The sequence below is a fragment of the Coregonus lavaretus genome, assembly GCF_964263955.1.
Source record: "Coregonus lavaretus genome assembly, chromosome: 31".
Lineage (NCBI taxonomy): Eukaryota > Metazoa > Chordata > Actinopteri > Salmoniformes > Salmonidae > Coregonus > Coregonus lavaretus.
Genome location: NC_140018.1, coordinates 21,965,254 through 22,036,508, shown reverse-complemented (window position 1 = coordinate 22,036,508; position 71,255 = coordinate 21,965,254). Strand labels below are relative to the sequence as shown.

General features: G+C 40.7%; 3 protein-coding genes across 3 annotated transcripts in view; 1 reads left to right on the top strand and 2 right to left on the bottom strand.

Annotated features, from left to right (window-relative positions):
* The window catches only part of LOC311106678 (headcase protein homolog), a 9,513-nt gene extending 8,682 nt beyond the window's left edge, over positions 1-831 (top strand). Inside the window, exons 3-4 of the mRNA XM_084149072.1 lie at positions 1-68; positions 335-831. The exon at positions 1-68 is cut by the window's left edge and continues 87 nt beyond it. Of these exons, the coding sequence (XP_084005198.1) occupies positions 1-68; positions 335-499 (233 nt within the window). The 3' untranslated portion in view covers positions 500-831. The remainder of the gene's footprint in view (positions 69-334) is intronic.
* Positions 832-22,388: 21,557 nt separating this feature from the next.
* Positions 22,389-41,400, bottom strand: LOC311106456 (beta-taxilin-like; the record flags this gene model as incomplete). Its single annotated transcript, XM_084148792.1, has 10 exons — positions 22,389-22,826; positions 22,911-23,348; positions 23,470-23,565; positions 23,780-23,872; positions 26,063-26,137; positions 26,332-26,451; positions 27,899-28,093; positions 39,241-39,411; positions 40,064-40,155; positions 41,073-41,400. 10 exons carry the CDS (start codon positions 41,398-41,400, stop codon positions 22,389-22,391), a joined length of 2,046 nt encoding a protein of 681 aa, XP_084004918.1.
* Positions 41,401-50,464: 9,064 nt separating this feature from the next.
* LOC311106543 (cbp/p300-interacting transactivator 2-like) lies at positions 50,465-53,150 on the bottom strand. The gene is made up of 2 exons (XM_084148914.1): positions 53,061-53,150; positions 50,465-52,697 (listed from the first exon to the last, which is right to left on the bottom strand). Exon 2 carries the CDS (start codon positions 52,687-52,689, stop codon positions 51,985-51,987), a length of 705 nt encoding a protein of 234 aa, XP_084005040.1. The 5' UTR covers positions 52,690-52,697; positions 53,061-53,150; the 3' UTR covers positions 50,465-51,984.
* Between the last annotated feature and the right edge of the window lie 18,105 nt (positions 53,151-71,255).

Genomic DNA, 71,255 nt, shown 5'->3' with positions numbered 1-71,255 from the left:
ATGGGAGCTGGCACCAGTTGGGGACGATGTACACCTATGATATACTGGCCGCCACACCATGTTGTCAGGTGAGTAGGCTATTAGTATTTATCAATATATCTTTTTTTCTCATGAGGAGTTTGAAAGTCATATTTGAGTTAGCCTCCAGATGGTCCAGGGGTGTCATTTAAATATGGCAGGCTGCCATACAGTAACTTCATGGGGCAAAGTCAGTTAAAAAATCAGGTTTTGTGTTGTGGCTAGATCTCTTCTTATCAAATCGTCTCATTGACATTATGCATGGCAAAGTCAACAACTGCAGATCCTTAGCCATTTCCTCTATTTGTACCCTTAGGCCCGTCTGAACTGCAAGCACTGTGGCAAGCCAGTCATAGATGTCAGGGTGGGGATGCAGTACTTCTCAGAGTACAGCAATGTGCAGCAGTGCCCCCACTGTGGGAACCTCGACTACCACTTTGTCAAGCCATTCTCCTCCTTCAAAGTATTGGAAGCTTATTGACAAATGTGCATGCATGCTAGTGCTGTTTCTCTTGTTTCTGTTTTTTATCTAGGCAACTTTATTTTGGGCCTTAAATACTTTTTTTCTGGGCTTTAGTTATTGTAAAACATTTTATGTATAGAAATAATATGACTCAATTAAAAAGTTCCAAGACAGCATCTATATGATTTCATAAAAAGTTATATTCATAAGACCTACAACGGTTTGGAACTGTCTGGCACTTAAAAAGATGAGCAACACATATACTGTGACAAGTGAATGTATCTGTATGCCAAATTTGCTTTTTTACAAAAGGATGAAAAAGATCTAATAAAGGAGAGAAAGAAATGTTGCATGCTCTTGTTCATCATAATTGCCAAACAGCAAAGAGTAGGCAGAAATTAGTCAATGTAAATTATACTATGAATTTCATTGGTTAATGATTGCCTGATTGGTGCACAGTGATTGGTACATATTGAAAGTACAGTTGAAGTCGGAAGTTTACATACACTTAGGTTGGAGTCATTAAAACGTGTTTTTCAACCACTCCACAAATTTCTGGTTAACAAACTATAGTTTTGGCAAGTCGGTTAGGACATCTACTTTGTGCATGACATTTTTCCAACAATTGTTTACAGACAGATTATTTCACTTATAATTCACTGTATCACAATTCCAGTGGGTCAGAAGTTTACATACACTAAGTTGACTGTGCCTTTAAACAGCTTGGAAAATTCCAGAAAATGATGTCATAGCTTTAGAAATGTCTGATAGGCTAATTGACATCATTTGAGTCAATTGGAGGTGTACCTGTGGATGTATTTCAAGGCCTACCTTCAAACTCAGTGCCTTTTTGCTTGACATCATGGGAAAATCAAAAGAAATCAGCCAAGACCTCAGAAAAAAAATTGTAGACCTCCACAAGTCTGGTTCATCCTTGGGAGCAATTTCCAAACGCCTGAAGGTACCACGTTCATCTGTACAAACAATAGTACGCAAGTATAAACACCATGGGACCACGCAGCCGTCATACCGCTCAGGAAGGAGATGCGTTCTGTCTCCTAGAGATGAACGTACTTTGGTGCGAAAAGTGCAAATCAATCCCAGAACAACAGCAAAGGACCTTGTGAAGATGCTGGAGGAAACAGGTACACAATTATCTATATCTGTCAGAGTGTGCTGATGTGGATGCGGTGGTAGAGTCAAGCGCAGGACACAGAGGATAAGTCAAAACGACTTTACTATCACTTGAAAATAGAATACAAAATAAACGGCCTCAGAACACTGGAGGCGAACAATTACGCGCAGTGCGTAAAACACGAAGAGTCAAAATACGCGGAGTGCGTAAACAACAAAGTAGAGCCAAGGCACCGAACCTATCTAAACACGACAGGTGGAACAATAACACACAAGATACAAACATAACATAGGGGAACTTATAGGTGACATAATCAATACAAAATACGAAACAGGTGCACTAACTAGACATGACAAAACAAACATCGAAAACATCAAACGGTAGTAGCTAGTACTCCGGGGACGACGAACGCCGAAGCCTGCCCGAGCAAGAAGGAGGAGCAGCCTCGGCGGCATCCGTGACAATATCCACAGTAAAACGAGTCCTATAGCGACATAACCTGAAAGGCCGCTCAACAAGGAAGAAGCAACTGCTCCAAAACCGCCATAAAAAAGCCAGACTACGGTTTGCAACTGCACATGGGGACAAAGATCGTACTTTTTGGAGAAATGTCCTCTGGTCTGATGAAACAAAAATAGAACTGTTTGGCCATAATGACAATCGTAATGTTTTTTTGGAAAAAAAAGCGGGGACCTTGCAAGCCGAAGAACACCATCCCAACCGTGAAGCACGGGGGTGGCAGCATCATGCTGTGGGGGTGCTTTGCTGCAGGAGGGACTGGTGCACTTCACAAAATAGATGGCATCATGAGGAAGGAAAGTTATGTGGATATATTGAAGCAACATCTCAAGACATCAGTCAGGAAGTTAAAGCTTGGTCGCAAATGGGTCTTCCAAATGGACAATGACCCCAAGCATACTTCCAAAGTAGTGGCAAAATGGCTTAAGGACAACAAAGTCAAGGTATTGGAGTGGCCATCACAAAGCCCTGACCTCAATCCTATAGAACATTTGTAGGCAGAACTGAAAAAGCATGTGCGAGCAAGGAGGCCTACAAACCTGACTCAGTTACACCAGCTCTGTCAGGAGGAATGGGCCAAAATTCACCCAACTTATTGTGGGAAGCTTGTGGAAGGCTACCCGAAACGTTTGACCCAAGTTAAACAATTTAAAGGCAATGCTACCAAATACTAATTGAGTGTATGTAAACTTCTGACCCACTGGGAATGTGATGAAAGAAATAAAAGCTGAAATAAATCATTACTATTATTTATTTCAGCTATTACTAATCATACTATTATTCTGACATTTCACATTCTTAAAATAAAGTGGTGACCTAACTGACCTAAGACAGGGAATTCTTACTAGGATTAAATGTCAGGAATTGTGAAAAACTGAGTTTAAATGTATTTGGCTAAGGTGTATGTAAACTTCCGACTTCAACTGTATGTAGTGACAAATTATTCAGCCTTATAAGTGATTGGAGGTAGAACTTCTGTAAACTCACAGGTGTTCCGCGTATTCTCAGAGATACCAAAGACACTCACCCTATTTGGATAGGGGCAATTCCACGTTAACAGAGACTCCGAATTTTCCCTTTAAAAGTATGCCAAACAAAAACCATTCATTGCAAAGTCAAACAAACAATATAACTCTATGCACAAGGACTACAAAAACAACATTTACTCAAAGAACAGTGCAGATGTAAAGTTTGGTGACAGAATTACGGTAAAATCTCCCCCAGTTTTTTGTGACCACATTTTCTAAAATTTGTAAATATCTATTCTGAATTAAGATTCAAAGATGTCTGCAGAAAGAATGGGGTGTCAGCTATGATATGACACCTTGAGTTTGAAAAATCTCCTTGGATTATTGAACTACAGTAAGTGAAGTGGATTAACACCCGGTAATAGAATGATGGTAACAGAATGACATCATGGATCCCTGATCTGTACTATAAAGAAATGCATAATTATGAATGCCATTCTCTTCATGTTATCCTGAAGATGTACACAAAGGTAGAAAAATGTAATATCCTCCTTTGCATGTTTGGGTATTATCCTACACACTGGCTATTGTTCTAATGAGCTCTGCCCCCAAACAAGACCAAATTTGGTTGGTCCTGACCGGACAAAATCTGTACCAATCATGAACATCACAGCAGTGTTCATTTTGGAACTCTTTTTTTAGATGTAGTATAGTCATTTTGACTCAAATATAATTGTATTAGTCACATTTTTCTCATTTGAATAATGATTTAGTCTAGTTATTACAAAAAAAGTGGTCCATTTTAGTCACAACACATTTGTATTGCCTCATTAACCTATAGTAAACATAATATACTCAGTGTATATAAGAATAATATTATATTATATAACAATTATCTGGCAATGTAAATTTCTAATTCAGCCTACATGAATACTGCACATTACATAAAAAACAAACAGACATACACAAGCAGAGAGCGAGAGAGAAGCACAATCAGCAGATGGTGCAACAAAGTATTGGCAAAGTAGTATCGGTTGCGTCATTGCCATTGTTATCAACATTCCACAGACGCCGAAGCCTCATTGATGTCCAGAAGTAGAACGGGAGCTAATGACTGTTTCACCCAGTGATGTAGTTAAACCTCAAGTCCGAATTGAGTCCCAAGTCCCCTGTGCTCGAGTCAGAGTCCATGTCCGATTCCCCAATGTTCGAGTTACAAGTCCCTATGGCTAAAGTCTGAGTCCCAGTGCTCAAGTGCTGGTCCAACTCCTCAAGTCTGAGTCACTAGGGTCTACATTAACTCAAAATAAAGTGATTTACCCAGTCAGATATAGTGTAGTGGCAAGAGGAATTTAGTCAATAAATTGTTTGCAATTCCTTTTCCTTTCTTTCTGTGCCACCAAATGTTTTCATGTAGGCTACTGGTAATGTTACCAGGGCCACGTTCATTTGAAAAACTTTCTTGAATGTAGCAGATAGAAATTACATGAATAGAGCCGACGTTATTCCTTATTCAACATGTCAGAGGCATGTTTGTTCTACATAGCATATTTCTATCTGAACGTTCCAAAATGTTGCGTCTTGCTGAACGCGCCCTAGGTTGTTAGCTATAGCTAGTTAATGAGGTAACATGACTGAACAAGGTGTAACCTAAACAAATGGTTAACGGTCCGGTCCGCAAGTAGCCTAGTTTTATAACAGCCCATGATGTGCTTTATGAATGTAGAATGCGTCCCGCCAATGTATGATAGAAAGAAAAAAACGTAGAGCTGGTATTATGGGTAATGTCTTTTGAACTACAATCAAGCAGTTTTCTCTGAGGAAAAGAAGGAGACTTGGCTACAGAACCTGTATATAAAATGCAGTGGGAAAAGTGGAAGGGTTGAGCGAGACTACAAATTCAAAGACAGCCTACTTTTCTATAGCCTACTCAAGGGAGAGAAACATAGCTAGACTGTTTGTTTACTATTAATCTACTATCAATGCTGCTATTGTTTTTAATTTTGTAAAGTAGCTTGTGTTTCTTAACCAGGCAAATGGTAGTTAACTAGAAGGCTGGTGGTGACTGGTTAGCTAAGGTGAAGCAAGAGCGTCACCAGCACAATACGGAGCCTGTCTGCTGGTCTGCCAACACTCATCTCTTGATACCCTGCAGCTCACCAGCTGATGTAGGCTGTGTTTGCCCAACCTGGTCTCAGAGCATATTGTATTATTCTGTACTTAAATCCAAGACACTCCATTTAATATGATATTTTATGTTTCGTATGGTATGTATTAATTTGTGGATTTCTATCACCCAATTCGTATGATATGTTACGAATTACAATTCGTATAATATGTTACAAATTTAGCAAAATGTACAATATGTTGTGAATTTTCAAAACATACAATATCTGAAAAACGTATGATATGTTACGAATTCTATTCGTCCTCCTGAGTGGCACAGTGGTCTAAGGCTGTGCCACTAGAGATCCTGGTTCGAATCCAGGCTCTGTTGTAGCCGGCCGCGACCGGGAGACCCATGGGGCGGCGCACAATTTGCCCAACGTCGTCCAGGGTAGGGGAGGGAATGGCCGGCAGGGATGTAGCTCAGTTGGTAGAGCATGGCATTTGCAATGCCAGGGTTGTGGGTTCGATTCCAGTATAAAAAAATAAAATAAAATTATGCACCCACTAACTGTAAGTCGCTCTGGATAAGAGCGTCTGCTAAATGATGTAAATGTAAAAATGTTCTAGCTAGGTGGCTAACATTAGCTAGCTGGCTAACGTGAACTAGGCTAGGGCTTAGGTTTAGGAGTTAGGTTAAAGGGTTAAGTTTAGGAGTTAGGTTAAAGGGTTAAGGTTAGGGGAAGGGTTAGCTAAAACAGTTAAGGTTAGGGGAAGGGTTAGCTAGCATGCTAAGAAGCTAAAAAGTAGTAAGTCGTTTAAAAGTCGCTAATTAGCTAAAATGTTAAAGCTGTCCGTGATGAGACTGGAATTGGCAACCTTTGGACTGGTAGACTTTCGTGTTATAGCTAGGCTAGGGGTTAGGGGATTAGGGTTAAGTTTAGGAGTTAGGTTAAAGGGTTAAGGTTAGAGTTAGAAAAAGGGTTTGCTAAAAGGGTTAATGTTAGGATAAGGGTTAGCTAACATGCAAAGTAGCTCAAAAGTAGTAAGTAGTTGAAAAGTTGCTAATTAGCTAAAATGTTAAAGTTGTCCGTGATGCGATTTCAACCCGCAACCTTTGGGTTGGTAGACGTTCGCGTTATACGCCCACCCATCTACCCCGAGCAAATGTTTTTGTCTTAAAAACCATCTGTCTTATGTAACAATACCAAACTTAACACATTATACTAATTTGAATGTCCCGGATTTACTTTTACTATGTTATGTCTAGTCTATGAGACCAGGCTGGTTTGTCAGGTGTGACGTCCTTCCCATTGCTGAACAGAACTACACTGCGCATCTGTGCTGCTAATATGAATTGTGCTTATCACTGAAAAGCTCTCAATCTCTCTAAAAACTATTGTCCAGTACACTTAGTCAGATTTTAGTCACAGAGATAATTTTGTCTCGTCTCTTTTCAGGCAACCTAAATGATAGTCTCGTCAATTGCCACTGAAAAATAGGTGTTTGACAAATATTTTAGTCAATATTTTTGTTGACGAAATGAACACTGCATCACATTACAGCACAGCACAGCACATAGTATATTTAGTTCAGTATAGTACAATACAGTAAATAATACTGTACTCTACTCTAGTGTGCTCTACTGGACTGGTGTGTTCCTATGAACTTCAAATGTTAGTACTCATGGGACATCTTCATGGGAAATGTACATAGGCTATTTATTTATTTTTAAATACACAAACCAACCTCTACCTGTATTTGACTTAAAGGATGGGGTGCAGCTGGACTTGGAAGGGGCGTCGGAAACGTGAAAATGTAGCGCGCATCTGCAAGTTGGCGGGTTATAACAACGCGTCGTTCGCACCAACGATATGGTTGCAAAGTCGTCCTGGAATTAAAATGCGTAGGTAGGTGCCATGGACACTGCGGCCAGTTACCTTAAAGAAAATCGTAAAAAAGATTCTTACATGACCCTCCCCTTGGACTGTAAAATAAATTGAACACCCTCCCCCTCATAGAATTAACTCAAAATAATGTTTACAACCACAAATAACAATAACTTTAGCGACCCTGTGTTTATAAACGAGGATATCTGCTTTGCTTTTGTGGCACGGTCGATGCCACGCACAATGCCACGCAAGGCTACGGGCCAGAAGCTCACTCTCCCTGCCTGTTTCATAACTTCACGATCAGAGCCGGTTGCAAAATTTTGTAGCTGTATTGCAACGAATTTTTCACTAAAGGGTTTCTGTGCCAATGCGCCACACAACCAATAAACAAAACATACCGACATGGTTTGCGTTTTCAACACCACAATAAATAGACTATGTCAATCTCAAAAAACAGAAAACAAATCCCTCGCTACCTTGTAGGCTTACCCAGTATCGAAGGCTTGGCTTGACAATCTCTGAATGTCATTAAACCTTGTGGTGTTTTGTAACAGATGTCTCTTTCAGTGGCGATTTTAGCATGTCAATCTTGGTGGGGCAAACTAATTTGTTTTTATTTAGATGCATGCTAGCAAAGCCACTACACTACACAACACTAAACAATACATTAATTGCACTATAACGGTGGCAAACGGTTAGGGCCTACATAAAGCTGTCCCAACAGCAGAGCTTTCTTTTCAGCACAATGGAGTGAATCCTTACCACCGCTACACCTGGCTATCAGCGGAGCCTTGTCTGGCAGCATAACAGTTCATTCAGCCTCATTTACTGCCTTTGAAAAAAACATAGCTGATATGGTTGACTTGCTTAAACAAACATGGTTTCTACAGACAATTGAGATGTACAAACTATGGCATAAGTGAATGATGAGCGGATAAGAGGCAATCCGTAATTTCGATTAAGGCATTCATGTGCGAGCTAGGATGGACGTAGTCAATATAACTATTTGGTATTTGGTATTTTTTGTATTTTATTAGGATCCCCGTTAGCTGTTGCAAAAGCAGCAGCTACTCTTCCTGGGGTCCACATAAAACATGAAACATTACATAATACAAAACATTAATAGACAACAGCTCAAGGACAGAACTACATAAAACATTTATTTTTATTTTTACAAAAGGCACAGGTAGCCTACATATCAATACATACACACAAACAATCTAGGTCAAATAGGGGAGAGGCGTTATGCCGTGAGGTGTTGCTTTATCTGTTTTTTTAAAACCAGGTTTGCTGTTCACTTCAGCAATATGAGATGGAATGGAGTTCCATGCAATAATTGCTCTATATAATACTGTACGCTTTCTTTTTTTGACTGTGAAAGACCTCTGGTGGCATGTCTGGTGGGGTAAGTGTGTGTGTCAGATCTGTGTGTAAGTTGACTATGCAAACAATTTTGGATTTTCAACACAATGTTTCTTATAAAAATAAGAAGTGATGCAGTCAGTCTCTCCTCAACTCTTAACCAAAAGTGACTGGCATGTATAGTATTTATAGCAGCCCTCTGATTACAATGAAGAGCAAGACGTGTCGCTCTGTTCTGGGACAGCTGCAGCTTAACTAGGTCTTTCCTTGCAGCATTCGACCACACGACTGGACAATAATCAAGATAAGACAAAACTAGAGCCTGCAGGACTTGCTTTTTGGAGTGTGGTGTCAAAAAAGCAGAGCAACTCTTTATTACAGACAGACCTCTCCCCATCTTTACAACCATTGAATCTGTATGTTTTAACCATGACAGTTTACAATCTAAGGTAACGCCAAGTAATTTAGTCTCCTCAACTTGTTCAACAGCCAAACCATTCATTACCAGATTCAGCTGAGGTCTAGAACTTAGGGAATGATTTGTACCAAACACAATGCTCTTAGTTTTAGAGATGTTCAGGACCAGTTTATTACTGGCCACCCATTCCAAAACAGACTGCAACTCTTTGTTAAGGGTTTCAGTGACTTCATTAGCTGTGGTTGCTGATGTGTATATGGTTGAATCATCAGCATACATGGACACACATGCTTTGTTTAATGCCAGTGGCAGGTCATTGGTAAAAAATAGAAAAGAGTACAGGGCCTAGAGAACTGCCCTGCGGTACACCACACTTTACATGTTTGACATTAGAGAAGCTTCCATTAAAGAAAACCCTTTGAGTTTTATTAGATAGATAGCTCTGAATCCATGATATGGCAGAGGTTGAAAAGCCATAACACATACACTACCAGTCAAAAGTTTGGACACACCTACTCATTCAAGGGTTTTTCTTTATTTTTAGTATTTTTTACATTGTAGAATAATAGTGAACATCAAAACATCAAAACTATGAAACAACACATATGGAATCATGTACTAACCCAAAAAGTGTTTAAAAAAATCAACATACAGTATATTTTATATTTGAGATTCTTCAAATAGCCACCCTTTGCCTTGATGACAGCTTTGCACACTCTTGGCATTCTCTCAACCAGCTTCATGAGGTAGTCACCTGGAATGCATTTCAATTAACAGGTGTGCCTTCTTAAAAGTTAATTTGTGGAATTTCTTTCCTTCTTAATGCGTTTGAGCCAATAAGTTGTGTTGTGACAAGGTATGGGGGGTATACAGAAGATAGCCCTATTTGGTAAAAGACCAAGTCCATATTATGGCAAGAACAGCTCAAATAAGCATCATTACTTTAAGACATGAAGGTCAGTCAATATGGAACATTTCAAGAACTTTGAAAGTTTCTTCAAGTGCAGTCGCAAAAACAATCAAGCGCTATGATGAAACTGTCTCTCATGAGGACCGCCACAGGAATGGAAGACCCAGAGTTACCTCTGCTGCAGAGGATAAGTTCATTAGAGTTACCAGCCTAAGAAATTGCATCTGAAATAAATGCTTCACAGAGTTCAAGTAACAAACACATCTCAACATCAACTGTTTAGAGGAGACTGTGTGAATCAGCCCTTCATGGTCGAGTTGCTGCAAAGAAACTACTACTAAAGGACACCAATAATAAGAAGATACTTGCTTGGGCCAAGAAACATGAGCAATGGACATTAGACCGGTGGAAATGTGTCCTTTGGTCTGGAGTCCAAATTTGAGATTTCTGGTTCCAACCGCTGTGTCTTTGTGAGACGCTGTGTGGTTGAACGGATGATCTCGGCATGTGTATTTCCCACCGTAAAGCATGGAGGGGAGGTGTTATGGTGTGGGGGTGCTTTGCTGGTGACACTGTCTGTGATTTATTTAGAATTCAAGGCACACTTAACCAGCATGGCTACCTCAGCCATCCCATCTGGTTTGGGCTTAGTGGGACTATCATTTGTTTTTCAAAAGGGAAATGACCCAACACACCTCCAGGCTGTGTAAGGGCTATTTTGCCAAGAAGGAGAGTGATGGAGTGCTGCAACAGATGACCTGGCCTCCACAATCCCCTGACCTCAACCCAATTGAGATGGTTTGGGATGAGTCGGACCGCAGAGTGAAGGAAAAGCTGCCAACAAGTGCTCAGCATATGTGGGAACTCCCTCAAGACTGTTGGAAAAGCATTCCAGGTGAAGCTGGTTGAGAGAATGCCAAGAGTGTGCAAAGCTGTCATCAAGGCAAAGGGTGGCTAAAATATGTTTTGATTTGTTTAACAATGTTTTGCTTCCTACATGATTCCATATGTGTTATTTCATAGTTTTGATGTCTTCACTATTATTCTACAATGCAGAAAATAATAAAAATAAAGAAAAACCCTTGAATGAGTAGGTGTGTCCAAACTTTTGACTGTTACTGTACGTTTCTTCAACAACAGGTTATGGTCAATAATATCAAAGGCTGCACTGAAATCTAACAGTACAGCTCCCACAATCTTCTTATTATCAATTTCTTTCAACCAATCATCAGTCATTTGTGTCAGTGCAGTACATGTTGAGTGCCCTTCTCTATAAGCATGCTGAAAGTAGGTTGTTAATTTGTTTACAGAGAAATAGCATTGTATTTGGCCAAACACCATTTTTTCCAACAGTTTGCTAAGATCTGGCAGCAAGCGTATTGGTCTGCTTTTAGAACCAGTAAAGGCCGCTTTACCACTCTTGGGTATTGGAATTACTTTGGTTTCCCTCCAGGCCTGAGGACAAAGACTTTCCTCTAGGCTCAGATTAAAGATATGACAGATAGGAGTGGCTATAGAGTCAGCTACCATCCTCAGTAGCTTTCCATCTAAGTTGTCAATGCCAGGAGGTTTGACATTATTGATCGATAACAATAATTTTTCCAACTCTCCCACACTAACTTTACAAAATTCTAAATAATTGGCAACATCAAATGGTTTTGTGATGAATAAGCCATCTGATTCGATGAAAGATGGAGTTGAATTTGTCTTTCTGCCCATAATTTCATTTAAGGTACTCCAAAGTTTTTCCCCATCATTCTTTATATCATTGATCTTGGCTTAATAATACAGTTTCTTCTTCTTTTTGTTGAGTTTAGTAATACAATTTCGCAATTTGCAGTATATCAGCCAGTCATATGTGCAGCCAGACTTATAAGCAACTCCTTTTGCCCCATCTCTTTCAACCATGTAGTTTTTCAATTCCTCATCAATCCATGGAGCCTTAACAGTTCTAACAGTCAGTTTCTTAACAGGTGCATGTTTATCAATAATTGGAAGAAGCAATTTCATAAATTCATCAAGTGCAGCGTCTGGATGTTCCTTATGAATTACATCAGCCCCACAAATATGTTTTACATCATCCACATAAGAGTCACAGCGAAATCTTTTGCATGATCTCTTATATACTTTTTTAGGCCCAGCTTTTGGAACTTTGGCTTTCCTGTACATAGCCACTATGTTGTGATCACTGCATCCAATGGGTACGGATACAGCTTTAGAACAAAGTTCTACAGTATTTATAAAAGATTACAGGCACTGGTTACAGTGAGAAGCTTCCTGTTGAGAGGACAGCTTGATGAAAAGCAGTCAATATTCAGGTCCCCAAGAAAATAGACCTCTCTGTTTACATCACATACACTATCAAGCATTTCACACATATTATTTAGATACTGACTGTTAGCACTTGGTGGCCTATAGCAACAGCCCAAAAGAAAAGGCTTTTGAAATGTACAGCGACAGAATTCAGAACATGGGCCGTTCTTACAGTATTCTCCCTGTACACCAAGTCAGAACCGTAGGATAAATAAAGGGGGCATAAAAGCAGACAATGAAAGCTCTTACAATATTCGATGATGACATTTCTCTAAAACAGGCTATAGGCTACATGTGCACCACCAAGTCAGAACAGTAGGCTAAGTTATGAGGGGGAAAGGGACCAATTTATTAGGGTGAGGCACATGGGCTACTAACAGCTTACTACACAACATACACTTAGTATTACTTTCTTAGCTACAGTATACATATCTCCCTGGCATATTACATAATTTATGCTACAGCATACAATACATTTTTGGACTCACCTTGATGTGCTGTGCTCACTTGAACAAGAAGGTGGCGCGGCGATCCTTGTGGGCAAATTTTGTCATCAAACTTTGTCATCAAAGTCTGGCATTCTCTGGATTTATGGTGCTTTCAAGACAACTGGGAACTCTGAAAAAAACAAGGTTGAATCATGACGTCATGATCTTCAGGTTGAAGGTCTAGAAAGAGGTCAGAGTTCCCGACTTGGAATTCCGAGTTCCAAGTTGTCTTGAACTCACTGAAGTCTGAGATTCCGAGTTTCCAGTGGTTTTGAATGTGTCAGAAGTGTTGCTGGATTGACAGCATGGCCAATATATTCAACCTTTTCTGGCCCATGGGGTTGAATGAGAATGTTTATCCTTGTAAGTTTGGAAAAGAGACCCTTAAACCCAGACTTGGACCACACACCCTCTCCACTGAATAGCAGGCTAGTGATTGTTTTGCAACGCTTGCAGTTAGCCACTGATTCCTTCCAAACCACTCATTGTTGAATTTGCAATTTCCAACTTGTTGTGTAATGTTGATGTCCAATGGCCGATGAGCACCGATACGTTTTATCTATAATTTCTCTTCAAATGACAAGGATTGAAAAGTATTTGCCATTAGATTGTCGACTTGATTCATGATGATGGCTAATATTTTGAAAGTATGATGTTGACATGATCAGCCCAATCAACGCTATGGTAAATATAGTGTGATTTGACATCATTTTATCTGTGGCCAATGACCCTGAGCCTTCTTGGATGGGCACTTCTAATGTAAATCTATGGCGGCACCCAAGGGGCTTGAATTTTTTAGCTCTCCCTGTAGATTTTGTGGTGACATAGTGTCCCCATGAGTGACAGAACACTGAGCCAATCACGGCGCAACTAGAGAACATTACCAACCCCTACACTCCGTATTTTCCGCTGGCTGCCCCACCACCACAGAGAGCACTGAACTAGGCTGAAACACCTCCATTTTGGAGCTGCCTTACTCAAGAAAGCAAAAAAATGACAATGTTTGTATGCAGCTTTATTAACTCAATTATATATATATTTTTTACATTGTTTGTAAACTGATATGTGACACATATTAATGCCAAAATAACATGCAAAACAGGCACCCCCATAAAAGATAAATAAATTATATATACTTTTTCCACATTTTGTTACGTTACAGCCTTGTTCTAAAATTGATTAAATATATTTTTTTTCATCAATCGACAATACCCCATAATGACAAAGCGAAAACAGGTTTTTAGAAATGTTTGCAAATGTATAAAAAATAAAAAACAGAAATACCTTATTTACATAAGTATTCAGACCCTTTGCTATGAGACTCGGAATTGAGCTCAGGTGCATCCTGTTTCCATTGATCATCCTTGAGATGTTTCTACAACTTGATTGGAGTCCACCTGTGGTAAATTGTTGTGACAAGATAGGGGTGGTATACAGAATATAGCCCTATTTGGTTAAAGACCAAGTCCATATTATGGCACCAACAGCTCAAATATATATGCAAACTGGCTCTCATGAGGACCGCCACAGGAAAGGAAGACCCAGAGTTACCTCTACTGCAGAGGATAAATTCATTCGAGTTAACTGCACCTCAGATTGCAGCCCAAATAAATGCTTCACAGAGTTCAAGTAACAGACACATCTCAACATCAACTGTTCAGAGGAGACTGCATGAATCAGATCTTCATGGTCGAATTGCTGCAAAAAAAAACACTAATAAAGGACACCAATAATAAGAAGAGACTTGCTTGGGCCAAGAAACACGAATAATGGACAATAGACCGGTGGAAATCTGTCCTTTGGTCTGATGAGTCCAATTTTGAGATTTTTGGTTCCAACCGCCGTGTCCCACCGTGAAGCATGGAGGAGGTGTGATGGTGTGGGGGTGCTTTGCTGGTGACACTGTCAGTGATTTATTTAGAATTCAAGGCACACTTAACCAGCATGGCTACCACAGCATTCTGCAGCGATACTCCATCCCATCTGGTTTGCGCTTAGTGGGACTATCATTTGTCTTTCAACAGGACATTGACCCAACACACACCTCCAGTCTGTGTAAGTGCTATTTGACCAAGAAGGAGGGTGATGGAGTGCTGCATCAGATAAACATGGCCTCCACAATCACCTGACCTCAACCCAATTGAGATTGTTTGGGATGAGTTGGACCGCAGAGTGAAGGTAAAGCAGCCAACAAGTGCTCAGCATATGTGGGAACTCCTTCAAGACTGTTGGAAAGGCATTCCAGGTGACTACCTCATGAAGCTGGTTGAGAGAATGCCAAGAGTGTGCAAAGCTGTCATCAAGGCAAAGGGTGGCTACTTTGAAGAAACTAAAATATAAAATATATTTTGATTTGTTTCACACTTTTTTGGTTACTACATGATTCCATATGTGTTATTTCATAATTTTGATGTCTTCACTATTATTCTACAATGTAGAAAATAGTAAAAATAAAGAAAAACCCTTGAATGAGTAGGTGTGTCCAAACTTTTAACTGGTACTGTATATATATACTACCGTTCAAAAGTTTGGGGTCACCTTGTTTTTGAAATAATTTTCCAAAAAAAGGTGAAAAAAAAGTACAAAATGTGTCCATTAAAATAACATCAAATTGATCAGAAATACAGTGTAGACATTGTTAATGTTGTAAATGGCTATTGTAGCTGGAAACGGCTGATTTTTTATGGAATATCTACATAGGCGTACAGAGGCCCATTATCAGCAACCATCAGTCCTGTGTTCCAATGGCACGTTGTGTTTGCTAATCCAAGTTTATAATTTTAAAAGGCTAATTGATCATTAGAAAACCCTTTTGCAATTATGTTAGCACAGCTGAAAACTGTTGTGCCGATTAAAGAAGCAATAAAACTGGCCTTCTTGAGACTAGTTGAGTATCTGGAGCATCAGCAATTGTGGGTTCGATTACAGGCTCAAAATGGCCAGTAACAAAGAACTTTCTTCTGAAACTCGTCAGTCTATTCTTGTTCTGAGAAATGAAGGCTATTCCATTCGAGAAATTGCCAAGAAACTGAAGATCTCGTACAACGCTGTGTACTACTCCCTTCACAGAACAGCGTAAACTGGCTCTAACCAGAATAGAAAGAGGAGTGGGAGGCCCCGGTGCACAACTGAGCAAGAGGACAAATACAATAGATTGTCTAGTTTGAGAAACAGACGCCACACAGGTCCTCAACTGGCAGCTTCATTAAATAGTACCCGCAAAACACCAGTCTTAACGTCAACAGTGAAGAGGCGACTCCGGGATGCTGACCTTCTAGGCAGAGTTGCAAAGAAAAAGCCATATCTCAGACTGGCCAATAAAAATAAAAGATTAAGATGGGCAGTCTGAGATATGGGTTTTCTATCTAATGATCAATTAGCCTTTTAAAATGATAAACTTTGATTAGCAAACACAACATGCCATTGGAACACAGGACTGATGGTTGCTGATAATTGGCCTCTGTACGCCTATGTAGATATTCCATTAAACATCAGCCGTTTCCAGCTACAATAGCCATTTACAACATTAACAATGTCTACACTGTATTTCTGATCAAAATTGCCTCTGCACAGTTTGGATTGATTTATTTTATTTGTCACAATAAAGTCTGGATTGCACAATAAAGTCAGGTACTTTTTTCCATTGTGGTCCCTACATTTGCTGCAGCATATCCTACAGTAATATAAGGACTGATTGCATGTCTAATTTACACATCTCCATCTGGCTTTCGGGGTCACCTTATTTCTTAGCTACATCTATGGGCTTTTATGTTTTTCTGTCATGCGTAATGTAGCCTAATGTAGCCTATATCATATTGGATAACGGCACAATCATTTGGCCTTTTTTGGGCTTGGGCTCATAAAATGTATTTAATATAGGGCTCATAAAATGCATGTAATGTATGGCTCATCAGGCTCAGGTAGCATCAGACTTGAATGTTCATGCCGATCAAAGCTCTAATCAAATCCAGACATATTAATGTCCTTTAGATGCTTTAGAATGATGCTTCCAGTTTGGGCGGGAAATACCGGGTTACCCAGGAGAAAAGTGATTATTTTCGGGATGGAACATTTGTAAAATACTGGCAAAATACTAAATCCTAGTCTGTAGCTTATTCTTTAGATGTTTGGAGCTGCTGGTGAGCCATGATGTGCAGGCATAATCAAAGTGACACTGGACTAGCGCACTTGCCAGAGTCTTTAGGGTGTCTACGGGTTTCCATCCAATTGGCGACAGATTTTCATGCGAATATTCTAAAATCCACATTAAAAAATGTTCGGGCACCGGACAACATGACCGGGAAGATTTCAATTGATCAGACATTTCAGACATTTACTGGACATCCATATGCATTCAGATCTGACTAAATGATGGATATTGGCCAAATGAGCCACATTTAGGTGTCCTTAAAAACAGGCTATAACAATAAATAAATAAACTATTCCTTGTGTTTCGATGTGTAGCGTGTGGAAAACTTTATAGCCATTTTGTTAGTTTTTTAAGGCTACTTTACTAAAATAACAAATGTCCACCTCATGGTTCAGCTGTCGGAGATTTGAGCACTAAATGCATCAGAGCATTGCATGCATAGGCCTATAGGCTTAGGTGTCCACTGTATGATATTAAAAAAAATATATATAGCCTATATAAAGGAAGAGAAGCTTAGGCCTAGCCCCAGAGAGATAGAGATATGCCGGCAGGATGCTAGGACACCAACATGCATTTCTTTGTTAGATGGCTACTGCGTCTGCTATACAGATATAGATGTACAGAAGGAGGCTAATTCATACATTTTCAATTAGAACATTTTGTATAAAGATAAGCATTATATTGTTAGATTATAGGAGTAAGTCTAGTAGGCCTGAAACATTCTTGCTCACCTCAAGTTCAACTGTTGGAGTTAGTTGGAGGGCCAGTGCACATTGCTAAATGACTAAAGAGTAAATGTAAATATCATAGGCTTGCAGTAGCTAAAGCTTAATAATTGCCACACCAAACCTTCACAAAAGTTTCTAAACGTTATTAGGGTAATATCAAAAGTAAGTCAAGCCATTGTTTATAGGAAAAATAAGAGCAGGCTATTATATTGCTGCAAACACAGCATTATAGTTGGAACTTTAATTTGGCCAAATAAAATGGCTCAACAGAATGAAACAAAACAATTGCAAACTGGTTTAAGCCTTTTGAACAGGCTATATTGCAGCAATTCCCAACAAAGGCAGGTGCCTACCATATCCAACAAATGACAGAAATAGGGTAATGTTATTTGTTTTACAACAGACCTACTTATAACCTATCTTAAACTAAATACAGAGCACACAATTAAAGCGACAGACCAAACAAAACAGATTTCGCATATTTAAAGAACTGGCTTCGATTAATAAATAGGCTTACGATAATAACAATGATATTCAATAATAATGATAAAACAAAGGATTATCTAAATGTAAGTTCCAAAATTGCAACCTGAATAGGGAGTTGCACAGTAGAATGCATTCTTCTCATCTTAGTCCACTACCATATTAAAATGTATATTAAATTCTCCTTGTAGGCTTTTCACTATAGGCATTCACTTTTTCCTCTAACTTTTGTTTTACTTCAATGAAAAAGGCCTCAATCTTTGCAATCAACAGTAGCCTAGGCCAAGGCTCCTTGGTTGCTCTCGCTCTCCTCAGCAGCAGGCGCACGTGCGCGCAAGGTGTGAGAGAATGGTGCTGAAGCCGAATTCAGGGTGTAGACAGCCTCTCCTGGACAATATGGCCTGCTACAATTTTATTTATTGGCTTTTCATTTTTTTTATCAGCCAAATGCCCACAATTACCAGCTAAGGGGAACCCTGGATCATTTTCCCATCAGAGTTGTGTTTCCATCAAATTGAAAAATGTGTGCGGTAAATATGTAGTGCACATAAGAATACCTTTTGAGGTTAAATTCCCATGTACCGAATAAAAAGTACAAGTTAAATGGGTTTCCATCACATTTTCAACTCTAAGCATACTGATGGTTTTGTCACAAAAAATGTTGCATAGGTATAGCAAATGTGCACTCTAGCCAACAGCTTGCAGAAACAGTGCAGGTATAGCCTACTACATGATGAGATTATTATGGACAAAAGTGCAAGATTATTTTTATTTGTCAAATGGCAGCCAAGCATCAATCATCATGTCACCAGAATAATACCCTCGATATTTATTGAAAAGAGCAGGAAATAAGTTATGATTAAATAAGTTATGATGACCTTCACATGGTGGTGAAAGTGCACAGTGATGAGGTTCATCACCTTGCACTTTCACCACCCTGTGAAGTTCATCATAACTTATTTCATCTGTAGCCTAATAAACTGCATGCTTTCCTATGATGGGGTGAATTTTTTTTACCAGACATGTAGGCTACTTTACTCGCATAAAAAGGTTGGAGGGAAACCTGGTTAATGTCAAACCCTTTTGAGGATGCTGGAATTATATAATTTGGATTAACGTGCGCATGCCTACAGGAGACTTTTGAAGTAGCCTAATCAAATTAAAACATTGTGACTGGTTGTGTTTACGACACATATAAAAGGTAATACATAAAAAAAGTTAAATGATAATTATTTAGGCTATATTGAAGCATTAGGTTCTAGGTGCGCGGGTAATAGCTGTTCGGATTGGGGAGGAGGCAGAGCATGTGTTAAGCTTTCCTGAATAACTGGGCCTGCGGGGAGCATATGTGGTCACATTATTATAGGATGACTTGGGAGAGTGATGATCAGCAACAGACAGCACATTCAGTATCCGAAGTAAAAATACAGCCTGGAGTGCTACTGTGCCTTTCTATACCTTATAGACTGTAGAGTAGACCCACAACTGATCCAAATCGAATAAAACATTCAAATCCCAGGGCTTTTGCGCCGTTATTCAAATGACATTTTCACTGCAGCCTAGAGTAGGCTAGAATGTTGTACTCACTTGAAAACAATAATGCAATGATTAATTGCATTGTGGTGTTGTAGGATAATTGTATTGTCCCTAAACAAGATCAATAGGGGAGATTTGTGAGCTGTGTGTGTCGTATCTTCACTGTTCTTTCATGTGCAATGATGCACCTGGCCTCTCCGCTGCCTATCAGCTATTCCTATTTGTTATTGAGATTCATATGAAAAATTGAGGCAGCTTTGAATGTTTTTATGTGAGGTATGATTCCTAGTTAGCCTATTGCAGATCTGGACAAACAATCCACCTACTACTATTTTATTAGTAACTCTCACTCAGATATCATATTCAAAACTGCAAACATTTCTCTCCACCCAATGGCAAAATGAGCAGAATTGCAGGAAATGAGCTGTAAAACTGCTAATCTTTCTTTCTGCCCTATGGCAAAATGAGTAGAATTGCAGCAAACTTGCTTTAAAACTGAAACATTTTCTCTACGCCCCATGGCAAAATGTGTAGAATTGCAGGAAATGAACTCTAAAACTTACATTTTTTCTCTCCGCTGTCAAGAAGGGGTCTGCTAAAATGTTTTGCTCGCAAACAAAATTTCATTTAGGGCCCCCAAAAGGCTAGGGCCGGCTCTGACTGCATGTGTGGCTATGGATGTGGGTAGGCAGACCCGCGGCCCCTCATGATAAGTTCAGATTTTTTGGGGCCCACACCTCCATCAAAGTTGCCCCTCCCTGGCCTACCTAATTCAATATTCACCCTTCAGGATAAAATTACTTCTATAGGCTCTTGGTTGAAACAATAATCTCTGAGACTATCATGTGCAAGTGCTCTTTAAACTGAAGTATGCAATTAATTTTCCTGAGATCATTAAAGCTGATGTGAGTGTGTTTAGACATACTGTATAAATCCACAGTAATGTACATGGGATTACCAATGAGAGGGAAGTCAGTGTGGAGGTTTTGGTGGAATTGTGAATGGTTTCAAAGTCCCCAGCTGGTGGTCACAACCATGAAGTAAAATAGGATTGATGGGAAATCTTTGAAGCTTTGTCATCCTCTTGGTGAAACTGTGTATTTACTCACATCATGTGTATGTTTTCAGAGGCTATTTCAGGCGGCAAGATTACTTCCATAGGTTGGTGTAGATAGGATCATAAAGTGGGACATTGCATAGGACTCGAGTTAGTTCTACTTTTGTCAGTTTCTTCATTGAGTGACAACTAGGTCCTTTTGTCCTAGCGGTAGATATTGTATACCATTTTTGTGTGGTGTGCAATCTGCTGAGCCAGTAATACAACCAGAACATAAACATTAGGGGTGTAACGATCCATCTACTACATCGATGTATCGATTTATATTCCTATGATCCAACTACATCGATCTGTGCTCGGCGAGTTGGCCTTTTGGACAACATATATCAATCTAACATCGTTTTAAAATGTAATAAATCGATTGTATCGATACTAGGAAATAACCCATTGGATTTAAGCACGTCAGACTTTATATGGATGTTTTTTCTTAGCACTTTTAATGATAAAGGCTTTAAACATTACTCGATTCAGTCTGCCTATCCGTGACGTCATCGCCCCGCGCCAGCAGCAGCGCAAAGGCGCAAAGACAACAAAACATAGCATGGCGGACGACAGAGGAGAAGCCGACGAGCGAGAAATTATCAAGCCACCATTGCGGTCCTTACAAGAAACAGGAATCTAGGAAACTTCACCTGCACTGTCCAGTATCCAGGTATTTATTTCAGTCACACTGGTTGAATTTTTGGCTAAAAGGTTACTGAATCGATTTCAAGTCACTGAATCGTTTCGGATCGTATCGTTCTAAATGAACCAATATCGTCCTTGAATCGAATCGACAACCACGAATCGTGATACAAATCGAATCGTTGTTAAAACGAATCGTTACACCCCTAATAAACATGGTATTCAAATTGATCAGTGGCAGGTCTAATTTGTTTTCCCTGGGGCACTCAACCCTGATCTGTATTTATTAAAAACCCAGGGTCCTCTGCACTATTATTATCATGTATACATTCATGTCCTCCTCAACGGATAGGCAGATGGAGTTGACATGGCGACTTGGTGCCTGTCAGCCTACTGTTGTGTCCTTGGTGGAGGAGAGTTTGTGTAACTCAGTTATTTTCCCAGAACACAGACAGACCACGGCCTGGCAAAAACAACACACTCTGGGGATAGAGACTGTCTGACACAGATTGTATTAAAAAAGGAAATGTGCACTGTCCACTTAGCTTTTTTGGTTGGGTTGTCATGGAAACTACTGTAAGGATCCATCCCTAAATTATTGTGAAAGAGTGGCCACGTGTCTTCTAAGCCATTTGTGATGTCCAGTTAACAATTCATACAGAGAGAGAGACTGGTCCATTATCTAGCTACATACCATCTTCCAATATTTGGTCATATTAGATATGAGCTTTTATTGTGTAAAACAGAGAAGTGGGCCTATAAAAAACAATCCAAAGAGCACCGACATGTCTACATAGTCTACAATAAGATATTTATTGAAGTTACATTATAGGGTTCAGATGAAAAAAAAGACAGTGGCTTTTATGATGCTGTTTTGCAAGGCCACATTTGGCATTGGAAGGTATTTAGGCTGAAATGTCCTGAATAACCTTGCTACCCATTCTTTGGTTATGCCAGTGTATTTCTAAACGGTAAAAAACAGTACATCTCTTTCTGTCGTCATCTGCTATACAATTTAAACATACTTCTACTGCATGCCATGACTTTAGATACACCAGCATATAGACAGACCAAGCTGGATTAGATATCTCAACTCAACCATAACACCAGGCACAGGGACTACAGTACTAACGCTCACACAATGACACATTTTTCGGTTCAGCTGGTCTTCCTTGCATTCTTCTTCTTTGGTGTCTGCTTCTTGGCAGAGGGCTCTGGCTGTTTTGGGGTCTCTGGCTGGACTGGTGCTTCTACCTGTGCTGGAGCCTGTGCTGGTGCTTCTACCTGTGCTGGAGCCTGTGCTGGTGCTTCTACCTGTGCTGGAGCCTGTGCTGGTGTTTCTACCTGTGAGGGAGCCTGTGCTGGTGCTTCTACCTGTGAGGGAGCCTGTGCTGGTGCTTCTACCTGTGAGGGAGCCTGTGCTGGTGCTTCTACCTGTGAGGGAGCCTGTGCTGGTGCTTCTACCTGTGAGGGAGCCTGTGCTGGTTTTTCTACCTGTGCTGGAGCCTGTGCTGGTGGTTCTACCTGTGAGGGAGCCTGTGCTGGTGGTTCTACCTGTGAGGGAGCCTGTGCTGGTGCTTCTACCTGTGAGGGAGCCTGTGCTGGTGGTTCTACCTGTGAGGGAGCCTGTGCTGGTGCTTCTACCTGTGAGGGAGCCCGTGCTGGTGCCTTTGCGTGTACTGGTTCCTCTGCCTTTGCTGGTGCCTCTACCTGTATTTGTTCTGGGGCCTGTGTTGGTTCAGAGATCTTCTGGGCCTCAGCCGGTTCTGTAGACTCTGGCTCTTCCTCGCTGTCAGAGTCATCGTCATCATTGTCTCCTGTGGACGGGGCCAGTAGGGAGGCGGCGAATTCCGCCAGCCTGTTCTGCTCAGCTCTCAGACGGGCCATCTCCTCTGTCATCTCTGGCTCCTCAACAATGTCCATGAGGCTGTGGACTGGTTCATGGGCCTGCTCCTGTGTCTCGTCCTTGGGTGTCCCCTCGGGGGCGTTAGGGGTTTGGCGGATGCCTTTGATCTTGGAGTACAGGATCTTCCTCTCGTCCTGGAGTGCTCGGCAGAGCCTCTCCAGCTTGTCAATCTTCACAACGAACATCTCATACTCATTCTCCTTCAGAGTCCTCTGTGGGACAAGAGAGTGGAACAGAGAGAGTCAGGGACACTGTTGTTCATGCAGTTAAACTTGTTGTAGCTCATTTGAATGAAGGCTGACACTTTTGTATGTGTTATAGATAAGTAGTTACCTCTTCAATCATCTCAGAGAGAGCCTTGTTAGTGCTCTCAAATCTGGTCTTCCAAACATTAGACTCTTTGTCTAGTTTCTTCATCTTCTTTGTCATCTATGAAGCAATATGTTTGTTGTGTTAAAACGTATCTGAAAATGTAACCATCATTCTGAATATGTTTGATAGAAGCTTCAATCAATCCCTCCAGAATATAGCTGTTTTCTCATTTCAGGATTATGCTGACCTTATATCACCTCCAAGCACTTGGCCCTAAAAATACACTGTATATTTTAAGGAAGGATGATTTTATTTTAAGGATGCCAAATACCTTCTCCATTTCATTTTTGAAGCTGGCGTACACATCGTTGCTCTTAGACAACGTAGTCTGGAACTCTTCAAACTTCTGGGAGTACAGAACAAGCTGCAGAGAAACAGGAGAGAAATCCAGAAATGTATTTCAGGAGATGGCATGTTGACTTCACATGTAGCAATAATATGCATCTATTCACCTCAGGAACAATCAGATCTATGATTTTAACATTATTTCACACCAGAAATAAATGTTCTAAAGTTTAGAGGGAGTTGAGAGAGGAAGAGCCAGGGGGGTTCAGCAAACATTTGGTCATTCATGAGGGGGCTGACTGACTCATCTTTTCTCTGTGTATATTTTCCCTGACAAATAAGCACTTCCAATAAGGCCACTCATTGTTGGTATGCCTTGCCAGGCAGTCTGTCCAGCTAGAGTTAACAGGCTAATCTCTGGAGGCCCTCAGGGGAAAGCAGCATTGCACACACAGCCTGTCTCCAATATTCAAACATGTCTCTGCTAGCCACCCTGTTGAGATCAACTGTCTTTATTTGGAAGTTACTGGTTTGGCACAAAAGCAAAACAACTGATTTGACACGCTTTATAAAAGAGGAAAGGCTTTTGCTTGAATATGTTTTGTATTTCAGAAAAGCTCACTTGATACAGATCAGTTTCTGCCTCAAGGCTGATTTGGCCATTTCCTTGTGTGATCTAAATCTAAGTCTGTTATTGGACAGAGAAATGAAGGTTGACATTCCCAGTTAATTAGATTGGAAATGTGACATGCCGTGGTACAAATGTGTGATGAATTGTATGGGTACTGAAATGCAATATTAACATAATTTATGTTTTATTATTACTTTGTAATTTGATTTAGTTGGGAGCCAGGCTAATATTTCTATTGAGAAAACCCAAGGCTTTAAATAATGGCAAGGTTTCTCTGCAATTAATTATAACCATATAAACTGTCAGCGATAAATGCTTTTCCATTGGATTCATAAATTATTTTTGTATGATTTACCATTTAACATAGTGTGTGTCAGCCCAACTAATTTCATTGTATAATTTGCTTGCACCCATACAATGATTGTACCACATCCAATAAACATAGCAATTGTAATTGTATCATCATTTTCAAATGGAATAATCAATGGTACTGGAGTATGCACTCAATGTTCCAACAGAAAAAAGAACAGTGCTGCATTGGATTGATGAAATCATCACTTTTATCGACTCCTAGTCACATTAATTGCAAAGCAAGAGCTTTTTTTGTATTCCCATGATGCAGTGGGTCATCCTGCTGGTTCAGGGAGAGGAAGTTGCTCTTGCCTTGCCTGCTGCTATGATGGGAATTATGACTACTCTCTTTGCTGGTTTAACCGTGTACAGAAAAAATGTGTACAGCTCAGCTAACAGGTATTCCTTCCTTTCATATCAAGTGCTATGTACATCAAGCCATATAGTTATGAGAGAGGATAATCCGATTTGGGATTACTCTCAAATGAGGAGGTCACTTTGCCAATGTTTTGGGGCGATATTGAAGGGCTTTAGATCCCAATGGACAAATATACAGAAATAGAGTAGTTGTCTTTTAAAGGCCCAGTGCAGTCAAAAATCAGGTTTTCCTGTGTTTTGTATCATATTGGACAACAGCTGATAAAACTAACACTGTAAAAGTGTGAAGATATGTTATCAGTGTTATTTCCTGATAGTTGCTGGTTGAAAATACAATCTACACAGGACCTTCTAATCAGCAGGTTTTGCGTAGGTGGAGTTTTAGCTTGCCTGGTGACATCACCAGGCGGTATAAGTTAATATAGACCAATAACAAAGAGAGTTCCAAACCTCTCTGCCAACAACAGCTAGTTTTCACATCACATATCCCTCCCACGCCCCACTCAGATCACTCCCAAACAGTCAGCAAAATTCTTGCTTGAGAAATAGTTTTTTGCTAAAAAGCTATTTTTTTGTTTACAATTTTAATGGCAAACTATTACAGTAAGGTGCTTAATTGTAACCGAGAAATGATTTGATATTGAGATAAAAATGTCTGCATTGGGCCTTTACGACACATTGAGCAATCCAGAGGACCTTAACAGTCCTTAATGGGACTGTGCTTGCCTTTGGTAGGCTTGGACCTGAAAGAAATGGTTTGAATAAGAGTGCTTGACACCACATTGGATATATTCACCTGAGCCTGCATGACTGTCTCTTGCTCTCTCAGAAGTTTAACTTGTAGTTTCCACTCAGCTGCGTGTACCAGTAACTGGTTAAAAACAAAACACACGCAAAGCACAAATGTACCTTTTTCTTCAACTGCAACTCTTGCTCCTTCAATGTGTAGCATTTCTTTGTTTTGTCAATTGCCTCCCTAAGCAGCTAACAACAGAGACAGTGAATGGTTACAATACTGATTTGTGTGAGCATCACATGCACAATAAGACTTATTGGTTGTAGACTTGAAAGTAAACCAGAATAAAAAGTAAGGCAAATGTTTCTCTACTATATTTACATTGCTTTACAGTACTTTGTGGGTAAGGTCTGTAACAATTGGTTAAAGTATAGTAACTCACATATTCCTTCTCTCTCTTGTGCTTCTCCTCAGCCTCCTGCAGCTGTGCGTTGGCTTTCTCCAGTTTGGCATCAGACAGCTTCTGCTGCAGGTCGTGGTGCTTGAAGATCTTCTCCAAGCTCTGAGTGATAGACAAGGTGAGATGACACACTAGATTAGACACTTTGGTTTGAGAAGGGCCTCTGAGACATTCTGTACAGGTCACAACTCAATCAATTAGGATACATTTCACACATTTTATCTAGCTTAAACCACCAATGCTATCCTATGTCTGTCTATGAGAAATGGTCATAAACATGTGCCTTGATAAGTAATTAAGACCATTGTTGTTTGCCTACAGTCTTTCATTGGAAAGTTCAGACACTGTTTATGATGCCTGTGAGAACAGACACAATAGTGGGTGGAGAACCAATTAAAACCTGGGACTTACTGAATTATTGTTTCACATTTATCAGGAGGGCAAATGTAAAAGCCTTATTAAATGGTTATAAAGTATTGTCTTTATCAGGATTATTATTATTATTATTATTATTAGTATTATCAGGGCACACATTCTGATAAGAATACTGACCCCAGATTAGTTCAATTGGGGAAAATAATTGTTTCTATAGATATTGTTTATTTTGCGTGTAAGACTAATCTATTTTCTGTACTATGGAAAATATCTATATGCATAAACAGTGTGGCATAATCCACAAGTTTTCTGCCAAAGGCAGCAGAGTTCATTTATGTCCATCTGGATTTTTTTAAACATTTTTGTCATTTTAGCAGACACTCTTATCCAGAGCGACTTATAGTTAGTGAGTGCATAATTTTTTTTTTCATACTGAATTCTTCTCAGCATTTATCCAACAATCAAATATCAACTTGTATAAATTTTAAGTCATAATTGCTTGTTCATCATTGCAAGGTGTGGATCTAATCACTTATTTGAATAAGACACAGATGTTATTTGGATATCGAATAATCAAAATTTTCTTAAGTGTTTATACTGACTACAACCAGCAGATGGCACTCAAGACAAATTATTAGAAACTCCACAAGTAAAAAAATACAAATGATAAGAAATTGAAATCTTCTTATGTTTTACAACACCAGCCCCAGCTGTGTGTGGGCAGCAGAAGTGTTGCAACAGCCTCAGTGGCAACCAACTGCATGACAGATCCTGGTTTTCGTGCGTCACTTTAGGCTTGTCATTTCCCTGGTGCATTGTTGTGTGATTACATATGACATGCTATAGTGTTATTCAATGAGCACCCTTTGCTGGCTATATCTCTGACTATTGATGTCCGTAGGGAGCAATAATACCTCTAAGTGTCTTTATTCAAAGATCTGACTCAACTCTTTTGTCACAGCTATCTCACTGAACATGAGGTACAAGTGTCTATTTCCTGTAGAGACGTTTGTTCCTTTTGGGGACAGATTAATCATGATCAATAACAGCTTTGGTTATCAAATGACTCCATGACTGGAGCCCGGATGCATGGTGTTAGTAGGCCAAGGATGAGGGTGTACAGACATACAGACATGTAACAGTGAGGTTAAGGTTAAGTATTCTTGTCGTGTACCTCCTCTCTCTGCTCGTACTGGCTGATGATGTGTTTGAGTTTGTCTGCCAGGTTGGTGTTCTCCAAACACAGCTTGTTGTTGCGGTTACTATGCTGCTCGATCTGAGCCTGGATGTCTGTCAGTGTGCTCTGGAAGTGAGTGGTTATCTCCCTGCGCTTCTCCTCGTCCTCACGACAACGTGCTAGGGTCTCCTCCTGAGAGAATGAGGGAGGTAGAGAAGTAGAGAGGGAGAGGGAAGGGAAAGAGAGAGGGAGAATTCGGGAGAGGGAGGGAGAGAGCGGGAGAGAGAGAGACATTCAGACGCAGGGGCGGATTGGCCATCTGGCATTTCGGGCAAACGCCAGATGTGCTGGTCCATTTCTATCCCAGTGGGCCTGTCTAATTTTTGTATTTTTGTGCAAAATGCTAACGATCTGGCTAATAATGGCGGCCTCAAGGAAAATAATGGGCCAGTTTGGAGGCCTCAAGGAAAGGAATGGGCCGGTGTGTTAGAAATGCCAGGGCCGATTTTTGGTCCCATACTGTGCATAGTATAGAGCAGATACCTGCTTATAGGAAAACCACCTAAAAACGATATTTTGATATTAGTTTCATTATTCCATTGTTGACAAAGTCCCAACATGTTTTGCTTGTCAGCAATCAAGTTTTCAAGATATGTCACTTTCAAAATACAGAAATCATCGCCGTGTGATGCATTTTGCATCATATGATGCAAAACACACCATCATATATGCAAAATGCATCATACGGGGATGATTTCTGTATTTTGAAAGTTACAGTGGAGAGAACAAGTATTTGATACACTGCCGATTATCTGCCAAAAATCCAGAAAATCACATTGTATGATTTTTAAGTAATTAATTTGCATTTTATTGCATGACATAAGTATTTGATACATCAGAAAAGCAGAACTTAATATTTGGTACAGAAATCTTTGTTTGCAATTACAGAGATCATACGTTTCCTGTAGGTCTTGACCAGGTTTGCACACACTGCAGCAGGGATTTTGGCCCACTCCTCCATACAGACCTTCTCCAGATCCTTCAGGTTTCGGGGCTGTCGCTGGGCAATACGGACTTTCAGCTCCCTCCAAAGATTTTCTATTGGGTTCAGGTCTGGAGACTGGCTAGGCCACTCCAGGACTTTGAGATGCTTCTTACGGAGCCACTCCTTAGTTGCCCTGGCTGTGTGTTTCGGGTCATTGTCATGCTGGAAGATCCAGCCACGACCCATCTTCAATGCTCTTACTGAGGGAAGGAGGTTGTTGGCCAAGATCTCGCGTTACATGGCCCCATCCATCCTCCCCTCAATATGGTGCAGTCGTCCTGTCCCCTTTCCAGAAAAGCATCCCCAAAGAATGATGTTTCCAACTCCATGCTTCACGGTTGGGATGGTGTTCTTGAGGTTGTACTCATCCTTCTTCTTCCTCTAAACACGGCGAGTGGAGTTTAGACCAAAAAGCTATATTTTTGTCTCATCAGACCACATGACCTTCTCCCATTCCTCCTCTGGATCATCCAGATGGTCATTGGCAAACTTCAGACGGGTTCTGGACATGCACTGGCTTGAGCAGGGGGACCTTGCGTGCGCTGCAGGATTTTAATCCATGACGGCGTAGTGTGTTACTAATGGTTTTCTTTGAGACTGTGGTCCCAGCTCTCTTCAGGTCATTGACCAGGTCCTGCCGTGTAGTTCTGGGCTGATCCCTCACCTTCCTCATGATCATTGATGCCCCACGAGGTGAGATCTTGCATGGAGCCCCAGACCGAGGGTGATTGACCGTCATCTTGAACTTCTTCCATTTTCTAATAATTGCGCCAACAGTTGTTGCCTTCTCACCAAGCTGCTTGCCTATTGTGCTGTAGCCCATCCCAGCCTTGTGCAGGTCTACAATTGTATTGCCAATGACCATCTGGATGATCCAGAGGAGGAATGGGAGAAGGTCATGTGGTCTGATGAGACAAAAATAGAGCTTTTTGGTCTAAACTCCACTCGCGGTGTTTGGAGGAAGAAGAAGGATGAGTACAACCCCAAGAAAACCATCCCAACCGTGAAGCATGGAGGTGGAAACATCATTCATTGGGGATGATTTTCTGGAAAGGGGACAGGACGACTGCACCGTATTGAGGGGAGGATGGATGGGGCCATGTATCATGAGATCTTGGCCAACAACTTCCTTCCCTCAGTAAGAGCATTGAAGATGGGTCGTGACTGGGTCTTCCCGCATGACAACGACCCGAAACACACAGCCAGGGCAACTAAGGAGTGGCTCTGTAAGAAGCATCTCAAGGTCCTGGAGTGGCCTAGCCAGTCTCCAGACCTTAACCCAATAGAAAATCTTTGGAGGGAGCTGAAAGTCCGTATTGCCCAGCGACAGCCCCGAAACCTGAAGGATCTGGAGAAGGTCTGTATGGAGGAGTGGGCCAAAATCCCTGCTGCAGTGTGTGCAAACCTGGTCGAGACCTACAGGAAACGTATGATCTCTGTAATTGCAAAAAAAAGGTTTCTGTACCAAATATTAAGTTCTGCTTTTCTGATGTATCAAATACTTATGTCATGCAATAAAATGCAAATTAATTACTTAAAAATCATACAATGTGATATTCTGGATTTTTGTTTTAGATTCCGTCTCTCACAGTTGAAGTGTACCTATGATAAAAATTACAGACCTCTACATGCTTTGTAAGTAGGAAAACCTGCAAAATCGGCAGTGTTTCAAATACTTGTTCTCCCCACTGTATGTATCAATCGACGGAAATAACATACATTTCCCTAAAATCTGATCACTTCATCTCATTACACACAGACAATATTTTACTATATCTAGCCAATGTATCTCAATCGCTCCCAAACACATTGAAGCTCATGGATAAATTCAGCTTAATCTCAAGCTATAAAATGTATCTAACAAATTCACCCCCTACTGCCTCTCAAGACTCCGATGGAGGACTCCATCTCCACTTTTAAATATTTGGGAAAATATATATTTCCTTCCTTAGATAAAACCATTGCCAGAAATTTTAACAGTACGCTCAAATCAATTCAATCCGACCTCAGTAGATGTACTAATATCCAAGTTTCTTTAACCGACAGAATATCTATTGCCAAGGCTGAATTTCTGTAGTTCAATGCTTCCCATGGCTTCCCCTTCTGGCTATTGGGATAACATTCATAGTGTGGTTTGAAAATGTATATGGGAAGGTAAATGATCACAGATAAAATTAACACATTTACAAAGAGAGAAAGACGTAGGAAGACTATCCATACAAAAATGTAAATTGTATTTCCAGGCACTAGCATTTCACCCCATCCGTAAAATTGATTTAAAAAAATGGAATCAAAATGGCATGCCCATACTCCAATATTTCACAACAATGCCTTGCGATCTGGAGGGTGGCCTTTTGCATCCCCCCAATGGTCCAAATGGGGAATCCGTACCCTTACTGATATCATGGACAGTAATGGTTTGAGAACATTCCAAGATTTGAAAGACACACACATTACCAGGCAACTCCTTTTTTCTATATTTACAACTATGTTTTTTATTTATATTTACAACTATGGAGTCCCTTGGTAACCCAACTACCGAACCATCCATTGATGGGATTTATGAATAAATTATCTGGCCTCCCGAAAGGACTGATCTCTATAATATATAAACAACTTTTGGAAAGTTCATATTCTGAGCAAGCCATTAAAAAAATCATGGTCCACAGATCTAATTGAATCTGAACAACCCTTTAACTTTAATATTGAAAAATATGACCTTGGCATTCCGTAATCCGAACTATCAATTTATACATTTAAGTTTGTTCACTGACTGTATTTAACACCCATTAAACATTTTACGATTAAATTGGCACCAACTCCCAACTGTTCACTGTGTCCTGAAATCAGGTAGGCACATTCCTTTCATATGATGTGGGAGTGCCCTGCAGTTAAATGCTTCTGGGGCAAAGTTACAAAATTAATTTAGAAGTGCATGAATTTAAATATTCAATGCTTTGCATCTATTATCTTACTTAACGATGATAGCCCCTTGAATCTCTCAATCAATCAGAGAAGATTACTGCTGGCAGACAGCATTGCGGCCAAAAAAATGTTGGCTTTAAGATTGCAACCACCTCATTCTCTCCCATTTAACCAGTGGATACAGTTACTATTAGAAGTTATAACATTAGAATTATCGACAGTGTTGGGGTTATATTTGTATGTATTTCTTTTATTGTTTTTTGGTACCTGTATACCCCACCCCAAAAATGTTTTTAAGAAAAAACTAAATAAAAAGTTAGTCACAAAAAAAAATTTGTTGCTGGGGTCAGGATTGTGAAATGCCAGTTTCCAGACTCAGGTTACTGAGAAGCGAACCAAGCATTGCCAGAGTTTCTATCTTAAGACATGGCTGTTTATTTGACTGTGTTTACAAACAACACAGGCATAAGCTCCAACATGGGAAATGTACTGTAACTCAACTACACCCGCCGATAAGTGCACAAAGACAGAGCTCTTACCACTGAAGCAGCAAAGCACATTAATGCCACGCCTCCTCAGACTCTCTCTTACATAAGGCGCTACCAGATGACAAGACATGATCTTCCACTTTCAACAGCTGTCACATTCCCATTCAGATCAGCACATTTTGATTTACTTTTGTTAGCGTGTAGGATTCATGTTTACTTTACAATAAGATTTTTGCACATTGTTTGTTTGATTTAGGATGTACAAAGAGCTGGCTATTTACACAAATCTGCATATTAATCGATTATACCCAATAGTCAAATGATAATCCCTGATTTCCTCTATATATTGAAATGTGAAGATGTTAGACGGAGCAGAAAGAGATGGAGGGGTCAAGGCATTAGAGCCTCTTTCTCTCGCCTTTGATTTATAGTCGAAGGGCAGATGCCACAAACGCCCAATGAAACCATCCCTCTTGTCAGAGAGCCGCATCACCGGTGCCCTGTGTCTGAGGGGTCTCCTCCCAGGGCCTGAGTGTGAATCACACACACACACACACAGTGCCTTGTGGTGGTGAGAGATGACAGAGGACCTCGAGGGGGAGAGAGGGAGAGAGACAGGGAGTCCAATTACCTCCCAAGGGGAGCAGAACAGGAGATTCAATATGTCCCAGAGATTGTGTAAGGGTTACACAATAGATAGAATACTGATCCAGTAAAAAGGGACCATTTGTTTACAGATCATTGAGCATTATGCCATTGATTTATAGGGTGATGTATGATTCATAAACAAATCAAATAGCCAATAATTAAACTGTGTACACAACTATTGCCTGTGAATCAAAGGATAAGTGAACAGTGGTTTAATTTATGTCGATTAAGGGATAAACTTGATCAATACCTACGGTTTAGCTGAAGAGGTTTCACCTTTTGAGAGGAAAAACAGCAGTGGCAATGTGTCAACTCACAATAGAAATCTTTAATTGTGCTAAACCTGTGACCTTTGCCCAAATTAGGTAGTGCCGTTGGTCATGCCCTTTCTTTGAAATGTTACAGACGAACCACTTATAATGGGATGACTAAACATACCGTATGTCAATCTATTATTTATAGATGTAACAGGACACTCAACCATGTAAGGGCTAATTGAGCTATGACCCTCTCACATTGAGATCCCTCTGACTCAGGGTAGAGAGTCAAGGCGTTTTGGAGTGGCCGCTTTAACCATCCAACTTTTCGAATGACAATACCAGTAGAATTGTTTTTTTAAGCACATTTCTACAGCGGGGTAAAGCCATTTGAATTCAATCTTTTTTTGACAGCACCCCTTTTAATTTGAATGAAACCTTCCATACATATTTGCCCATGCCAAACCATTCAAGAGATAAAGGTGCTCAAAGTTGACATATTTTGCATACCCCACCATACGATGAGACATCCATGTCTTCATCACTGGAAAATAAATTGATTGATATCATTTAAAAGTTTACAAACAGGGTTGTCAAACTATTTTCACATTTCTTGAAAAACAAAAATGTAAATATACATTTGGTCAATTATTTTGTACCTTTAACGGCAAAAGAAAATCACGCGTGAACTCTGATTTTTCATATTCACAGATGTTGTAATTTAGACCCTATTTTACATAATCTGAGGTTTTTGTGTTGTGCCTGCCATCGGTTGAGACACAACATGCTTTTGAATACAGAAATTGCAACTTTCAAATGGTACCAGAAAGATGGGTGGAGGTCTACACATCAGATAATGTTGCCTTGAATGGGAACATTTGTTGTTTTAAATTGAACTGTCAATCCTCCATAGGAAACCTATTGAAATCATAGAAATATAGATTTAAGTTGAAATTCGACGGTGGGTGGATCGGTGGCTGTCTTTGTGGTAGTAATTAGAAGTTACAATTTCAATTCAATTTCAATGGTGTACCAGCTAAATTGCAGTGGTCTGAAGGGATAGATCCACTCTATGAATTATATTTCTATGATTGAAATGACACCCACCATCTATTCAAGAGCATGTTGTGTCTCAACCAATGGCGGGCACAACACAAAAACCTCAGATGATGTAAAGTAGGGTCTAAGCTACAACATATGCGAATAAAAATAATAATAATAATCAAGAAATTAAACATAGTTTGACAACCCTGTTTGTAAGCGTTTAAGTGATATCCAACTCAACCGTTTATCTTTTCCAATGATGGAGACATGGATGTCTCATGGTATGGTGTGGTATGCAAAATGGGTCAACTTTGAGCACCTTTATCTCCTGAATGTTTTGGCATTCAGGTCCAAAAAGTCACTTTCTGACCACTTCTTCCATGGGCAAACATGTATTGAAAGTTTTGTTTAAATCAAAAGGGATGCTGTCAAAAAGTGATTGAATTCAAATGGATTTACCCAATGAGAATAGTTGACAGGCATTGACAGTAACATTTTGACTCTCCTGCATTTAATGTCTTATTTCCCTCATCAAGTCTATTTATATTTGAGTTTCAATACTCACAGCTACCAACAGCAAGACATCAATAGAAACTTGATCAGTTAATCAAACATACAGTAATGGGCTTTTTCCAATAAAGCACCAGTGTGTCGCCAGTGATTATGTTAATGTGAGCTCTAGTGTTATGTTTTGGGAACTGTGTTTAAACATAGCTAGGGCTGACACTAAAGACTTTTGAAGAGCAGAATCAACAACAATCAAGACAGTTCTTTGTGAGAAGGTGTTAACCGTGGAAGGTGTTGTTAACCCATGTTCACAGTTAGCCATTGTTATGTTAATAGAAGCCAAAAAGGTACTAGTGGCCAGAGCCTTGGCTGCAAGTCAGAGCAGTTCCACTGAGACCATGGCAAGATGAGACAATGGGGCCAGGTCAAGGAGGTGGAAACACAAAAGTCTGAGCCTTTTGGGTAAACACTGGGGTAAGTCCTTTGTAGAAATACGCCATAAGAGTTGACTGAGGATAAACTGAGCTATCTGGACCCCTGCCATTCAACAATATAGGGTTGGCTGAGGTTGAGCTGTAGTAGAATAGGTGTGTGCAGTTAAAATTGGCAAAAATACACACACATTTCTTTCCACAAGGCTGTGGGGTGAGACAGGGATGCTGCTTGAGCCACACCATCTTCAACAAATATATCAACGAATTGGTGAGGGCACTAGAACAGTCTGCAGCACCCGGCCTCACCCTACTAGAATCTGAAGTCAAATGTCTACTGTTTGCTGATGATCTGGTGCATCTGTCCCCAACCAGGGAGGGCCTACAGCAGCACCTAGATCTTCTGCACAGATTCTGTCAGACCTGGGCCCTGACAGTAAATCTCAGTAAGACAAAAATAATAGTGTTCCAAAAAAGGCCCTCTTGCCAGGACCACAAATTCCATCTAGACACCGTTGCCCTAGAGCACACAAAAAATGATATCTACCTCGGCCTAAACATCAGTGCCACAGGTAACTTCCACAAAGCTGCGAACGATCTGAGAGACAAGGCAAGAAGGGCCTTCTACGCCATCAAAGGGAACATCAAATTCAACATCCCAATTAGGATCTGGCTAAAAATACTTGAATCAGTTATAGAACCCATTGCCCTTTGTGGTTGTGAGGTCTGGGGTCCACTCACTAACCAATAATTTACAAAATGGGACAAACACCAAATTGAGACTGCATGCAGAATTCTTCAAAAACATCCTCAGTTTACAATGTAAAACACAAAATAATGCATGCAGAGCAGAATTAGGTTGATACCCGCTAATTATCAAAATTCAGAAAAGAGCCGTTAAATTCTACAACCACCTAAAAGGAAGCGATTCCCAAACCTTCCATAACAAAGCCATCCCCTACAGAGATATTAACCTAGAGAAGAGTCCCCTAAGCAAGCTGGTCCTGGGGCTCTGTTCACAAGCACAAACAGACTCCACAGAGCCCCAGGACAGCAACAACAACACAATTAGACCCAACCAAATCATGAGAAAACAAAAAGATAATTACTTGACATTTTGGAAAGAATTTACCAAAATATTGAGCAAACTGGAATGCTATTTGGCCCTAAACAGAGAGTACACAGTGGCAGAATACCTGACCACTGTTACTAACCCAAACTTAAGGAAAGCTTTGACTATGTTGTGGTCCTCTGTAGCTCAACTGGTAGAGCACGGCGCTTGTAACGCCAAGGTAGTGGGTTCGATCCCCGGGACCACCCATACACAAAAAAATTATGTATGCACGCATGACTGTAAGTCGCTTTGGATAAAAGCGTCTGCTAAATGGCTTATTATTATTATTATTATGTTCAGACTCAGTGAGCATAGCCTTGCTATTGAGAGAGGCCGCCGTAGGTAGACCTGGCTCTCAAGAGAAGACAGGCTATGTGCACACTGGCCACAAAGTGAGGTAGAAACTGAGCTGCACTTCCTAACCTCCTGCCAAATGTATGACCGTATTAGAAACACATATTTCCCTCAGATTACACAGACACACAAAGAATGTGAAAACAAATCCAATTTTGATAAACTCCCATATCTATTGGGTGAAGTACCACAGTGTGCCATCACAGCAGCAAGATTTGTGAACTGTTGCCACAAGAAAAGGGAAACCAGTGAAGAACAAACACCATTGTAAATACAACCCATATTTATGTTGATTTATTTTCCCTTTTGTACTTTAACTATTTGCACATCGTTATAACACTGTACATAGCCATAATATGACATTTGAAATGTCTCTATTCCTTTGAAACTTTTGTGAGTGTAATGTTTACTGTTCATTTTATTGTTTATTTCACTTTTGTTTATTATCTATTTCACTTGCTTTGGCAATGTAAACATATGTTTCCCATGCCAATAAAGCACTTTGAATTAAATTGAATTGAACTTTGGAATGTAATCTTGCTTGAGACCTGATTCATGCTTTCTTTCAGAGCTAATGCCTATAGGCTTTAGCTCAATGTGCTAACATAGTCTTACGTCATGTGGATAACCCGGGTTCAAAACCTAGTTGGTCTTATGAACACCCACCCCGAGGGTGTTGAACCCATAATGTTGAGTAGATTAGTGTAAAGTGGAGTTAGACTGGACTGTGAGAACCCACCAGTGGCGGCTCCTGAAAAAATTCTCAGGAGGGGCAATTTTTCTGATGATTTAGGTGACCTACACACATTTAAAAAAAGATATGTCCAGCAACAACATGAAGACAGGGGCAGCATATAAGTCAATACCAGAAGCATTTATTGACTGATCTGGGGAGATGGATTCCAGTTTCTGTGACAGATTATAAATAATCTCTGATGCCTTTGTTATATTAGCTTTTGGTTGAATGTACTGTCGTAGTAAATATATAATGTTATAGCTTGGTCTGACTAAAATCTTGTGCATGACCCATTTTGTGTTGGGCGTTTGTTTTCAATCAATGCTGTTCCTATCCTATAACAATGGACAAAAGAGTCCTATCTTGTCAGCCTTGTCAGCAGGTGGCCAAGGACAACACCCACGCCATAGGTCTCTCAGTTCTTCCAACTCACGAGTTCTTGCTCTGAGGACACACACACACACACACACACACACACACACACACACACACATCATCACTGATAACACACACACACACACACACATCATCACTGTTAAACACACACACACACACACACACACAAAAATCCCCTCTCTTTAGGCTGAACATTTGAAGACAGAGAACCCGACTCAGAGCCAATGCAACAGTGGAGGGGACCTCGCCCAACTCATCAGGACCAATCAGAAGATCAGAACTACTAGATTCAACCTACATCATTTATTGTATAAAATGTCTGCACACAATGTTTTCGGGGCTCTCTTCAGATAGCTCCCTAAGAGTTTGACGAACGAGTCCGTGCACGCGATTCCAGATATCTTTACCTCTGAATAAACTGCCTTTATTATACCATATCCACCCTGTCCAAAGTCTCTACTTGGTCTCAGTTCTCCAGTAAACTTGTGATTATCAACAGTACACAACGGTAACAAACAATTGGGGGAACTCACGGGGCAGATAGTAAGGTCGCAGTGACACAGAAAGCAGTTCAATGTCGGGGGTACAGAGTCGCTCTCTTACCAGGATCGATTTTCCCTGTGACTGTGTCAGATCGCGGTCCGCTCTGACCAGGGTGAAGCCGGCCGGCTCCACTTCTCTGTCCGGGACTCTGTCATCCAGCCAAGTCTCCCAGCTGTATTGGATTCCGCTGCCAGCAGCGTTTTCATTATTTAGTCCGTTCGTAGCGGGTATGTACACGATCAACAAGATCAGTCCAAAACCCACCACTGGAAATCCATGGTTGGCAGAATGTTTGTAAACTAAGTGTACAAATTAAAAACATAAAATAACGCCACTAAGTGTACAAATTAAAAACATAAGATAACGCCACACTGCAGGTCGCAACAGAGACGCTGCTAGCCGCTATTTTCTTAGTTACGTTCATGGTTACGTCACGTATGACGAAAGCGCGTAAGTGCAAGCCCACAGACACCCATAGAGATTGTATTGAAAGCTTTGAAATTTGAAAAAAATAGATTTTACATGGGAGTCTATGACAGACTTCTGGGCGATTTTCAACATGACTGAAATCGCCCCAAAAACGGGCGGGGCCATTTGAAGCACGACTTTAGCCTGATTTGACATTTAGTGGCAGTCAGATCAGATTAGAACACTGATAACTACTGTTGCCGTGATATAATTGATTAGAAAAAAAATCCCTTCCTTTTCCCGTTTGGCAGTGCGTCGCCCATATCGCCCTATTGAACACACCGCCCCTGGAACCCACCTCAAGGGTCTTGAGCCCATTATGTTGATTAGATTAGTGTAGTGTTAATTGAAGCTGAGCTGAGCAGTGAGCAGTGATCACACACCTTGAGGGTCTTGTTGTGCCTCTGGAGCTCCCTGCAGAGGCTCTCCAGTTTGCTGCGGGCCAGGATGGCTCTGCTGTGCTCGTACTGGAGCTGGTCCCTCTCCTTCCCCACGTGGCCCTGCATCTTCTGGAGGAACCTCAGCTGCTTCTGTTCCCCCCAACGCTCCTCCAGCTGTGGACCACGCAGACAGATGTGCTATATACATTACACTGGATCACAGCCTCTGCGCTCTGTACAGACTTGGGCTCTTTAAGCTGCTGTTGGCTAACAACCGACTGGGTGACTAAAATAAGAAAAAATGCCCTAAGAGGATTTGGTATGGCTGGGTGAGTGGAGATGGATGGGTATATATTTGTTTAATCTCAACACTCGACATCTATTTAGATTTTCTGTTTCCTTATCCTGTTGATACTATGAACTGTATATGTAGGATGGCCTAAGGAACTATCCATTTATTAAACATGTAACTGACTGTGATAGCTGATGTCTTTGATAATATTATTCATAATGCATAGTGTTCCTGATATCTCTGTCGAGTAATTAAAGAGCCATGTTATAGCGAGCTGTATTATATGGCATATGACCTTGTGTTCGGATTCGCTTTTGCTGCCGGAGGCGCAGAATATTTAGGTCATCACGGTATGAGGCTGAACCACTTCCAAGATCTCACCAGGCACTCTCTGTTTTTCCCCGTTGATTCATTTGTGTGTTTTTATTTGTTTCCTTTTAACTTTCCCTCGTCTGTTTTATTGCCGCTGGTTACTGCTGTGCTGAAGGACTCTACTCTCTGGTGTGCTGATAGAGGGGAGAAGAGAACACTCACCAGTTCGGCATACTTCTTGAGGAGAGCATCCAATTTCTCCTGTGGTGTGTGCAGCTTGTTCAAACTTTGCATTAGTAGCATGCCCTCCTTTCCTGTGTTGATAGAGATAAATCATGTAATGTTTGTTTTCAGTAGGACTGATATTTAAAAAATAAAGATGGAAAAAGCCCACCAAGGATCATTCTATAAATTTCTTCAAAATAAATACTCTTCTGAAGCCATTTCCCCAGCATGAAAGCTATTGCTTCTTGACACCTATGGCTTTGGAAAAGCAAATAAAATCAAATTGGTGAAAATGCGTAAGCAAGATGTTTATAACCCTCCATTGCTGGCCTGGTTTCATGTTGTGGCAAAGAAACCAACTGTCTGCTATTGGTTAGAAAATACATGTTTGTGTTGCTTCTGCCCAGGACTTGTGTAACCTGTCCTCAAAACAGAATCTGACCATGGGGCACAACCTTGCTGTAATGTTAAGAAACAATAACAGCATGACACTTCTATTTTGTCTACTCTTCCCTGTGTGGATAAGTGATGATGAATGGGATTAAGTGTAAACTAACATGCACTTTGTCTTAGATTGGAAAGGATATGATGATGATTAAGAATGAATGCTGATTAAGAATGAATGCATCATCTGAATGAATCTATATTTTAAAATAAGTCCATGAGATCTATTCTCAGGAGCAGTAGCTATACCATATTTTTTGGGGATACATGTTCTGTCTATTGATTGCTTGTTAAGTTGTGACTACCATATTTCCTCTGGGCTATCTCATCAGCACACTGCCCTGTCTTTGCCCTCACAGCAACTGCTGTCGAACAACAACAGATTACAGCACAGCTGTGTCAAAAACAAAACCATTCTCCTGCTGAATGTAAGGATTAGTGAAGACTTGACTGTATGTTTTCCATATAAATCAGTGTGGATGTTGTCTTTAAAAGCAAAACTGCACAATCCAAATAATGCATGAGGAAAACAAAACAAAACAGTGACCCTAAAACCTCTCACCTAAGGCTTTCAGCAACTTCTTTGTGTCCTTGCCTGTGCTGGCGTCCTTGGTGGCTGTGACTTCATCACCTTGCTCTCTGCTGGCCTCCTCGTCCACATCCTCAGTTTCCAGGACGATGCACTGTTTCTCTATCAGGTTGGCTGCGGAGCCATAGGTGTTGATGATCTCCTCCAGCTGACGACCAAACTCCTCCATTGGGTCCATGTGCTGGGCCTCCTGGGCCTGGGGTGGAGGGACCTGGGTCTCTGTGGTGACTGGGGACGGTGGTGGGGTCACACTGGTCTGGGCTGGAATGACCTCTGCAGCAGACTGGACGTTGGTCTCCATTCTCACAGATGTGGCTGAGAGGGGACGGAGATGTAGGATGTTAGTACCCATACTAGTACCCATGTGGCAGATACAGAGAAACATTATAAAACAAACAAACTGAACATTATAAAAAATCAAAGGTACCTGTGTACCAGCTGCCTACATCTAAAACAAAATCTCCAAACAGCAATATATTTTTGTTAGACTAAAAGGTAAACAATATTTGAAAGAAATCTAATATATTTAAATTTCTAATGTTTAATCTGATGTTCAAGCTCCTGTTCGTCCTCATACTAGTTAGAGTATTACTTCCAAGCAAAGTAACTTTCAGTCTGATGCATGTGGTACAAATCACTAGGGCTGGTGAAAAATAGCACAAAACCCAGTAGCCTGTCAGGAGTCAGGACACAATAACACTGTGAGGATTTAAATCTGCCCTGTCACAAATAGACATCAGGCCCAGCAGGCTCCCTTCCCACTTCTCCATTTCATTTAATACGGAATGAACTTAAAGCATCCAGAGGTTGTTTATCCCCCAGCTCTATTGCAACATGATTGCCCCCTGCTTATCAGGATAAAATTAGCCCTAGTCCCCCCCCTGCAGCCCCCTTCCCCCTCCCTGCTTCCAGCGGGCAGGCACATGGCACCTGTTCTGAGGCTTCGCTCTATTTTAGGAGCCTCTAAATATGGTCAAGCTATTTTGTATTCTAGACACGTATCTACTGATGTCAATGATGGCACTTTTACCTGGAAGTGGGGAAAACAGAGTTGACATTTTGTTCTGAATGTCTGCCTTCATTCTGTGTTAGCTGTTAATACAACTGATGAGATTACATGTATTTTCTAAACGACGGTGTGTTTCAGTTGATGATTTAGAACAGATAATCACCTCTGATGATGATGTTGAATTAAGAACGCACATCAAAAAACACTTGTCGTCAGTGTTTGAATAATTCAATGTGACTTCAGGCCAAATCAACAAGGCAGAAAACTTTACCACCAACTCAATGCACCACAATGGTACAGAATATTTATCTTTACACATGTCGCACTAGAACAACAAATTTGTCACTATGACTTGACAGTAACGGCAAGAAACATTGTCACCACATATCATGAAGCAGCTTTCTTTTACCAACCATCATCTCCAAACAGGCCAGGAACACAGCACTAAGACCACCAAAAACTCAAACTTAACATGTCATTTCTGTACCTGAACAGTATGTAAAAGACTATGGGACAGCCACTTACCAGGTCCAGCGGGGAGAGAGAAATGAAGAGGGTCCAACAGGACTCTAGTGACTGAGACAACAGCTGTGACAGGCACGCCCCTTAAAATAACTTCCTGCAACTCAACTCAGCTCACACCAAGGGGAGAGGATGTCAGCCCATCGGGAGGGGGGGGTACAATAATAGCCTTTCTGATCAGGCTTTCCAGGAGGGCAGCTCCGAGGCCCACCCTTGACTGTCCTTTCTGGAAGCTCCAGGGGCAGTTTTTAAATAAAGCTTTGGTGTACACTTTTGGATTGTCTGGTTTGGATTGTCTGGTTATTGTCTGGTTATTATAGCTCTTGTTTAGGGCACTGAGTTTTTCCTGACCATATCACCTGGCTAGGAAAAACTCTGGTCATATCATGTGGTCAGGATAACCCCCTGGCCCTAGTTAAAGGCTTATGTTGTGTTGTGACAGCTGTAAAAACGGTAATGTCTCATCATGTTATGTTGAAGTATTTTATAGAGCTGTTTGCAGAACTACAACTACTTGCCAAGTCATAAATGTTAATTATTTAACTTCATGGATTTCATGTGGAAGATTTTCCTCTAGCCCATCTATTTCATAGGTCAACACTGAACTGTTTATTTAAAGTAAACCGTATGTAGCTACTGACCCCAAACCCTCTATATGGTAAAAATTCAATGACTGGTTAAACGTAGACTCAGACGTATCTGATTGGTGTGGATTAAGCAGAAGAATATGTTGAATCCCACTGCTGGACTTGGATTATAATCCTAAATCCAGTAATTCAGGACGTGACTGAGGTGGCCAGTCGGGGATTGGGGGCGGGGGATGGGGCGCCGTCTCTGTCTCTGTCTCAATCTCTGTATGTTGGGGGTTGATAGTGAAAGCCATGGTTTCTCTTTTGTGATAGTATCCTATTGTACTAATGTAGCTATCAGGAGAGAACATCCGCGACTCAACCTATCCATTCAATCACATGTACTTTCTAAATGGGAGATAATTAATACAGCAATACTGATCTTAGGGAGGCCATCGGTCTTTACAGTGGGAAATCTCACTCTCAATGTCCTCCATGGATTTTGTCTTTTATAGATGTCTCACAAATTACTACAGAGAGAGAGAGGGATTTTGACATTGGCTCAAGGCTTAATTACATCAACGAGTGCTTGCAGCTCAACTAATGTTTGTAAAGTCCTCTACCTCAAAGAGAAGACATGCAACAGGATCACAGGCCGTTCCATCCTAACTAAGATTTACATTTTACATTTACATCATTTAGCAGACGCTCTTATCCAGAGCAACTTACAATTGGGTTCATTCAAGTTATGATAGCCAGTGGGACAACCACCTTTTTTTTATGGGGGGTGGGGGAAGAAGGATTACTTTATACTATTCCAGGTATTCCTTAAAGAGGTAGGGTTTCAAGTGTCTCCGGAAGGTGGTCAGTGACTCCGCTGTCCTGGCATCGTGGGGGAGCTTGTTCCACCATTGGGGTGCCAGAGCAGCGAATAGCTTTGACTGGGCTGAGTGGAAACTGTGCTCCGTAGAGGTAGGGGAGCTAGCAGGCCAGAGGTGGATGAACGTAGTGCCCTCATTTGGGTGTAGGGTCTGATCAGAGCCTGAAGGTAAGGAGGTGCCGTTCCCCTCACAGCTCCGTAGGCAAGCACCATGGTCTTGTAGTAGATGCGAGCCTCAACTGGAAGCCAGTGGAGTGTGCGGAGGAGCGGGGTGACATGAGAGAACTTGGGAAGGTTTAACACCAGACGGGCTGCAGCGTTCTGGATAAGTTGAAGGGGTTTAATGGCACAGGCAGGGAGCCCAGCCAACAGCGTGTTGCAGTAATCTAGACGGGAGATGACAAGTGCCTGGATTAGGACCTGTGCCGCTTTCTGTGTAAGGTAGGGTCGTACTCTGCGAATGTTGTAGAGCATGAACCTGAAGGATCGGGTCACCGCATTGATGTTAGCGGAGAACGACAGGGTATTGTCCAGGGTCACGCCAAGGTTCTTTGCACTCTGGGAGGAGGACACAATGGAGTTGTCAACCGTGATGGCGAGATCATAGAGCGGGCAGTCCTTCCCTGGGAGGAAGAGCAGATCCATCTTGCCGAGGTTCAGCTTGAGGTGGTGATCCGACATCCACACTGATATGTCTGCCAGACATGCAGAGATGCGATTCGCCACCTGGTTATCAGAAGGGGGAAAGGAGAAAATGAATTGTGTGTCGTCTGCGTAGCAATGATAGGAGAGACCATGTGAGGATATGACAGAGCCAAGTGACTTGATGTATAGAGAGAATAGGAGAGGGCCTACAACTGAGCCCAGGGGGACACCAGTGGTGAGAGCACGTGGTGCGGAGACAGATTCTTGCCACGCCACCTGGTAGGAGCGACCTGTCAGGTAGGACACAATCCAAGAGTGAGCAGCGCCGGAGATGCCCAACTCGGAGAGGGTGGAGAGGAGGATCTGATGGTTCACAGTATAAAAGGCAGTGGATAGTTCTAGAAGGATAAGAGCAGAGGAGAGAGAGTTAGCTTTAGCAGTGCGGAAAGCCTCCGTGACACAGAGAAGAGCAGTCTCAGTTGAATGACCAGTCTTGAAACCTGACTGGTTTGGATCAAGAAGGTCATTCTGAGAGAGATAGCAGGAGAGTTGGCTAGAGACGGCACGCTCAACAGTTTTGGGGAGAAAATAAAGAAGGGATACTGGTCTGTAGTTGTTGACATCGGAGGGATCGAGTGTAGGTTTTTTGAGGAGGGGTGCAACTCTCGCTCTCTTGAAGACGGAAGGGACATGGCCAGCGGTCCAGGATGAGTTGATGAGCGAGGTGAGGTAAGGGAAAAGGTCTCCGGAAATGGTCTGGAGAAGAGAGGAGGGGATAGGGTCAAGCGGGCAGGTTGTTGGGCGGCCGGCCGTCACAAGTTGCAAGATTTCATCTGGAGAGAGAGGGGAGAAAGAAGTCTAAGCATAGGGTAGGGCAGTGTGACTAGGACCAGCGGTGTCATTTGACTTAATAAATGAGGATCGGATGTCGTCAACCTTCTTTTCAAAATGGTTGACGAAGTCATCCACAGAGAGGGATGAGGGAGGGGGAGGAGGAGGTGGATTCAGCAGGGAGGAGAAGGTGGCAAAGAGCTTCCTAGGGTTAGAGGCAGAGGCTTGAAATTTAGAGTGGTAGAAAGTGGCTTTAGAAACGGAAACAGAGGAAGAGAATGTAGAGAGGAGGGAGTGAAAAGATGACAGGTCCGCAGGGAGTCTAGTTTTCCTCCATTTCCGCTCGGCTGCCCGGAGCCCTCTTCTGTGAGCTCGCAATGAGTCGTCAAGCCACGGAGCAGGAGGGGAGGACCGAGCTAGCCGGGAGGATAGGGGACATAGAGAGTCAAAATATGCAGAAAGGGAGGAGAGGAGGGTTGAGGAGGCAGAATCAGGAGATCGGAGGGAGAAGGATTTAGCAGAGGGAAGAGATGATAGGATGGAAGAGGAGAGAGTAGCGGGAGAGAGAGAGCGACGGTTGCGACGGCACATTACCATCCGAGTAGGGGCAGAGTGAGTAGTGTCGGAGGAGAGCGAGAGAGAAAAGGATACAAAGTAGTGGTCGGAGACTTGGAGGGGAGATGCAGTGAGATTAGTAGAAGAACAGCATCTAGTAAAGATGAGGTCAAGCGTATTGCCTGCCTTGTGAGTAGGGGGGGACGGTGAGAGGGTGAGGTCAAAAGAGGAAAGGAGTGGAAAGAAGGAGGCAGAGAGAAATTAGTCAAAGGCAGACGTAGGGAGGTTAAAGTCACCCAGAACTGTAAGGGGTGAGCCATCCTCAGGAAAGGAACTTATCAAGGCGTCAAGCTCATTGATGAACTCTCCAAGGGAACCTGGAGGGCGATAAATGACAAGGATGTTAAGCTTGAATGGGCTAGTGACTGTGACAGCATGGAATTCAAATGAGGAGATAGACAGATGGGTCAGGGGGAAAAGAGAGAATGTCCACTTGGGAGAGATGAGGATTCCTGTGCCTCGGGGTATGCGAGAACACATGGTCAGACGAGGAAAGAGCAGTAGGAGTAGCAGTGTTTTCTGTGGTAATCCATGTTTCCGTCACGCCAAGAAGTCGAGGGACTGGAGGGTAGCATAGGCTGAGATTAACTCTTCCTTGTGGGCCGCAGAACGGCAGTTCCAGAGGCTGCCGGAGACCTGGAACTCCACGTGGGTCGTGCGCGCAGGGTCCACCAGATTAGAGTGGCAGCAGCCACGCGGTGTGAAGCGTTTGTATGGCCTGTGCAGAGAGGAGAGAACAGTGATAGACAGACACATAGTTGACAGGTTACAGAAAAAGGCTACAATAATGCAAAGGAGATTGGAATGAAATGAACTAAACATCTGGGAAAGCGAGAGAGCGGGGCCTCCCTCACTTACGTTTCACTGAAACACTCAAATATAACTCTCCCAACTTCCACTTTAGAAATGATAATTGTTGTAAACTACAGCGGTTCAAGATGTATTGATACACAGCATATTAATCTTGGTTGTACCTTTTCATCTAGATTCAACGTCAGATTTACTCATATTTTTCCTGTCCTATTGATCAAAGGTGTTTGTTATATTAAACTGATTCAATGGATAGGGAGCTCAGGGACGAATTGAAACACATTTAAGTGATCAATTATTTATTTATATAAAATGTCTCTGTAATAGACCAGAAACACACCTGAAACACATCCGGATACATCTGTGGTTAGAGTTTAGTCATTGACAATTCCTTGTACTTTTGAGAAAGTTGCTTCCATCTTTGCTTTGCTCTGACTGACACTTTATGATAAGATGACACACCACCAGTATAATTGGCACAATCAAACATTCCGTAGTCAAATGTGGACCAGCTCTGCTCTTGCCAACTCATAGTCCAGTGCTGCAGTAGCTGTCATAAACGGTATGATATCCTGAGTGCATGTTACATAAGCAACCGAGATCTGAGGCATTGCTTTAATTTGACTTGTCATGCTGGGTGATTTTATTTTTCTAGGACCCAAGGTGACTCTTTCCTTTTCATGAAGTTGAGTTGGAGTCCTGCAGTATGTGCAGTGAATTTGCAAGTGACGCACACAGAAAGCTATGTGGTATGATTTCAGATAAACGTCAGGACAGAAATCAATTGATGGTTTAAATCAAATGTAGGCCAACAATCAGATAATCCGACCATGACAGCTGACTAGCTCATTTGTAATCTGGTATTTACATTTTAGTCATTTAGCAGACGTATTATATCACCTCTGATCTTAGATACATACATATGTATGTACATACTTTTTGATCTTTGGGGATTTTATACCATGCATCTCTCTTGATCGATGTCAATCTATATTCTGTTTCTGAGGCACCATGTTGCAAAGTCTACAGAGGAGTTATACATTCAAAATACACATGTAGCACTGTGTAACAGGGCGGATTTCATCTTGCACACACTCCACTGACTTCCCTGACATTGTATCTCTCTGATTTATCTTTTTTTGAATGACATGTTCAGGTTCTCTGGAGTGTTAAAGCAGGAGAGTGTCTTGGTTCCCAATGAATCTGATATGAGAGCAGGAAGAGTGTTGCAGCTGGGGCCTGTAAAACTGTAGGAGATCTCTTCTTGTTTCTATCCCACGGTTAGACAGAGTACTTTAGAACGTGCAGATCTCTCTGGGTTGCCTTTAATGCTATTTGTACCCACCACCTGCATATCTTCTGCAGCGAGGGATTCTGACTGGAGATTTGTGATGTTTTCTATCACATTCACAGCGGGCTTCAATTCAACTACCTTTTTACCTTTTTTCTATCTTCAAAGTTTGAATTGTTATGAATTTCTTATAGACTTCTTTTGAGACTTACACTTTTTCTTAGTTGGTGATCCTTTAACACACAACACCATAGATAAACACTAAGATTATGCCCACACATATACACATTTGAGTAAAAACTGTTGGGTTGTCACTCCTTGCATCCATGGCTTTGACTGTAAATTTGAGAGTGGTTACATTTTCACAGCCTCATCCGTCAGTTTCCAAACAGTGGCAGGGTCAGGTGTTGAAATTACAGATTGGGCCTTTAAATGGTTGGGATCAAGTCTTCAACTAAAATCCATGCACACCTGTTAGCAAAATTAATCACTGAAAGCATTAAGCCTTTTTTAAGGACAGGTAATTTTATTCCTTCTTCTAGACACTGTAAACATACAAATCAGGGTTTGTTTGCACACTTGACAAGGTGTTAATGGCACACAGACTGACCAGCAGAGCAGCATCTATGTTTTTTGGCACAAGGATACTCCTCGTCACTGTAATACGTCCCTGCCAACTGTCCCTAAGACAGTTCTGTGTCTATGGTCGGGCTGAAGCTGAGGTATATTAAAGTAAATATTTAATGTTTATGGAAATACTATTTTTAATGTCCTTCTCTGTCAATCACTGTATTTTTTATTTATTTGGGAGCCAAGAGAGTATTTGATTTTGTCTGAGTGAAATTAATATTTTCAAGGGTTTACATAGCACACTACATAAAGACAAGTGTCTCTATTGCTAAGCTACTGTATTGGTGTGTCAATTTTGTTTTCTGTAGTCAAGGACATCAATTTCAGGAATCATTGCAATTTACTGATAACTCTTCAAGTCTTCAGAACATTTTCTTGCTAACAATTCAAGCTTCTTTTAAAGTGTCTCTTTTTCTGAGAATCTAATCGTTTTTCCTGTATAAAAGGGATGACTGATTCTGAGATAAAAAAATATATAAACTCAAGGACAATACAGGGTAGTATGCCTCTGGGATGAATGAGTCTCTTCACCTTAATATTCAGTGAAAATCTCACATGGGACTCATCTTCCACACTTTTCATTAGTCTCAAGTATTGATTTAAGATGTGTTTAAAATTCTCTTCAAATTAACTCCCTGTAACAGATACATAAATTAGAAGTGAATCTTCACTAGTATAATTTCCTTAGCTGAGAAACGGTTCAGGTCTCATCAGACGGTGAGAAAGAGCTCAGCACATGAAGCTGCTGAACATCAGCATGGTAAAGGTTAGACGCTTACAGTGTTACACCTCAGGGTTCACGCCATTATCTCATTGAGCACTTCCTTTTAGTTAAGTGTTTGGTGCCTCTCTCTCTCACTCCATCTCTCAAAGAGAGACAGCTGCCTGCAAATATCACCATTAAGGATCCATAAAAAAGGTATTATGGGCGGAATAGTCCAAATGTAATTTCATAGTTCTTATGTCATCCAAGTAAAGTGTTAAGTTTGTTATATTATTTACAGTTTGGCTAAATTAATCGTATTAACTACTATCCAATACCTACTGGAAGTGTTATGTTGTTGGGTATTTTGAGACTTTATGCATCATCAGTGGTAAGTCTCACCAGTAGTATTTCCTCACAACAACACTAACTACAACTTTGGATCCATGTGAACCAAACTGAATGAAAAAGGATAGTCATGGGCAGTTCCACAGTAACAGATTGATACACATTTACTTGAAGAACAGTACATTTTGGTAACATAATGATGGTTTGTTCTGTCATTCTGTTTCTAAACTTTGCATCTGCACTGTTCTTGGAAGTAAATGTGTTTTTGTAAAAATGTCAGTGGAAATTGTTAAAAGTAGTCCTTGTGCATAGAGTTGTATGGTTTGTTTCTTTGCTATCATTGGTTTTTGTTTGACATACATTTTTAATTGAAAAATCTGAGTCTCAGCATCATTCTGTTACGGTGGAATTGCCCTCATTCTTTGGCCTGCAACTGTGCAAAAGTGTGCAACAACAAACCCCACAAATTGAAAACACATGGAACGGATGCCAACCCCCACAATGACACCATGTTCACTTCAGCTGCTTTATTCATGTTTGCAAATTAAAATAGAATAAATTAACAATTTTCTTCTAAAAAAATTTACAAAAATACTGTCAAACTTTCCTGGAAAGCTTCAACACAGTAGTATTGCCTTATATTGCATACACTAAATAAGCACAGTGGTGTCGATTCTGAGGACTGATGAGGAACAAGACGTCCTGTGAAATTATACTCTCTACCTTGACAACATTCCACACTGTTTATTGTCCACACATGAAAGACGGGGGGGGGGGGGGTCGGATATTTAAGCGAGGAGTATCCCTTTTCCAAATACTATTTTTTTTTCTCTCTTTCTAACAGACATTGTTCCCATTTAAGCATGTGGAAAATACCCACACCTCAACACATCACCCCATCTGTTATTGAAGGATCCACATCTCTGTAAAGACATGCGAGTTCCATTCCTACCATTAACCTTGACAATATCAGAGAAAACCAAGTTAACTCACAGTGCATCCTGGCTGTGATACAAGCAATGTTAAAAAGACATTTGCAGCAGATGAGGAAATTTAAAAAACAAGCACAAGTTGCAGTTTTCTTCCATGATAGACAAATCATTTTACAGCACAGATATCTGGTAAGTATATGGCCACAACATTGTACAGTAAAGTATTGTGGGGAACAATTACACAGTACTTGTCTACAAGCATGTTTCTTAACCACTTCGATCATTTTGAATATGGTTCATTTGCAATTCATAATTATTCAACATTTTCTGTCATCCAAAATGTTTGAAGAAGGCAGGAAAATAAATATACCAAGCACACTATTGTACGGCTCTATTTTCCTCCAGGACTAGTAGGCCTATTCAAATAGGCAGACAACTCTACTCATCTAAAAGGTTTTCTTGATTTCCCATGTTCTGTCGTTCAATTAAAGCTAGAATCCTTAATTAAACAATAACAAAGTGGGCCTAGAGAAATGTAACCAGTCTCAAATTCATAGACAAAGCTATTGGTGCAAGGACTGACCATCTATGATATCAAAATTATAGTTTTAACCATGTTTTGAGGCTATACAGTGTTGTTTACATCAACATTATTTACAAAAAACAAGCTTATCTTTTTGCTTTGGGTGATGAGGTATGACAGTTGAACTAAGCTCATGAGACATTTATAAGTTATATTCTTCAAGAATCAATGGGTATATATAATTAATTTCTAAGTCCAAAAATGGATGTAGCAACTAAGGATTCTAGCTTGAAGTAATGATGCATAGCATGGATGTGAAGATTTGTCCTTTTGACAAAGATTCAATTGAGATTGTAGTGCATTCCTACTTCAAACTAACTAATTTCCATTATGTCTGCAGTATAAATCTATTACCCCAAAATATTTGAGGAATATATAATCTGGTGTAGTACATGTTTGAATGGTTCTCCATTGGTATATTGCAGATCTTCTCTCTCAATGCTCGAGTTTAGGGGACAACAAGGAATGCTTTAAAGTCTGTTTGAGTAGATGACTGTATAAGTCCACTTGGTGAGATTTAACAACTCACTCGGCTTGGCTGTTGCTTACATACAAAGTCTGTCATGAAATCAAACTCGTTCTGTCCTAACCACAGCTCAGGTAGCTCCTTTATTCGGTCCAGCCCCATCTCAATTACCAGAGACATCAAGACCTCCTCATCAATAAAATCCGTGTCAATGACGTTGGGGGGCAGTATTGCTGCAGGCACATGATGCGCTTGTAGAGGCAAACTGGACGTGCTGTGTTTCGCGTTGCTGTCTCTGAACTGTTGTCCTGTCCCGTTAAGTTGATGATTCGCAGGATGCAACTCATGCATATAATGATGGTGAGAGGGGTGTGTATGGTGGCTGTAGTACTGCGTGTTGAGCTTTTGTAACTGCATGCTTGCAGCGAGCTGTCCTTGAGTGGGGACGGCGGCGGCAGGTCCCACAAATTGAGAGCTGTAGCGCGCTCCGGGAGGCATGTTGCTGTTTGGGTGTCCAGCGTTTACGTTTACATTCCCCACAGAATGCCGAATTCCGTGATTAGCTGTTACATTGGCCCCTCCGTAGTGCAAATGATCTCCCATTATACCAGTAGTGTAGCCATGCTGCTGTTGCTGTTGGTGTAGTGGGTTCGAGAACTGCCCCATGCCCATTCTGCGCGCTGGGTGGTGATGGTGGAGACCATTCACAGCTTCAGGGAATCGTCCATGGTTCATTGCCATCATGCGGTCTACCATTCCCCAAGCTGTCACAAATTAAAATACAAACATTACATTTGCATCGACTGGATAAGAAAAAAACATTAGGCTATCCATTAATTTACGCACAATAAACATGAAAACGATTACCACCCAGTAAATAGTTTTGCGGTTAAAGCCTCCAAATTATTATATTAAAAAGTATTTAGAAACATCAATCCATTGCAAAACATTAATATTAGACACTATGCATGTATACAATGTAACTGCAGACTGCAGATTGAATCACAATCAACAGAGCTGCAAGGTTGTATCAAATGTCTCCGTGACATTGTAATTACTTTCCTTTTTTCAGTGAATCAATTTCCGCAGCTCACTCCACTACTCCATACACAAAACTCGCTCTTTACCTCTTTCACGGGATCCCTTGGATGTGGCTCCGCTGTCAGCACAAGGCGAGTGACTGTATCAGTCCAGTTTATGCGATCTCAACTCAGTGAATGCTGTGCATTCTGAAAATCAAGATAGTGTACTTTCAAACTCAGCTCAAAAAAATACAAAAACTGTTTCAACCGCTCTCATCCAGTGCTGATATACAAGCAGTCAGGGGCGGAGCAAGCAGAATCTTGAATCTGACGAGACTAAAGTCTGGATTCAGGATCGCGCAAAACGTGGAGCAGAGTCTTCGCACCAATCGCCTCCGGCGTTCACAGCAGCAACATCGAGGCACATTACCTCATTGCAGCTATTTCTGTTCAAGGCAAGAGTGGCAAACGTGGATTTACATTTCACAGCTTTGGAAAGATCAACATGCATAGAAGCTGTCCCCCACTTTTGCGCATAGAGGTGAAAAAATTACCTCATGGACAGAGGTATACCCCGTGTAGCTCAGTTGGTAGAGCATGGCGCTTGCAACGCCAGGGTTGTGGGTTCGATTCCCATGGGGGGCCAGTATGAAAATGTATGCACTCACTAACTGTAAGTCGCTCTGGATAAGAGCGTCTGCTAAATGACTAAAATGAGTATAATTAATTTACTCTTGTGGCAGAGGTTCAGACCTAAACATGTATTAACTCATGAAATAATATAATTAGGATAAGCATACGTGTATCCACAATTGATCAACCTAAATTTAAAATGAGATACAGTAAACTTAAAAAGTATTGGGACAGTGACACATGTTTTGGCTCTGTACTCCAGCACTTTGCATTTTAAGTGATACAATAACTATGAGGTTAAAGTGCAGACTGTCAGTTTTAATTTGAGGTATTTTCATCCATATCGGGTGAACAGTTTAGAAATTACATAGTCCCCCCATTTTAGGGGACCAAAAGTATTGGGACAAATTCACTTATATGTTTATTAAAGTAGTCAAACATTTAGTATTTGGTCCCATATTCCTCGCACACAATAATTACATTGGAGGGGGGGGGGGGGGGGGGGGGGGTGATATTGGTGCATCTGTAACTCTCACTATGGATGAAAATACCCTATATAATCTGTCCTGGAAAAGCAGGCTATAAGGAGGATATACATAGCATACAGCCCTTTAATAGTCTACTATTTCATTTGAATGACTTAGTATTTTCAGTATTTACAATTTACATGTGAAGTGACACATGAATCCATATTGAACAGTGGAATAAGTCCACTGTCCCTGGAATCCTTGCGCATTCCATGTTTTACAAATATCCAAACGCCTCTGCTGACATGCACTCTGCTTGTAGCAGTTGCCACCAGTGTCTTGAACAGCCAAACTCCTCCATGCTTTGTAAACAAACCTGATCACCTCAACCCTGAAGATGCCCACTGCTGTACACAAAAACATCTACCATGGCTTCTCCTGAGGGTACAAAGCCAGCTATCACACATGGCTCTTAAAGTGACCTCGCAATGATCTGCCTGCCAATTACCAGTGTCACACTTGAGGCAAATTAGCAATGCATGATTGTAAACAGCTTATTATTTTGCAGAATAGTATGTAAATACTAAAGTGATGGTGGCTCATGCATGTGATGATGGCATGATATGTGTGAATGTAAATGAATCTTGGAATTTGCTTGGGTGCAGCTTCATTTTAGCCTGGTTATAATGTAGTAATAGAAATGTAATTCATACGTAGAATTTAACACTGCTACTCTGAGTCACCCTCTCTAATGCTTTTGGATGTACCATATTACTTTTTTTTCACCTCATCACGACAGAGTGACAAACTGTTCTCTTGAGTTCCATTGAGTCTGTTTGGAAACCAGTGTCAACAGAGAGCGAGGGAAGAGGAGCTAGGTATGTGAGTGCACTCAGCTGACAGTGTGAAAATGAAAGGGGCTAGTGAGTGGAGCACACAGTGTGGAATGGGTGGATTCTGTTTCAGTTAGCCATGCTTGGTTAGAAAGTTGAACAGTTTACTCTTTACTCTAGCTGGAGGGAAACTCTTTAGCCGTCGTATGAAAAGTGAGAGCTGGGGATTCGGAGACCTCGGCAGGCGGCCTCTTTGTGAAATGCCATTTGAGTCACAGATCTGGAAAATGGCTGAGGGAAGTAGAAGGGAAGGGAGCCAAAGGAAGGAAATAGAAAACTTGTTTACACATTTAGGGTTGAATCAACGTTGTTTCCTCTATAGAAGCACTCAGGTCTCCATTGCCACTTTTCTTTTAAAAGTAAGCCCTAATAGTTATGATGCTGTATTGTCTCTGGCTACAACTTAAAAGGCATTTGTTGTATTTCCGGTCTCTCACCACATTCCTCCAAGGGACATTGCATATTCTGTTTGGCAAACAAACCCCATGCATTTTACCACCTTAGTTGATATGACTGATATTATTATAAAGTAGAACAAACAATGGTGAACTATTGCCTCTCAGTCATCACAGTAGACTAATACATAATGCCTATAGTGCAGTTCTGTACATAATGATAAAAGAGACTCTTAATGCCTGGCTTTTCCCCCAGCCAGCCAGCGTCTTGTATACCCATGCTTCTATCCTTTTACTAATTGGTCTATCCTTTTCAAATGTACAGTTTTCTTCCCCTTTCCAGCTGTTGAATGTGGAGGGACAATAGCATTCCTCAGTGGTTTAATCCCAACGTCATGCCTCACAACCCCAGTGGGGAATAGAACTAATGAGCCTACACCCATTTAACCATACAGTATGTTGGAAACCTATTGCACATTTGTGCCACTAGAAATCACCCGGGTGCTCTGGCTGGCTCTCTTTGTTTGAAAGGAAATGCGACCTGCTTTATTAATGTTTTAATGGGCTGTTCACTGTTTAATTCATTGGGCATATTTTATTTCCCTTCCTTTTCATCAGTTGCAAAAAAATTGAAGACCCAAAAACCACACCATCCCCCCTAAATCCACTGTGGTGTGACATTATACTCATCTCTTTAGAAGCGCCTGCATTTTTATTTACTGCTGTGCAGTGCAACCAACCAACCAGTAAACCCAGTTGGGCCATTATGATTTCAATGAATCAGAAAGTACTGCTTTATGCCTCTTAATCAATCAGAGAAAGAAGGTTGCAATAGTTTCCAATAGCACAATTCCATCATTAAGCACAGTAAACTAGTATCCAGCTGAGCCCTCTGGATAAGACTTCCATACAGCCAAACGCTGTGGTTTTAGCTAGGCCTGCACATCCAGGTATTAAACCTCCGTCTTACAGGTATTAGGCTCTACTGTTGTGGTCTGTTCTGACTGACCATTTGCAGCTATATTAAACCTGCCTGTGGATACGGCTCTCCAAGGCACTTGATCAGTCTGAGGGCAACCAGGAGTAGACCTAATCATTGATTTGGTTGGGTTTAATGTGTGTGTGTTAGAGGGGGATACTGTGTCTGTCCATGTGTCTGTGTGTGCATGCAAAGTACAGATTTTCACACTATTCGATGGATTTCTTTGATCAAAGGATTGTGTTTTTTCAAACCATGTTAATGTGTGTTATAAATATATTCTCACTAGATAATCTCTTCAACAAGGGATGTAAATGATGATAAATGTCAAAGATCATGAAGAGATGCCGTTACAACTCTCTAACCTCTTTACATGATATGCTTACAAGCAGCATGGCCAGCTCATTTCCTCTTGTTCACAACCCGTTAGCTTCACTCCCTTGAACTAAGCAAAAAAGTCAAAATATTAGCCAAGCTATGTGATCAACAACTCAGCTGTAGCAATATGAGTGCGTGGACACCAGACTGCAAGCATGTGAAGAAACAACTTTTAGAAAATAAACTCTCTCAATTGACCTGTAATGCTGCAACGCTTTCAACGATTGGGTGGCAGGGCTTCGCTCAAATTTCACATTACAGTTGCTACTTGCTACAGGCTGTAAAAGAGCCTGCTCTGTGTTTGTGTTACATGGTCTGTGTGGCTGACTGGCCACTTCTCCCTCTGCAGAAAGGTCTTATTCTCCGGCTGGAGTGGCATAAACAAATAGGTGGCCAGGTGCACCTGCTGTAATCTGAGGTTAAATAGTAACTTGAAAGTGAAAGTTGCCAGGGCAAAGGAGCAGAGCCAAGACAGCAGCACATGGATAAACTATGTGTCACCTCTCTCTCTCTCTCTCTCTCTCTCTCTCTCTCTCTCATTCTTTCTCTCTCATTCTTTCTCTCTCTCTAAACATCAAGAAAACTGTCTGTCTGCCACATAAATAACACTATTTATTTTTTATTGAGCCTCATGGGTGGGGTATATATTGTACATTCATGAATTATATATTATCTTTATTTCTTTATTAGCTGTCTGTCTCAAGCTCTTATGAAACTTACAGTGGGAAAATATTGTACATGTTCAGATGACATATTTGCTTGTACAGTATTTACATCACCTTGTTGGTATTGGTATACTCTACTTGTTATTTTTGACTTATATTTATTGTTCAAGACTGAGACTGCACATAATGGTTGAAGAATTTCAACCTACAGAAGCCTATATTTCTTTAAAACCCTCCCGTTGTCCTAGGGTCAAAATGACCCGCCACTGTGTTGAACCAACTTTATTACATTTTTATATTTTTGGGATCATTTGTGAGAAGGAGGCAGTGAGAAAGTATCACTGCCTCCTTCTCACAAATGATCAAAAAAATATAAAAATTAAATAAAGTTGGTTCAACACAGTGGCGGGTCATTTTGACCCTAGGACAACGGGAGGGTTAAACCTTGGACTGCTTTCATTGCAACATGTTTTTTGTTTACTATCTCACCCTTGTGTGTCACCAGAAATGGCTGAAGCGGGGGAAAAAAACAGTATTTTAGCCGGTTATAAAATGTCAGCATTTGAAAATAAACACAACACACTTTCAGTCAGCTTTAGTTATGTTGTGGATAAAACATGCCCATTTGTATATGGTCATAATGAGAGAGAAGAAGCTGCTTTGAGTCGTCTTCTGTCAGCTCTAATTAAAGAGTGAGCTTGAGTGTCAGATGAATCTGTATCTGGTGCTGTGGCTGAAGGGCTTTAGTTTTTATAAAGCTCACAACCACACAATACTTTAAAAGCATTGATTGTTGTCTACTGGAATATAGCCTACCCTGTACTGCTATTTGACTGTAAAATACACCATCTCTTGGTCATCCCTCATAGAGGAGGACTCTCCACTTGACTAGCTGCTCCTTGAAGGAGGTGCCTTGTAGTATCAGATTTCATAAATAAATAAATAAATAATATGCCATTTAGCAGACGCTTTTATCCAAAGCGTCTTACAGTCATGCGTGCATACATTTTTGTGTATGGGTGGTCCCGGGGATCGAACCCACTACCTTGGCGTTACAAGCGCCGTGCTCTACCAGCTGAGCTACAGAGGACCACATGTTCTAGATGGATAATCACTGCGTCCCTCATTCATCAAATGATTGTATTCACATATATGAGCGTAAAGTAAACGCATTGTCTTTTTACCCTCATAAACGTACTGTACAATCAATGCCATCACTTTTTTTTTAACCTTATTGGTGCTCCACCTCACACGTCTCCCCTCACCCCTCATTTGTAAAGTAACTTACATACTTCAAGTCAACATGCATCAATCAAACAGAGCTTGTTCCTATCTGTCCTTCCTCTAAGTTAATTGTATCCCTAAGCTGACTGGTTCACTGTGTATTAATGTCCTTTCATGCTATTCCAAATTTCAGTGTGCATGCTGTTAGGCCAGAAGGTGTTTCTATGTTGGGGTTTTGCAGCAAGGCTTTACACTCCTTCCCATGCAGTCCCAGTCCCAGTCCCACCCCTGTGATATGAGCTCCGTGCTCCAAAACAGCCTGCAGGGTCAGGGGGGTCAGGCGTACCAGGAATGTGTACATGTGACCACCACGCTGCGCTACGTTCGGCTCTGCTCCACGTTCGGCTCTGCTCCTCTCTCTCTCTCAGTGAGACGCGGCTGCTGGCTGGGGACTTTCATTTGTTTCATTATGCAAACACAGGATGTTTACACACTCCAGAGCCAATTCGCCCCCAATGTTACCATAAATCAATTAACTTTGGGTTCGAGCTGGGCTCTGATCATGGACGAGCAGAGGGAAGGCTTGAGCAGGAGTTTCGCAACACCTCTGCTCCGGATTGCTTCAGAGCTTTTTATTATTAATGGGTTTATGTTATGTGTTGATGGCATCATTATGGAGTTCCCCCTCCTGTGCTTGTCCTTGCTGTGTTGGGCTGTCAAAGGAGGCTCTGAGGGAGAGAGCTCTGATACCTCCATGTGATTTTAAATCCATACAGAAAAACTACAAAGAACCTGTGGAGATAGAAAACTGGGAGTTTATAGTGGATTAACAAATGTATATGATTCCTACCTCCCTGGATTGGATCACTTATCATATCAATTACTCGTAGTCAGCTACTTCTCTAATGATCCACATGCTGCCATCTCTCTCCCTTTTGGATGAAGCATTAGTTCCTTTTCAATGTCCTCTTCTCCCTCTTTCCCCATTTTGGAATAGTTTATTGCAATTCAGATACAGCATTCAAGACAGAATATGTAAACTACTGACTACCATATGTAAATATATTTGTGCTTATTCTCACATTTTGGTCTCAAATGAATGTAACATTAACACTTGTAGCATCTATAAAAGCAAATGAAAAAAATCTGTAGCAAATAAACAAAATGTGTTTTGATCATGTCTCCCTGTTACTACATGACTGTGATGCTGTCTGATGGCTGTGTAACTCAGCGTTGCCAAACGATTGTGGAATTCCAACAGACTGGCAAGACCAGTCCTGTGCTCGATTCACACTGGCATAACAGAACTGCAGGGTCAACACCAAAATTCCACATGGCTTGACAAATTGGACTGCGGTGTATGAGATTGTGGCACAACCTATATTGTGCAGTTGTTACCTCACACTACTAGTGCTATTTCAGAAAACTCACTTAGCTCTCCGCACTAGATCTTTTTTTACATGTCTGTATTTATGTAGTGTTGGGTAGCACTTTATAATAACTCCACGTATTAAAGCATTTGTAATGGATTAGTAAATAGTTTATTAATCATTTATTAATCATTACTCCATTCATACAATGTTGAATATAGGTCCTTATAAACCATTTACTAATCATTAGTTAAGTCTTTTTACGTGGCCTCATCTAAAGTGTGGGCTATTTATACTTTATAAATATTTGTAAGGTTGATTTTGCAAATACGGGCACTTTTGGATGTTAAATGTTTAAAAAAAAATCAAACGTCTCGAAACTGCTTTTCATCTATCTGAATATTTTCTTCACTTTGTCTGGAAACAAGATCTAATAGTGGCGGAGACCATACTATTTAAGAATATAACGATTTTTATCGGTTTCCCCAATTACCCGAGGGGAAATGTCATTACCACCAGGTCATAAAATTTGCTATTTTAGTTGAAAGGAAATTACAGAAATTGTTCCTAAGGTATTTTCTATAACATTTCACATTCATTTTATTTTTTCATGTTTTCTTTTACTAATTGGAAGTTTTCTTAATTATATGTATTCATTTTGTATCATGTTTAAATGTCCATATATGCCTTGATGATCCTCAGAAACATTTATTTACCACATCAAAATCTTAATATTTTACATTATTGTAGGAATTATCTTAAGAACAAGCATACGTGAAAAATCATCAATATCATTTGTAATTGAATACACCTTTGCCTCAAAAATATGTACCGTGATGGGAATGATTTAGCGTTGTGGTAATGACAGAGTGTGGTGGAAATGACATTTCATATAAAACAACTGATGAAAAATACCATTAAACATTTTAATGTCACAGTTGTACATGTTTAATTTCATTGAAGATATAGAACAGACCATTCGTTCCAATTCAGCCCAAAGGTGTTCGATGGGTTGAAGTCAGGGGTCTGTGCAGGCCAGTCAAGTTCTTCCACACCGATCTCAAAAAACAATTTCTGTATGGACCTTGCTTTGTGCACAGGGGCATTGTCATGCTGAAACAGGAAAGGGTCTTTCCCAAAACTGTTGCCACATGGTTGGAAGCACAGAATCGTCTAGAATGTCATTGTATGCTGTAGCTTTAGGATTTTCCTTCACTGGAACTAAGGGGCCTAGCCCAAACCATGAAAAACAGCCCCAGACCATTATTCCTCCTCCACCAAACTTTAAAGTTGGCACTCTGCATTGGGGCATCCGCCAAACCCAGATTTCTGTCTTCGGACTGCCAGATGGTGACGCGTGCTTCATCACTCCAGAGAACGCGTTTCCACTGCTCCAGAGTCCAATGGCGACTAGCTTTACACCACTCCAGCTGACGCTTGGCATTGCGCATGGTGATCTTATGCTTGTGTGCGGGTGCTTCGCCATGGAAACCCATTTCATGAAGCTCCCGACTAACAGTTATTTTGCTGATGTTGCTTCCAGATGCAGTTTGGAACTCGGTAGTGAGGGTTGCAACCGAGGACAGATGATCTTTACACACTACATGCTTCAGCACTCAGCGGTCCCGTTCTGTGAGCTTGTGTGGCCTACCACTTCATGGCTGAGCAGTTGTTGCTCCTAGACGTTTCCACTTCCAAGAACAGCACTTAAAGTTGACCGGGGCAGCTCCTGCAGGGCAGAAATTTGACGAACTGACTTGTTGGAAGTCACTGAGCTCTTCAGTAGGGGCTATTATACTGCCAATGTTTGTCTATGGAGATTGCATGGCTGTGTGCTCGATTTTATACACCTTTCAGCAACAGGTGTGGCTGAAATAGCCGAATCCACGAATTTAAAAGGATGTCCACATACTTTTGTATATATAGTGTATTTGCTTGTCCTCTCCTTGATTGATTTAGGGGGCATCATATAGAAAAATCTAAAATAAATAATTTAAGTCAGTAATAACCATAGTAAGTCACATAAATAGACATCAAAATCACTCAATCATCCTAGCATAAAGCAATTTGTAATGGTCTTATTTCGCAAATAAGTGTTACATTTCAACTTAACCATGATAATATTTGTAATTTGTGTGTCTTTTCAGGTCTTAAGGTAAGTAAAAATTGATACATTTTGTCATTACCATCACATCCTGTCCTTACCATCACAGTTCATTATGTGGTGTTCATGACGTGTGGTGGGAATGACATTTTTACAGTATTTGGTCATAAATAGCAGGGATTCTAGCATGCTAACTCCAGTTGAACAGCTAGCATACAATGTATCCTAAATATACATAATTAAAACATAATTTCAAAAATCTATTATAGCCTATTTGATAATTAAAATATTAAATAGGTCCATTCAATATTTTCTAATTATCAATACTTTTGTAAGTGTAATACATAGCAGAATGTCAAAACTTTGGGTGTGAGACAGGACAAAAACAGTGCAAAACAGTGAAATCCAGACATGAAATGCTTTATAAAATAAAAAACGTATTGAAAGCTGAAAAAAAAAGTTTACGGTTATTTTAGTCTCTACTTAATGGATGTGAGAAAAAATAAGCTAAATGAACATTTTATCTAAAAATCTAACCCTGAGAGTCAAAAAGGTCCGTATTTGCACACCCATAACTGTTTTGCCTGACCAGTGAAATGTTTTGCGAAGGCGGAGACGTCGCAAACCGGAACTCCCAATTTCTAACACGTATGGGCGAGCGGCGGCCACTGATTGGCTGAATACCCAGGGTGCGAGACGGTTGGAGTTATCAACAAAGCAGCATGACAGTTTTTGAACTACCAGTAGTTTCTTTGAGAAGATACAGTATACAAAGCGATCTGTGCATTTGAACAACAGCATAAATACACCTATTTAACTTTTGCATGTGAAATACCGAATGACCACTGCTGTACATGTTGCCACTGTTTTGAACAGATTAGTTTATACTATTTAGAACGAGCAGCCAGCTCACAAACGAATGAGTGCACCAAGGAGAACACAACAAGCATACAGATGCAGTAAGTGAAAACACATTGTCAAACTGGGGATAGCTAGCTAACATAATGTCACAAAGCATAATGCGCTAGCCAGTTACCGTTTATTCTGAAATAACTTAATATTTCCGAGTTAGTTAGATATGAGTTTAGAAAGACTTGAAATTGGCATGGGAGCTAACTACAGTGAGGGAAAAAAGTATTTGATCCCCTGCTGATTTTGTACGTTTGCCCACTGACAAAGACATGATCAGTCTATAATTTTAATGGTAGGTTTTTTTGAACAGTGAAAGACAGAATAACTACAAAAAAAATCCAGAAAAACGCATGTCAAAAATGTTATAAATTGATTTGCATTTTAATGAGGGAAATAAGTATTTGACCCCCTCTAAATCAGAAAGATTTCTGGCTCCCAGGTGTCTTTTATACAGGTTGAGCTGAGATTAGGAGCACACTCTTAAAGGGAGTGCTCCTAATCTCAGCTTGTTACCTATATAAAAGACACCTGTCCACAGAAGCAAAATCAAATCAGATTCCAAACTCTCCACCATGGCCAAGACCAAAGAGCTCTCCAAGGATGTCAGGCACAAGATTGTAGACCTACACAAGGCTGGAATGGGCTACAAGACCATCGCCAAGCAGCTTGGTGAGAAGGTGACAACAGTTGGTGCGATTATTCGCAAATGGAAGAAACACAAAATAACTGTCAATCTCCCTCGGCCTGGGGCTCCATGCAAGATCTCACCTCGTGGAGTTGCAATGATCATGAGAACGGTGAGGAATCAGCCCAGAACTACACGGGAGGATCTTGTCAATGATCTCAAGGCAGCTGGAACCATAGTCACCAAGAAAACGATTGGTAACACACTACACCGTGAAGGACTGAAATCTTGCAGCACCCGCAAGGTCCCCCTGCTCAAGGAAGCACATATACAGGCCCCTCTGAAGTTTGCCAATGAACATCTGAATGATTCAGAGGAGAACTGGGTGAAAGTGTTGTGGTCAGATGAGACCAAAATCGAGCTCTTTGGCATCAACTCAACTCGCCGTGTTTGGAGGAGGAGGAATGCTGCCTATGACCCCAAGAATACCATCCCCACCGTCAAACATGGAAGTGGAAACATTATGCTTTGGGGGTGTTTTTCTGCTAAGGGGACAGGACAACTTCACCGCATCAAAGGGACGATGGACGGGGCCATGTACCGTCAAATCTTGGGTGATAACCTCCTTCCCTCAGCCAGGGCATTGAAAAAGGGTCGTGGATGGGTATTCCAGCATGACAATGACCCAAAACACACGGCCAAGGCAACAAAGCAGTGGCTCAAGAAGAAGCACATTAAGGTCCTGGAGTGGCCTAGCCAGTCTCCAGACCTTAATCCCATAGAAAATCTGTGGCGGGAGCTGAAGGTTTGAGTTGCCAAATGTCAGGCTCGAAACCTTAATGACTTGGAGAAGATCTACAAAGAGGAGTGGGACAAAATCCCTCCTGAGATGTGTGCAATCCTGGTGGCCAACTACAAGAAACGTCTGACCTCTGTGATTGCCAACAAGGGTTTTGCCACCAAGTACTAAGTCATGTTTTGCAGAGGGGTCAAATACTTCTTTCCCTCATTAAAATGCAAATCAATTTATAACATTTTTGACATGCGTTTTTCTGGATTTTGTTGTTGTTATTCTGTCTCTCACTGTTCAAATAAACCTACCATTAAAATTATAGACTGATCATTTCTTTGTCAGTGGGCAAACGTACAAAATCAGCAGGGGATCAAATACTTTTTTCCCTCACTGTAACTGGCTAGCTGCTTATCAGAGGTAGATAACTGGTTAATTTGACCAAAAAATCGACCAAACTATTTCTCAAAGTTTCTCAAAATGACTGTAGCTGGCTAATTTATTTGATCATGTTTTGTGATACACCAGTTTTATGCTGTTTGAGTCCACACAACATGTCACCCTGTCACCTACAGTAGAACCTGATAAACAACATCAGGAGGAAACAATAACATTGGCCATGCTTTTTTGTCCTACCAGATCCGCAATGAGAAGGTTCTAGCTAGTGTATTTCTCTGTCCTTCAACTCTTGTTGGATGTAGTTGTCCGGTTTATCAGGTCCCAGGCTCCCTTGACTGTTATGATTATTTATTTACAAGTTAATTACAATTAACTTTTTGCTTTAGTTCCATCTGTACCTGATAGAGCAGATATACTATAGTCTCACGTGCAGAAGTAAGCCGACTCATTGGGAAGAGGAGACAAGAGCAGACGCAAAAGTTCTGACTGAACGGACGCACATTTGAGCGCCCCAGGACGGTCCATTTACTTTCTGCTGTTATAAGTTATGCTATGAAATCCTGCGATTTCATTGTGACCGTTCCCCCTCATAGCAAATAGTTGGCAACCCAATCCAAGCAATGTTCACACGGCCTGTGCACCCACAGAGACGGAGCTGCGCAAAGTAGTAAGTAAGTGAACAACTTGTTTTAAACAATATTTTTGAAACAAGAAAATGTACACATTTTCTGCACTTTTATGAGCATTTAAAGCATAATCCATGAATTATATAGTATCTATTTTTTACCAATAACAAGTGGGGCGCCGCCCCTAGCGCCCTAATGGGCGAGCCGCCGCTGGTATGGACCTAGAACTTAATTAAGCAGCTGACCAAATTATGCAAGATTTTAGTTCTGGGTTAACAAGATTAGACTGCTCTAAGGAGTGACTGCAATCCCTTATTTTGGTTTTGGTAGAAAAGTCACTGCCAAGAAATGTTATCATTTTTGGACTAAAAGCTTTATTTTACGCAGCATAGAGTGTGTCTGAATTTACAAATCACACTATTAGTTGTTTATAAATGTGTGAATAACTAGGTTACTAACATGCTGCTGTAAGTCACTCTGGATAAGATCATCTACTAAATGACTCAAATGTAAATGTGATTTATAAATGTGTGAGTAATGATTACTAAATGATGAATAAACTATTTACTAATATATTATAAATGCTTTATTAGGTGGAGTTATTATAAAGTGCTACCTAATGTGGTAATGTTTTTTGCACCATGGAATTTAGGGACTAAAATGGAAATAAGTCTATGACTTTTTTGTGATATCCTGTCACGTTTTTAAAATGTATGTACTGTGTGTGTATATGTGTGTTTTTTTAACTGACAAATAAAATAAATAAATAAATAAATCCAGCTCATGCATGGGAGGAGATCCCCTAAAGAAAAGGGAGGAATTGAGTGAGGTGACATTAGGATGAATGGAAACTTTGAAGTTGTGTCCTGGTATAACCCACAGTCGTCATGGCAGTGCAATAATAGCTTGGTTTATTTTCCCTTCTCTGTTTTCTGTTTACAGTAGTGTAACCTATGAACACACTATGAAAAGAGTCCATCTCCAAAGAAGTGCTGAGCTTTCGTTTAGGGAATGTGGTTAATATGTGATATTACCATATACAGTGGGGTCCGAAATTATTGACAGCCTTGATAAAGATGAGCAATAATGACCGTATAAAATAAATATACTATATTGTATGCTCAACATTTTTTGGGGAAATTATATTATTTTATACTAATACAATTACTCAGAGAAAGACATTTTGTTTAATATTATAAATAAAGTAGTCAAAAGTTTAGTATTTGGTCCCATATTCCTAGCACATAATGGCTACATCAAGCTTGTGACTCTACAAACTTGTTGGATGGATTTGCAGTTCGTTTTGGTTGTGTTTCAGATTATTTTGTGCCCAATAGAAATGAATGCTAAATAATGTATTGTGTAATTTTGTAGACACTTTTATTGTAAATAAGAATAGAATATGTTTCTAAACACTTCTACATTAATATGGAGGCTACCATGATTACAGATAATCCTGAATGAATTGTGAATTTTTAACTAGGCAAGTCAGTTAAGAACAAATTCTTATTTACAAATGACGGCCTACACCATCCAAACCCGGACAACACTGGGCCAATTGTGCGCCGCCCTATGGGACTCCCAATCACGGCCGGTTGTGATACAGCCTGGAATCGAACCAGGGGGTCTGTAGTGACGCCTCAAGCACTGAGATGCAGTGCCTTAGACCGCTGCGCCACTCGGGAGCCCTTGGGAATAATGGAGTGAGAAAATTACACAGAGTCAAAGATCATAACCCCACGACATGCTAACATCCCCATTATTGGTAATGGTGAGAGGTTAGCATGTCTAAATTATTACTTGTTAAAAATATATATTTCTCTGAGCAATTGTATTAGTATAAAATATAATTTCCCCATTTTTTTGAGCATACAATACAGCTCAGTATTGGAATTATTTATTTTATAGTCATTATTTTTCATCTTTATCAAGGGTGTCAATAATTTCAGACCCCACTGTATATACATTTATGGACGGACGTTATGCATTGAACAAACCATACAGCACAGTCTGTATGACTTACACTGAGTGTACAAAACATTATGCTCTTTCTATGACATAGACTGACCAGGTGAATGCAGGTGAAAGCTATGATCCCTTAAGGTGTTCCTAATGTTTGGTACACTCAGTGTATATCTCACAAAGACAAAATGCTTAGAACAAAACATACTTCTAATTGGCTGCATTTATTTCACTGTCTACAATCTAGCGCACATCTCAAATAAAAAACAACAAGATAAGGAATGACCACTTTGTTTTTCACCCACTAATCCATGAGCGTTTTTCTCATCCCAAGTACGTCCAGAATATTTTCCCCATCACCTAGCTGAGAGCAGCATGATAGGTAAACATTGAGGTAATCCACAGATAAAAAAGAGAGAGAGCAACTTCCCCTGGTCTCCAAGCAACAAGAGCCATTGGAAATTAATACTCTATCCGACACTCTGGAATTGACAGTGTACTGGTAGCTACCCTGAATGTAATTGCCAGCCTCAAGGTATTAAATTAAGCTGTGTGGCTCTAGCTGAAATGTTGGCGATATTACTTAACTTTCCCAGACATCAAGCACTCAGGCATTTCACACACTATCCTACACATGTGCACATTTTATGGCATGTAATAGTGGAACGATTAACTATCCTCTTTTGTAAATACTACTGTAAATACAGAGCCATTAACACTCCAGCACAATTAGGAATTCACACGAAGGACATGGATGTTGTTTGTGTTTAGGTGGCCATATGGTGTGTCAATATGCAGCAGTAACATGTCATGAGCAAACACATTAGAAACCCATTGACATACACACGTGAGATAAGGGCCACTAAGATTATAGTTTGCTTTCCTTTGATTTATGTGATCAATTGATTTCAGTAAGTGTGGATTTACAGTGGAGGATCCTCAGAGGAGGAAAGGGAGGACCATCGTCCTCAGTGAATTTCATAAAAATAAAAATAGTGAAACATTAAAAAAGTTATCCTTTTTAGAAACAACTATACTAAACATTCACGTCACCAAATCATTTATTAAAACACAATGTTTTGCAATGAAGGTCTACAGTAGCCTCAACAGCACTCTGTAGGGTAGCACCACAGCTAGTTTCCGTCCTTTTCTGGGTACATTGATTTTAATACAAAACCTAGGAGGCTCATAGTTCTCACCCCCTTCCATAGACTTACACAATAATTATGACAACTTCCGGAGGACGTCCTCCAACCTATCAGAGCTAATGTAGCATGAACTGACATGTTGTCCACCCAATCAAAGGATCAGAGAATGAATCTAGTACTGAAAGCATAAGCTACAGCTAGCTAGCACTGCAGTGCATGAAATGTGGTGAGTAGTTGATTCAAAGAGAGAGAAAGACAATAGTTGAACAGTTTTGAACAAAATGATTTCTTCAAAAATGAAGGAGAAGCAAGAGAGAGAGAGAGAGAGAGAGAGAGAGAGAGAGAGAGAGAGAGAGAGAGAGAGAGAGAGAGAGAGAGAGAGAGAGAGAGAGAGAGAGAGCAGTTACACCGGGGCCCGCCGGTGTAACTGCTAAACTGCTTGCTGACTATACACTGTACTGCATGATTGTGGTGGGTTTACTAACGCGTTAGCTACTTGAACTATGTTGACTATGACGTTAGCTAATATGGTGACAACGATGTAGGCTGTGTGTAGCGGTTAGTGGTTATGATGTTAAATTTTTTTTGCCTGGTCACAGACAGCTGATGTGTTGTGCACTGAAGTCCACAAGCGAAGGGAAAAGGTGATAGGAGGAGAGCGTGTAGATGCGAGAAGGAATGAATGAGCAAAGTGATCATGCTGTTTGTATGTGGCTGCTATGAAAGTGACAATTTTTTACACCATTTTAATTGAAAACAATAACAGTAAGGTACTTAATTGTTAACCAGAAATTTTTTGATATTGAGATAAAAACTGCTGCATTGGACCTTTAATAAAATATGTTGTCCTTTTTGTTAACCTTTAATGTGAATGATCTCAAAACGTGTAAACTCAGATTTATCTCATGTTCACATATGTTGTAGCTTAGACCCTATTTTACATCATCTGAGGTGTTCGTGTTGTGCCCGTCATCGGTTTAGATACAACATACTCTTGAATACAGGGTGGGTGTCATTTCAATCATACAAATATAATTAATTGAACTCTCTTCAGATCACCGCAATTTAGCAGGTGCACCATTTACATTTAATTGAAACTTTAACTTCCAACTACTACAGAAAGATGGCCGACCGGTCCACCCACTGTCGAACATTGACTTGAATGTCTATTCCATTATGTGTATTTCTATGATTTCAATAGGTTTCCTATGGAAGATTGACAGTTTAATTTAAAACAATGGATATTCCCACTCAAGTCAACATTCTCTGATGTGTGGACCTCCAACCATCTTTGTGGTACCATTTGAAAGTTGAAATTTCATTTGTATTCACATTTTAGTACATCTATCAGCTAAAACATGACACCCACCTTGTATTCTAGAGTATGCTGTGTCTCAAATGATGGTGGGCACAACACAAAAACCTCAGATGATGTAAAATAGGGTGTAAGCTACAACATACAGGTAACTGCCAAAATAAAGGAAACACTTGAGTAAATGAGGGATACAAAGTATATTGAAAGCAGGTGCTTCCACACAGGTGTGGTTCCTGAGTTAATTAAGCAATTAAGATCCCATCATACTTAGGGTCAAGTATAAAAATGCCCAGTTGCCCATTATTTTGGCTACAATGGCTAGAAGAAGAGATCTCAGTGACTTTGAAAGAGGGGTCTCAAAGGAGCATAGGGGGTTTAAAGGGGGTTTGTGTGTGTGTCTCAGGAGCGATTCTGGAGCGGCGCTTGAGACAGCATTTTCCACCACCATCAACAAAACACCAAATTATTGAATTTCTCGTGGAAGAATAGTGTTGCACCCCTCCAATAGAGTTCCAGACACTTGTAGAATCTATGCTAAGGTGCATTGAAGCTGTTCTGGCAGCTCGTGGTTTCCCAATGCCCTATTAAGACACTTTATGTTTCCTTTATTTTGACAGTTACCTGTTTATGAACATGACAAAAATCAGAGATTACGCATTTTTTTGATAATTGAAGTTAAAGGTTAAAAAAAGTCATAAAAAATAAATAAAAATCTCAATAAATTATGAAACTGTTTGACAACCCTGTTTACAAGCTTTCAAATGATATTAAACTCAACCGTTTATCTTTTTTAATGACTACATGAATGGGTGGGGTAGGGTGGGGTATGCAAAATAGGTCAACTTTAAGCACCTCTATCTCCTGAATGTTTTGGTATTCAAGTCCAAAAAGTCACTTTCTGACCACTTCTACCATGGGCAAACATTGTATGGAAGGTTTCATTCAAATCAAAAGGGGTGCAGTCAGAAAGTGACAGAAATCATATGTAACGACCCCCCCAGTGAGTTTGTTCTGCTTACCCAATCCCCCTTTAAGAAGCTATTGGACAACAGAGTTGTATAGGAAAACATAATGTACACAATGACTGCATAGCTTATTGCATTCCCTGTTTAACATTTACATTTTAGTCATTCAGCAGACGCTCTTATCCAGAGCGACTTACAGTTAGTGAGTGCATACATTTTCATACTGGTCCCCTATGGGAATTGAACCCACAACCCTGGCATTGGAAACACCATGCTCTACCAACTGAGCTACACGGGACTAACACAAGACATTTGACATTTCACTAACTTCTTGCTATCTAATACCAAGCAGACATAAATTGCTATTGTTAAAGGGTTGTTTGATTCGCCTTGGAAGATTCCAGCGTGGCATTGTAACTCAGCTTGAGGCCCAGTTTGAGTTAATGAGAT

What these genes read in the sequence shown, in the direction of transcription:
- LOC311106543 (XM_084148914.1), bottom strand. Translation starts at nt 52,689, where the DNA reads ATGGTAGACCGCATGATGGCAATGAACCATGGACGATTCCCTGAAGCT.